This window comes from Rhinolophus sinicus, chromosome 16, assembly GCF_057876585.1.
Source record: "Rhinolophus sinicus isolate RSI-liver-muscle chromosome 16, RSI-T2T, whole genome shotgun sequence".
Lineage (NCBI taxonomy): Eukaryota > Metazoa > Chordata > Mammalia > Chiroptera > Rhinolophidae > Rhinolophus > Rhinolophus sinicus.
In genome coordinates this window covers 40,859,411-40,920,358 of record NC_142516.1, presented here as the reverse complement: position 1 = coordinate 40,920,358, position 60,948 = coordinate 40,859,411, and the positions used below count along the sequence as shown (strand labels likewise).

The window sequence follows — 60,948 nt, the reverse complement described above, 5'->3', positions numbered from 1 at the left end:
CGAGGCAGCAGGGCAAGGCAGGCACGTCTCTGCTTGTGCAACTGCTTCCTCTGCTCACGCCCTTCACTCTAGATCTCATCCATCTATGGCTCAGGTTCAGCTTGCATTTCTCTGAGCTTGCTCTCCTCTGGAAGAATTTAATAGACTTTACTGACATCTGTAAGTCATTTTAGAAAGCAGGGAAATGTGTAGAAGATGAAGGGTTATATTCTCTGGATTAGAAATGCAATGGTTTTGTTTCAAACCAAATCTCCTTAGTTTGATTGACCAGATTCATGGTGATTCTAGTCAAATCCTTGATCTGGGTTTCAGCTTTACCTTCTCTGAAATGGGAAAAGAGGTTACCAGCAGGGCACAGGAGATGACACCTGTGGAGCCACAGATGGCAGGACTGGCCAAGCCCAGCAGCCTCACTTTACCTCCTGGGGCCAATTTCCTCATCACAATGTGAAGGAATTGCACTAAATTCCTGAGATCTGTGATTTGAATTCAATGCACCCAAAAATACATGTAAGACACACTGAACATATCGTATTTGGATATATGAGAATAACCCCATGTTATTTGAGAATAGATGCTTTTTACGTAATTTTTCATAAGTATCATTGGTCATTTTCTTTCATTTATAACCTTGTAGAATGCATAAAGAGTTTCTTTTGATCATCGAGTTCCATATCCTCAGTATACCTGGTTAGCATTCGTTAATCATCTTTAGTTACCCAAGAAAGTTTATTCACATGCAGAGGTTTGAGACTTATGGGGCCAGCCTGAGAACCGAGTCATTCTAGGTGGCCTAAGAAGGTTTTTCGGTGATAGATAACATCAATATAAAGATGACAGCAATGATGATGATTCTTTCATCATTCCCCAGTTCTACAAGCCTCCACCCCAGCCCCTGGGCAGTCCTGGGAATAGCTTTGTACTGATTTATAGGAAAATGTAACTTTCCTCCCCACTGCCCCAGGACAATGCTGAGAGAGGCTGGCTCTCAGAATATGTGGGTAGATGATTCTAGATGACATTTCAGGATTCCTTTCAGCTCTGTGAGTGTGAGAAACACACACGTACTACTCTGGGCTCTGCTCCTCTAACAACCTCTTTTTCTCCCATAAAATACATCCCGTCAAGAACCTGAAACTCACCAAGGCCTGAGAAAACTTTGGGTAGTTGTGCAAAACCAGAGAACTGTGATGGAATCGGGTGCCAACTGGATAGACATGAATGATTCAGTAATCTCCCACTTGCAGCCTCACTCATCAGTGAAAATACTGATTGAGAATTTTAATTGTGTGGCGACATGTTAGTACCAGAGGCAGCAACCAGCAGATCAGCCTCAGCAGAAACACCTTGTGGGAGGATGGGCCTCAGTGGTCACAGGTTCTCAAAAGTTACAAAGTGGCAACCCAGGATTGCCAGGGCTTCTGGGTGGTCTTATGCCCATCCAGCCTCACCCCACTCTTAACCAACTTTTACAAAGATGATTACGTTTCAATGTTCACTATAGAAAATTCTGGAGAAATTAAATTGATACACACAATTTCTTTCTCCCAGCAACAGAGACTATTGGCACTGTCCTTTATTTCCTTTCTTTCTGTCCTGCAGATTCACTCAAGAAATACCAAGCGTGTACCATGCCTGATGCTATGGTGCAGCCATGAACAAGATGGGCATAGTCTCAGCTCCTAGGGAATGTGCATTTTTAGGGTGGACAATGAATAAGTACACAAGTGTTTCAGGGACTGGAAAGTTATGAGAGAAACAACCTGGGAAATACGGTGACGAGGGTGTGCTGGAGGTACTTTCGATCAAGTGTCAGGCAAGATGTGAGGAGGTGGTGTCTGAGCTGTGGATTGAGGGCTGGGCAGAGCCAGCTTTGGGAGGGTGGAGGGAGAGAATCCTGGGGAGGGAAGGAGATTGGCAAGGTCCTGGGACTGAAGGGGCAGTTTGGAGGTTGGCCAAATCAAGGGCTGAGCCAAGAGGTTACTAAGGACCAGGTCAAGTAGGGTCTTGTGGGCCCATCAATCATTGTTCTAAATGTAGCAGGAAGCCCTTAGAGGGCTTTCAGCAGGGCAATTACCGACTTACTTCATGTATGTTTTTAAAAGATGATTGTTACTGCTGTTTGGAGACTGGATTCTAAGGAATGCAAAGAGACCAGGTCCAGGAATCTAGAAGAGACCATAGGAGCTTGGACTAGATGGGTGGAGAGAGAAGTAGACAAACTACAGAAAAGCTTTGAGGTAGAACAAACTTGCTAAGAGACTGAATAAGACAATGAAGAAAGATTAAAGCCTCCTTTGAAACCTTGCTGAATGGGGTTAGGGATAATTAATTAACAATGGCAAGAGGTGAAGGTTTCAGCTTTGGAAACCGACCTCTTTGTTTCAGGAAAATATCACAGTTGGTCCAGTATCTATAAATCCATTATTTCACTTAAGAAATCTTTACTGTGAGCTTATCCGTGACGAAGCACTGTTCTGGGTATACCAGCAAACCAAGCAGAAAAAAGCCCTGCCCTCATAGAGCTTGCTTTTTACCACACAGACAATACACAGTAAATGACTTAATTATATAGCATGCCAGGAGGTGATTCATGCTTTGGAAAAAAAGAGAATAGTTAGCAGGGTAAGAGGAATCCAGAACACCAGGCATGGAGAGGCAGGTTTTGACATTAAATAGGGCAATCAGGGCAGGCCTCATTGAGCAGATGACATTTGTAAAATATAAAAAGATTATATAATATATGAAAATGTAAAAGGATATAGACATATCAAACACTAGAAGCTCCAGGAAGGCTTCTGTATTCTTCATTCTACATGAAAAGAATACAATACAGTTAGTTGACCCTTGAACAACGTGGGTCTTAGGGGCACTGATGCCCTCAGTCAAAAATCTGCATATAACTTTTAACTCCCCCCAAAATTAACTACTAACAGCCTACTGCCGACTGGAAGCCTTACTGATAACATACACAGTCAGCTTAACATATATTTTATGTATTATATGTACTATATATTCTTACAATACAGTAAGCTTGAGAAAATATTATTAAGAAAATCGTAAGGGGCCGGCCCGGTGGCTCAGGCGGTTAGAGCTCCGTGCTCCTAACTCTGAAGGCTGCCGGTTCGATTCCCACATGGGCCAGTGGGCTCTCAACAACAAGGATGCCAGTTCAATTCCTCGACTCCCGCAATGGATGGTGGGCAGCGCCCCCTGCAACTAAGATTGAGCACGGCACCTTGAGCTGAGCCGCCACTGAGCTCCCGGATGGCTCAGTTGGTTGGAGCGTGTCCTCTCAACCACAAAGTTGCCAGTTTGACTCCCACAAGGGATGGTGGGCTGTGCCCCCTGCAACTAGAAAACGGCAACTGGGCCTGGAGCTGAGCTGCGCCCTCCACAACTAAGACTGAAAGGACAACTTGAAGCTGAACAGCACCCTCCACAACTAAGATTGAAGGACAACAACTTGACTTGGAAAAAAGGCCTGGAAGTACACACTGTTCCCCAATAAAGTCCTGGGGAAAAAAAATAAAATTAAAAAATGTTTAAAAAAAAAAAAAAAAAGAAAATCGTAAGGCAAATACATTTACAGTGCTGTACTGGAATTGTTGATACCATAAGTTTACATGATCTGTTTTAGGCTACGCAGTTTTTCTCTGAGTTTTTTCAAATTGTTGATTGAAAAAAATCCATGAGCTGGACCTACACAATTCAAACCCATATTGTTCAAGGATCAACTGTGTTTGTTGAATGAATAAATGAGTCTGAATGCATCTATTAGTGTTCTGGTTTGGGAGGTTTGGGACTATGAATTGTTTTCTAAGTTAGAGTAGAAATTGTGACTCCAAGGAGGCAGGTTTTTTTTTTGTTGTTGTTTGTTTGTTTGTTTGTTTTTGTTTGTTTGGTTTTTTTTTAGTGGGGGGATAATCATTGTTACGTTTGGCTATGTGTGAATAGAGATGATTAATTGTGGTGATGAGGAGCACCTTTTATTTTCTTTTGATTTTTCATACTAAGCATATTCCTATGCCATTAATAAGTCTTCATATGTGTCAGTTCTAATAGTGGCATAGCAGTTCACCATACATATAAAACATGTTCTATTGAACCAATATTTCTCATGTTTTTCTGTCACTGCCTCCAGCCACACTGCCCTCCTTCCACTTCCTCTGTTTCATGTCTATTACAAAAAGGGCTTTCACACAGGCAGCTTTGAATTTGAATTCTTGTTATTTTTTATTAATCGTTGCTGCCTTCCTTTACCAAACATAAGCCAAAAAATAAAACACAATCACTGTTTATTTCTGAGGCAGTGTGTATGATCCTTTGGAGTTGGGACTGAGCTCGGGGTATGAGAAAAAGAAGAGATACAAAGAAGGACTTTCTGAGACCTGAGCTGGCTCCACCCCCATGATCCCTGGCTTAGGTCTGTCTCCTTCCTTTGTCTTAGTATTTGCCGTGGCCCCTATAAAGAAAAGAACACAACAACCACCAGATTACTAACACTACAAAAGTCACTCTAAAACTGAGACTTGATGGTTTCTGTAATAGGCAAACGTAGACTTTGGATAAGAGATTAAACAAGTGCTCTGTGGCCCATTTTCATGCTTCCATGTGGAATCCTGGAGCAAGGTTGTCCAGGTAGAGGACTGGTTCAAAAAACACATATGTATATGATCTGGGCCAGCATAGCTCGGTGTGGTGAATAGTGCATCTACGCTGTAAAGATGGAGCTAGGAGATCTGTTCCTTACCTTACAAAAAAGGAAAACAAACAAACAAACAAACAAAAGTAGTAAAATTAGTACATTTTCAGGTTAAAAATATTTTGGTGCTTTTTCATATCAGAATCTGTTTAAGGATGTTAAGAGATAGAAGCAGTGCGCAGTCTCCCTTGCAACTTTGCCAACTGGTCTATAGATTTCACTTCTCTTAAAATGACTCCTTTAGAGACTTTACTTGTGCAAAGCATGTAGTAGAATGCTATATGAATCATTTTACTGTTATGTTGGGGGTCAGAACGAAGAATGTAACAGGATTTTGGCTTTTGAGTTGTTTGTTCTACATAAACTGTGATGACTCCCTCACCCCACTCCTCATTTTCTCTCGGAATAATGAATACAACTACAAAAATAGCAGCAGAAATTATACCACCTCATTCAAAATAGGTTTCTTCTTCCTTGCTCAGAGTTGCCCTCTCTTCTCATTTTCCTCTAAGCAGGACAGGCGATCTATATAACTAGAAATGGCAGCAGAGCCCAGCACCTTTCATAATAGTACAGGCTCAATAAATAACACTTGTGAAAATTGACAAAATATGCATTTCATAAAGGATCTTCTTTTTACCTGCAAAACGAGAATTCACTTAGAAGGGAGAGGCTCTCCTGAAATGCAGGGGTTCCCTAGGCTGTCTTTATACATCTGCACTGCAAAGTAAGCAAGGGTGACAGAATAATTTGAGATTAAATTACATTTCTCCCCAGTGCTTTCCCATTTCCTGTTCCCTTATTCAAGCAGGCAAGTTGAGTGTCTTCCTTGTAGAATGAAGGGCAGAGCACTATAAAACAGCTCTTCGGAGAGCTGGTGACCTCCATGCTGACTCAGGCCTGCAGTGAAGCTAGGCTTAGCCCTTCACAATATTGATCTGTACAATGTTTTCTGAAATTAAATTTGTAGATGTTTAAAAATTGGAAAATTAAAAAAAAAATTTAAACCCACATGAAAATCATCTGGGTTCCTGGTTTTCTTTAAAAAAGCATAAGACAGCTCGAGCAACCTTGTTTGCCCAACTGGCAACAACCAGCTGATCTGAGCTGCAGCTGTTGCATTTAGAATGGCATATTAATTAGGATAACATGAGCCACTGGAACAAATAGCTTCTCGGATTTCAGTGGTATCACACAGAAGTTGATTTCTCACTTATGTCTAACAAGCCAAGAGCAAGTGATTCAGAGACCTGCGGCTCCATCCTTCCTGCTCTCCACCATCCCTGAGGGTCTTGGAGTTTTTGAGTTCAGACTGGAATCGGAAAAAAGTGGAGAAGCACACTGTTTTTCAAACACCTTGGTCTTTTAGTGACATCATCTGCTTCATTACATTGGTGGGACCCAGTCATGTGACCCATTTAGATGCAAGGGGAGCTGGGAAATTTGGAGCCTGGCTGGGTAGCCACTTCCAGGTAATGACTCTAATCTATGGAAGGGGAAGCACAAAGAGTTCATGGCCTTGTGCAACTCCACCACAGATGAGCGTGTGCATTCCACTTCAGAGTCCCACTACTGCCTTGCTATCCCTGAGTGGCCCCAGAATTATTGGAGTTTGTGGCCCTGGCTTAATGACATGTTTGTGGACAGACTATGAGGAAGAAACATAGAAAGACATGGATTCTCCCTAAATGAAAAAGAGATTCACTTGGGTTAGGAGGAAGAGAGACAGAGGTCAGTGGGTCCCTGGGCAGAGGGTCTGTGTGCTTTACTTCCCTGTAATATCAGCTAGGAAACTGCAAGACTTAGGAGGAATAATTGCATGGTACGCATTGGCAGATGGGATGATAGCCACGCCCATCCCACCAGGATTTCCTGTGTCCCTAGTGGGAGATAGAAATAGAGAGCTAATGGACTAAAGTAGCCATATCAACTTGGACAGTAGAGACAACTCAGCCAAATTTTTTGGGGACAGAGGATGGAACGGATGTGGGCTTCCCTCTCCACCCTACACCATGTGTGGGGATAGAGTCGCAGAGAGCAGTTTCCAGGCTCTCGGCCTCAAGTGGAAGGGTGCTGGCTCTGGTAGGAGATGGCCATCAGCTGTTACCAGTTAGCCTTTAGCCACTGATATAACTGCCGTGGCTAAGCTAGCAAGTGCAGATTGTAGCTAGCAAGTGAGTTTGGTTGGTCGGCAGAGAAGCGGACGGCAGGTTGCGGATCATGTGGCTCCTGCTTCCTGTGTCTCTAATCCAGCCGCCAGAGGGAATATAGTGGTATGACTCCCCTATCTATGGCTCCATGGGTGTTCCTTTTTGGTCTCACCATATCCTGTGTCCTTATGCGGGAAGCGGGAGCTGAGACCCCGCATAACACCCTGCGTGACACCATGGGACTATGTAAATCCCTGGGGTTAGAGACTGGGAAGGATGAAGCCTAACTCCCCCACTCCCACAGTAGATTAGCAGCTAGGGGTCTACAGCAAAGTTATATAAAATAATTGATAAGTGACAGTTCTTGAACATCTGAGTTTATGGACTGAGATTCATACCCTTGCTAAAAAGAAAACCACAGGTCGAAAATGGCGTCACTTGTACTAAAAGCTACATACTAAACCTAGATTTGATACCTGCTCTAATTGCAGTTTCAGCCTCTCCCAGAAAAGTAATCTTAATCAACCAGTCTGGAATTTTCTGGTCAAGCACCAGTAAAGTCATGTGTCACATAGGTCCTCTCCATCCCCCATAGGAGAAAGAAGAGGCAATTGGCATGATTAAAAACCCTTGCCATTCCCGTTTTACCAACAGAATATAGCCTCGTCTAAAAATAATCCTTTTTTGTTTTTCTTTTGTTAATAGTTCCTTTATCCCATCCTTCTGCCTATAAAATCCTTCCATTTTACATTTAGCACCCTTCTAGGTGCTAGATGGGATGCTGCCCAGATTCATGAATCACTTAATAAAGCCCAATTAGGTCTTCAAATTTACTCAGTTGAATTTTGTTTTTTAACACCTCCATGAAATTTTGCAATTTGCTGAATGAAGGTGCTGAGGAAGGCAGTGACCTTGTTCATTTCAGCTTTTTCTAAAAACTTTGCCATCCAACTCCCAAACCCAAAGCAATACCCCAGATCCCAGCCCCGTCCTGCCCACATACTCACGGCAAAAAGCAAACAAAAGCCCAAACCAGGTCAATTTACTACAAGCCTTTTCAAAACGGGTAGTTGACACTGGCTGGTGCTATGCAATGACCCAGGATAGATAGGCATTGCGTGTATTCCTGGCATATCCATTTTGCTCAAAGATTTGGGAAAACATTTTTAAATTAAAAGAAACTAGGTCATATTATGGAGTAGAATACCAAGTTCACATTACATAGAATATGAAATTTTAGACTTCAGAGAAACTTCTTTCTTGCAGGGAAGGGGGCCTCCCTGTTTTAGAACCCCATCTCGGTCTCCCACTGGACTTTCAGAAGGACACTTTTGCAGAAACGTTTGAGCAGTGCTGGCTCTGCGCCAGGCCTGGCTCTGGGCCTCTCCCCTGGCTTGGGCTGCGGCTCCCTAGGGGTATCGCCTTCCTGTTAATATCTTTTCACGTTTCTAAACTCACAGCTTGTCAGCGCCCGAGCAACCTGAGAGCTAACGCCAGGTTTCAGCTCACTCGTTCCAAAACCGTAAATGCAGAATCAGCAATTTTGAAGGACTTGCCTGGGGGGGGGCATCCAGGTTTCCCAGGCCAGTAATCCTTCCAGAATCCGTGGCCGCTTCCATCCTTTAATCCTGCAGAAATTCAGTGCCTGACTGCACGTGCAATGAACCTTACCCACCACCCACCCATCCTGGGCCCATTCCTCACCCTGCAGTTCCAACCTTGGGAGCTCGGCCTCTCCACTGCAGTATCTGGCACCGAGGGGGTGCTTAGAAAAGTTTGATGAATTAATGACTGCTGGTTCTGAAACAAATGCATCACACCCTAGTCCAGGCGAAAGATGAAGGAAAGGTGGTTGGATGGAAAGAGCGGGCGCAATTTGCTCTGTGTCTCCCCCTGCAGCCAAGAGAGAGCGGTTTAGGGTCAGGGTTGCAGGACTTGAACAGGCCAGATGGAGGGCGCAGGAGCACCAACGCAGGTTGCCAGGGGCAGCCTCTTTCCTCCGCCCACGATCTTAGTGCGGGGGCGCAGACGAGCCGGCTGGCTGGTGCAATCTCCAGCGCGCCTTGCATTGATCAAAAGGAAAAAAAAAACAGGGTTGAAATCGTAAACTGGGGGAGGAGCAACGGCTCCCAGCCTCGGCTGGTAAGCGCGACCAATGGAAATGCGAGCCCCATTGCGCGAACCAATCAACGCAGGACCTGCGACAGCGCGGCCAATGGGGACGGCAGTTCAGCGCTGGAAGTGGGCAGAGAGTCCGCACCGGGGACAGACTCGCGCTGCCCACGCGTAGGTCCTTTCGGGCAGGCTAGCGGTCTGCGCCCTCGCACCATGGACGTCCCGAGGCAGGTGGTCAACTTCGGACCGGGGCCCGCCAAGCTGCCGCTCTCGGTAAGTCCCAGCGAGCGCGCGCCAAGAGTGCGCTTCCGGCGGGAGCACAAAAGCGGATGGTTGTGCATTTCTGCAAGGGTAGCTGTGCATCTTGAGCGGTGGTTGTGCATCTCTGCGCGGTGCGCTGGGATCCCCACTGCCCGCCGCGAGCCTCCCGAACGTTCTGCACCAGAAGCAGGTGGGCTTCTGGAAGAAGGCACTTGGGGAAGGAAGCTCGGTGAGGCATGCCTGTGCAGCTGCTCCGAGGCGTGCACGACTTTGCCCGCCCCGGCGTGCTGGCCCGAGGGTGCACCGCACCTGTAGACTCCAGCAGACTCCTCTCTCAGTCCCGGGCGCGGGCGCCGCGAAAAGATAAAAAACTCTCATTCTGCGTTGGCCTCCCGGAGTAGTGGCGCGAGCCAGGCATTGTTGAGGGGATGCATGAATGGACACGGTTGAATGAATGGGGATCGCGTTAGCTGGAGGGAATTGCAAACTGGAGGCCCACGTTTTCCTCCCCTCCCCCCACCCACGTAAACAGCGTTTGGTTTAGCCAGCAGTTGGGAACCTTGCAGTCTTCTATTCCACAGAATCTACTCTTCCGTAAAACCTTTTTTTCCACTGCGTTTCACGCGTAATTTTTTTTGTTTTTTCAAACGGCTGGTCTCCCAAAGGCATTTGTGTATTCATACTCTGGTAGGCATTGGGCTGCTAGCCCAGTTCCTTCACTTTGTTCTGTAGCAAATGAATGATTGAATTCTCTCCAGGCCACAACCAGACCTTTCAAGTGCAAGGGGCCACTCATCCCCTGCCTTCCAAACTTCCAGTCAGATTTCAGCTTTCTCCCATCCCCCACACCCCGCCCACACCCCAACTGTGAAGCATGTCACTGATGTGCTTGAACGCTCTGAGAAGCTGCCGGCGGTTGCTGTTAGATTTTTATTTTTCTAACCAGGATGACTGATAATATGTTGTAGCAACATGGGCACATCCAAGTACTTTACAATCATCTATTGTTGAACAGACTAGAAATCTCCCTTGGACAGAGCCCTCTCTGTATTATGGCAAGAACAGAGAATCTTACAATTTTAGAGGGAAAAGGGTATTTTGCTTTTCTAGGAGCAGCGTTCACAGTAGCTGGGAGAACAGGCCTTTTTTTTAAAAACTAAATTTATTTGGGTGACATTGGTTAGTAAAATTACATAGGTTTCAAGTATGCTTTTCTATAATACATCATCTATATATCATGTTGTGTGCTCACCACCCAGAGTCAGTACCTAGACCAAACATACGGAAAATCGAGGTATCTGTCTAATTTGGGCCTGATTGATTTTTTGGTAGTTCCCCAACCCAAAACTTTATACATTTTGTCCTTTTGCTTTAAGACAGTGGCAGATGAGATTGTGGAGGGGACATTTGCTAGGTTTTTCCCCAGACGTTTTTATCTTGAAAAGTTGTCAGAAAAATTGTATCTATGGTCATTTTCTTTTAAATACAAGTAAATGTTTATATCGAAGTAAATTCATGCCTTTGGAAAAAACTATCCTAGCAGCAAGCACATTTGGTTATTTCAAATTCAACTTGTGTGTAAATTGCACCTTCTGAGCTCCAGGAAAATGGTGGGAGGAAGGCGATTGGCTGTGAGCTGGCTGTGGGCGGGGATAAACTTCTGGACCTCAACTGGCCTGTGGGTAAGACAGTCCCTCCTCCCCAAGTTTGTAGGTCTGGAGGGAGAGCTGTGCACAGAATATTCAAATCACCTATTTTCTTTTATTTTTTTCTAGGTATTGTTAGAGATCCAAAAAGAATTATTAGACTACAAAGGCATTGGGATTAGTGTTCTTGGTAAGATTTGATTTTTGATTCTGTGAATGTCCAACTTTCAAAGGGAACTAATTTAAATGCATCAAGCCTGGACTTTTTACAGTCTTCTTATAGGCCCTCGTAGATGTATTTTTAAATTTTGAAAACTTCAGTTGCATGTTTAGTGGAAGCAATCTTGAAATAGACCTAACAAATGCATATGAGGGGTTCATACATCTCAGTTTAGCATTTCATAATTGGTTTTGCTATTCATAGGATCTGAGATCAGAATAGTCTTACTGTGTACATTTACATACCAGTGTCCCAAACATTTATAAAATTGCTTCACATTCATTTTAGTTTTTACTGCACTTAAAAATGAACTTACTAAAAGTTTAAAAGTATACAAGTTTTTATGAAGATCTTGCCCATTAATAATTAAGTTTATTTTCGTTATATTTGGGCAAGAGGACTGTTGAGTTCTAAAATTTACTTTCTTTTATTTAATTTTCTTTTTTTTCTTTTGGTAGTCCCAAAGGTTGCATAGTATTAAGAAACCATATGGTTGACTGTATGCTCTTTGCTAGTAAATATTGTTCCTGTGGGTTTGGGACATGTATTTAGGTTTCTGTGAACTGTGAGTGCAGTGTAAACTTTTATATTGTTGTCCCAAAGGGCAACCATTATAAAGACTCAATTTTGTGAGAAAGATGGTGAAAAATCACAGACACTGAAACTGTGCCACTTGAAAAAATCATTCTGTGGTTACTGTAAGGCTATAATTATAATGCTTGCAAATTGAAAATCAAATCAATTTGGATTTTCCCCAAAATGAGTGTTGGCCCACAATTTGAATACAAAATAACTGAAATTTCCACCTGTTGTTTACTTGCAAATTTTGTCTTTACTTTTGAAGTTGTTTGTATTCATTTGGTTTTGAACTGGAATTTTTTTGTTGTTTATCTTTCCTTCCACAGAAATGAGCCACAGGTCATCAGATTTTGCTAAGATTCTTAACAACACAGAGAATCTTGTGCGGGAATTGCTGTAAGTTTAAAATTTTAAAGCTCAAACTGCATTACTTTTGTTTGATAATAAGTATCCCTGGGTGTTTTATATTATTTTCTATACTCTGCTATTTAGAATATTCTGTAATTAAAAATAATCTTACTAAGGTCCTCCCAAATTCAGTAAATTAGTACAGAATGCTTTTTATTTGTTCCCTCTTCTGCATTTGTGTATTTTAATTTTATGTGGTATTTCCAGAATTATATCCAAAGTCATTATATCCAGGAAAGATTTTTCATAACTGTGGGAGTTCAGCTGGCATAAAAGGGATTTAAATAACAAAGAAAGGGTCATAGTTGTCAGCATAATTAACTATAATCTAGTTCACTGGTTCTGGAAGTATGGGTCTCATACTACCTGTCAGAATTACCTGGTTGGGGGGAAGTATTAAAAAATTCAAGCGCTGAGCCTCACCCTGACCTGCTGAGTCAGAACCTGTAGAAACTATGTTTTTAACAGGCTCCTTCATTCATTTTAATAGTTCTGAACTCCAGGAACTGCTGCTCAAATCAACTTCTAGGTTATCTGCACTGCTCTTCTTATCCAGAGGAAATGTTATTCTTAAATAGATTGTTGTTTAAAGCAGAGATTTTATAGTATTTTCACATATACATACTTGTATGTTATGTGGAAAAAAAAACAACAACCACTCCAAATACTAGTGCACGTTCATGGTAGAATGTTTAGGAAAAACAAACTCACAAATTAAACTGGAATTATGTATAACCCCACTGCTCAGGGGCAATCATTGTTAATGTTTTAGGGTCCATCCTTGCATTCTTTCATCAGTAATTGGAATTGCACCAACTATTTCCTTACATTCCTTTTAAATTGCCTTGATGAACGCTTCGGATGGGGTGGGCAAGGTGCCATTTTTGTGAGGAACAGTAGCAGCCCATTGCAATGTGAGTATTCAGAAACGGCGATCATCTGTTTGGCTTGGGCTGATGGGTCACATGTCGTGTTCACAGAACAATCCTGTCCTCCATGGGGGGGCAGGGGGTATTTGGATCCTTGGCCCACAAGGCTGTGAGCATCTTCAGATTGGACTCCCAGTTCAACTTACGGGCCTATCCTTTGTCTCCTAACCAACTTCCTACCTTGTATCCCTGTACCTAGACCTCTGTCCAGTGTCCTTCCATCCAGTTCTTGGCATTGTTCACTGCCCTGCATCTGTATGACATAATCCTGCCGTCTTGCCTGCATGCTTTGCTATCCTACTGAGCACGTATATAGGCAGGCATGGCCAGAACCAGATGTTTGTACACCACCTGTTTCCCAGGACCATCTCACGTTGCCCTGCCCTTTGGTACTTATGCCTCTGTGCTGGAGCTCTGTCCCCCGGTCACCTGCCTCTGTCTGCCTGTTCCCAAGCTCTGGCCTTGCTCAAAGTCTTGGATCCACGTTCCCTAGCCTAGCTCTCTGCAGCTGGCCTTCTCCAACTGCCTGTCATCCTTCTAGCCATCATGTTAATTTTCCATGCTGGAGTCAGAAAATTTCATTCTTATTCTCAATGTGTATTGGGTGCCTCGTTATGTGATTAGACCTAAAACATGATCAAAGATCCTTCTCCAGTGTCCACTTGTTTCTTAGCCTAGACCAGCACGTGGATACTTTTAGGACTTGGTTGCAAGGGACAGAAGAGAAGCCCAGCTCATGGCTTAATCAAAGAAAGGAATGTATTACCTTGCATAATGGAAAAGTGCAGGAGTGATTTAAGAGCTCAAATGATGTCAGGAAGGTGTTTTTCTCCATCTCCTGGCTCTGCTTTCTTATGTGGTAGCACATCAGATGGTCACCGTTGGTTGCAGGATTAGTTCCTACATGTTCATTCTTTCCCTCTATAGAAACAGATCCTCTTTCCCAAAAGTTTGATCAAAGGTCTCAGAACCAAACCCCATTGGCCAGCTTGGGTCATGCCCTGAAGCTGGAGTTGGCTACCCTTGAACCGTGGGACTGAGAGTGGCAGTGAGATGATACTCTAAAGGAGCAGCAGGGTGTCACCAGCTTCTGTCCAAACAGTAACCACAGGCTTTCACCACAGGGCCAATAAATGGTTGTCCAAGTTGTGAATAGATAAACCCTATGAGTCTGTTTACTGTCTCCTGTGCTTCTGCCCAGAGCCGTTCCAGACAACTACAAGGTGATTTTTGTGCAAGGAGGTGGGTCTGGCCAGTTCAGTGCCGTGCCCTTAAATCTGATTGGCCTGAAAGCAGGAAGGTGTGCCGACTATGTGGTGACAGGAGCTTGGTCAGCTAAAGCAGCAGAAGAAGCCAAGAAGTTTGGGACTGTGAATATTGTCCACCCTAAACTTGGGAGTTACACGAGTAAGTGCTGGGAGCTGAACTGAACAGTGAAATGCTGACTGGGGGGGTCCTCCCTCAGGTTTACCCTTGCTTGGAGGAGAAATCTGCAGTTGTTATTAATTCTTTCCTCTCCTTGTCAGCAGTTAGTTTGATACCATTTCGATTGGATGGCTGTACTAGTTAAGACTACTAACTGGCTGATACAGAACGAGTATTCAGTAAACTCACTTAGCTGCAAAGCCTGGGGCCGGTTTGGCTTTAGGTATGGCTGGATCCAGGGCTCCAACACTATGTCCAGGTCTTGGTAATTCACTGTCTCTGGAGGTCCCACAGCCAAGAAAGCTGTTCTTTCATTTTTAGAAGATGGCTATATCCACTTCTGACCTAATATTTTCCCAAGTTTCAGTGCCTTTGCTCAAACATTCTAATAACAGTCTCATGTCTTCTGTGCCACATTCCAAATCAGTCACGTGACACTGTGCCTCAGTCACATATTACTTTGGGGCTGTGGGTGGAATTGGCTTCACTGGAACCACATGGGCTGAAAATGGGAAGGTTGAAGCCCCACGAGGAAACCAGTGGACCATCAATGGACACAGGATGCCAAGAAAAAACCCCCTAGTATCCACCCTGCCATTCTTGGAGGTTTAGCAGTCAGCAGGGTGGGATTAATCATCCTTTTAGGATGGTGATGCTGATTATAATGCAAGATGAATAGGGTGCTTTCATTTCTGAATGCTTTGGAATCGGTCTTTCACTGCCAGGGGAGGGGTATTATTCCTGGTCGACTCCCATCTACGTAAGGGAAGAGGGGAATGCAAATGCTTCATCTCCACCTTGTCTTCTGTGATAGAAATTCTGGACCCAAGCACCTGGACCCTCAGCCCGGATGCCTCCTATGTGTATTACTGCGCCAACGAGACTGTGCACGGCGTGGAGTTTGACTTTATCCCTGATGTCGGGGGAGCAGTACTGGTTTGTGATATGTCCTCAAACTTCCTATCCAAGCCAGTGGACGTTTCCAAGGTAGCGTCTAAAAGAGGCTGGGTGAGAGCATCCCAGCCTCTTGGTTTCTTGAAGGGCATTTTACTGTATACTAGAACAGGAGAGGCTGGCAGTATTGGTTGTCAGAATGTTAGTCTTGACGTTCCCAGCCCTGAGTTGATGATTGCCTGATAGGGTCACACTTGAGTCCTTGGGAAATTTATCTGCCTTTGAGACTGGCTCTTAGCAGACTTTTTGGTCAATGCATTGGGAGTGGCTTGCTGTCTTCAAGGGAAGATGCAGATTATTCAAGCTCAGGGGGCCCTTGAAGGAACCCCATCTTGCCTTGTACGCACCTCATCTCCAAGAGCGTTGACAGGACACACTGACCTAGGTGCATGCAACAAGGGGATGTTAATATTTGTAAGTAATTTAAAACAAAGTAAATGGTAGTCTGCCTTTTAAAAAATTATAGTAAAATATGCTTAACGTAAAATTGACCATTTTAACCATTTTTAAGTGTACAGTTCAATGGCATTAAATACATTCACACAGTTGTGCAGTCATCACCACCATCCATCTCCAGAACTTTTGATCTTCCCAGACTGAAACTATACTCATGAAACACTGACTTCCCAGTCCTCACTCCCCCATGGGCTACCGTATGTCAGAACTTCATTTGTTTTCAAGGCTGTGTCATCTATTGTGTATACCACCTTTTGGTTATCGCCTAGTTTGTGGTATCAGTCACCACATACTGGCAATTCGAAGCGTCAACTACAAAAATACTCCTGCCAGACCAGGTGGTGCCCATTCTTCACACATGGGACGCTACTTGATTTTCCTAAAGTTTTCACGGGGAAGCATGGGGCGGGGTTCTCTATCTTACAAGACAAAGTTTCCTAAGTACTTTTAAATTTCTATTTTCTAAAATTTCTTCTCAGGCAGTTTGTTTTAATATTTCCTAGTATTCTTCTGATTGTTTCTTTATACAACTATAAATGGATTAAAAATTCTGTTTCTTTTGCTTACCAAGGACAGTTAGCCTCCCTATTTTAAAGACCAGCTTAGATGTAGAAAGGAAGTATGCAGAGTGAATATGAATATTCAGTGATGGCCTTGGACTAGTCCCTCACTGGGGAGAAGGACCAGGCAGGTATGTAACCTGCAGGCCTCTGAATTCACAAATACTGATTAGCAGTCAGATGGAGATTCCTTTAGAGAAGGGAATGCACTCTGAATCAGAATAAAATAGTTACTTCCTCATAAAAATTGTGCTTTGGAAAGAGGTTGGGAAGTTGAAGTACATTTATGAAAAATGACCACGCACATCTAAAATGGCATTTTCTTGTTTTTAGTTCGGTGTGATTTTTGCTGGTGCACAGAAGAATGTTGGCTCTGCAGGGGTCACAGTGGTGATCATCCGCGATGACCTGCTAGGGTTCGCCCTCAAAGAGTGCCCCTCGATCCTGGAGTACAAAGTGCAGGCCGGAAACAGCTCGTTGTACAACACACCTCCCTGCTTCAGGTAACTCCAGGATGTGGCTTGTGGACCGATTGAGGGGGTCTCTTTCCCATCAGAGCAGAGGTGACTTTAAAATAGAGCATATTTCTATAAACCAGTGACCTGATAGCCTAGAATCAGAATTCTCTGTCTAGCTCGTGTCTCCCTTGTTACCCTCTGCAGTGTTGACCAGTCTTCCTTCTAGCCCTTTCCTGGGTGAGTGTGTATGTGTTTTTGTTTGATCTTGGTAGGCTTTCTGGTTCACCATTAACCCAAAAGCTCTCTGTAGGCGAAGTGCTATGGCTGTATCTCAAACAACCAGTGCACATTTGGAGAAGAATTTTTAAAGTCTGGGCCTCCCCCACTTTCTTCTCTTTCCCCACTGGGCTTGCAGGAAGCTGGCTGCAGGCTGCATGGCAGCAAACGTACTGGCTTGGAACAAACACCTTCCTGGTTTTTCACCCAATCTGCAGGGGTCCTGTTAACCTGGCCCCTTTTAGCCAAGTGAGAGGCTACATTGCAGCCCTTTCAGGGAGACTAAGGCTGTGGTGCCCATGGTCTTTTTTTTTCTTTTAAGATTTTTTTTTTTTAATTGGGGAAGGGGAACAGGACTTTATTGGGGAACAGTGTGTACTTCCAGGACTTTTTTTCCAAGTCAGGTCGTCCTTTCAATCTTAGTTGTGGAGGGTGCCATTCAGCTTCAAGTGTTGTCCTTTCAGTCTTAGTTGTGGAGGGTGCAACTCAGCTCCAGTTCCAGTAGCCGTTGCTAGTTGCAGGGGGCGCAGCCCACCATCCCTTGTGGGAGTCGAACCGGCAACCTTGTGGTTGAGAGCCTGTGCTCCAACCAACTGAGCCAACCAGAAGCTCAGCGGCAGCTCAGCTCATGGTGCCATGTTCAATCTTAGTTACAGGGGGCGCTGCCCACTATCCCTTGTGGGACTCGAGGAATCGAACCGGCAACCTTGTGGTTGAGAGGACACGCTCCAACCATCTGAGCCATCCGGGAGGCAGCTCAGCTCAGGGTGCCGTGTTCAATCTTAGTTGCAGGGGGCAGAGCCCAGCATCCCTTGCGGGACTCAAGGAGTTGAACCGGCAACCTTGTGGTTGAGAGCCCACTGGCCCATGTGGGAATCGAACTGGCAGCCTTCGAAGTTAGGAGCATGGAGCTCTAACCGCCTGAGCCACTGGGCCGGCCCCCCATGGTCTTTTAACTCCCAGGCTCCAGTGGTTTGGGAAAATCTTTGTGACACCAAGAATTTAACAATTGCCTAAGAGATTTTTACTACTAACTAGCTGTGTGACCTTGGGCAAGTCACTTAAGAAGTAATAATAGTACCCTCCTCATTGCGTTGCCCTGAGGATTAAGAGTGTGTGTGTGAAAAAAACAAAAAAAACAAAACAAAACAAAACAAAACAAAACAAAAAAAAAAAAGAGTGTGTGTGTGTATTTAACGCACTCAGTGAGTGCCTGGCACTTGCTGTTTCATAAATGTTAGCTGCTATGTTATTGTTGTTTCTGTTGTTGTTAGTTCCCAGAGCCTTAGCAGGGGAGGGAAGAGCTAGAGTTGATGGATTTATGTTTCCAGGGCACATATGATGTAAATTGTAATACATTATATGTATGACCCATTAATCTCCCAAACACTCTAGGACGTAGGTACTCTTCCATTTTTGCAAGTGAGAATCCGAGGCCGTACTTCTAGGAAGTGGCATAGCTGGGACTTGAACCCAGGCAGCTTGGCCCCAGAACCTAGGTTTGTATACCCTGTACCATAGTGCCCTTCACAACCAAAATTATCAGCGTGGATTTGTTGGTGTTTAAAGGATACCATCTTAGGAGACTAGCTGGCTGTTGGAGTCCAGCTCTTCCACTCCTGGATTTTTCTGTGATGGGTGGAAGTTCACTTAACACGTTGCATATGGCGGGGTTTAAATCCCTCGTGAAGATTCTCGTGATCCGTACGCAATGTGTTAAAGGAGGGGGCTGGGGCTGGTGCAGGCAGCTGTTCCATCTGGGTCAGGACTTTGTTAGAGGTCTCCCCACTAGGGGCCGCCTATAGAAAATTTCTTCCACATGAGTTGCCATAGGAAAGGAAGAAGTTTTTTTCAAAGTTAGAATTCCGATGGAATCTCTGCTGGTTTTCCACATGGCTCACATGAAGCAGAGCATCTCATTTTGTGTCCCCCGCTTTCCTCAGGGAATGGGTGGTCTGGTGCTAACTCTTCTGGTCACCTGTAAACCCCACTCTATTTTACACTGGTTGAAAGTGTTTTGAAAATGCCTGTTAGGGATGGAGCAGTGGGGGGTGCTGAATCTATTGCTCACCTCTAGGATTCTAGGCAATGGAAAAATTGTGCTTACTGGCCAGCTGGGAACTGAAAACTGGGAGTGTTGAGTGGTAAGGGACAGTTGGGGACCCTGAAGTGCAGATCTCCAGAAGAAGGGGCTTAGGTGCCAGGTTGCATAGTGGCAGATGGTGGCTGTCTTACCTGATAGAAGGTAGGGCCAGGGCCTGGCTCTCAGTCAGGTGAGTCTATCAGGGCCAGGCGGGGGCTACCACTGCACTGGGAAGGTGGAAGGAGACAAGAAGAAAACCATCTCTGAAATGTGGCCTAAAGGCTGGCATGTTCGGATTAGAGCACAGCCAGAGGAGCAGGGGGCTATCACACTTCTGGCACCTTCTCTAAGAGTTACCTTGAAACACATTTTCAAAAATGTAGTGAATATATTAATACACTGTTTGTTAATATTAGGGTAAAAATCAGCAGGAACAGTGAGAAAGTAGGCCAGTCTGTCTAATGGATGATGAAAGTGTCTGGAGTGAGGCCTGGAGACACAGAAAGTTGTACAACAGTAACTTTCTTATAGGGTCACTTTCCAGCCTTGGGCCTCAGGCCTTGACCTGGCCTTAACCAGATGGGTTAGCTGGTCACCTGAATGGAGGGCGACAGGAAGAGGAGGGTTCAGGAACTCCCTCTCCAGAACTTTCCTGCCTGAGGAGGGGGCTGAGCCAGAGACAAGGGCCAAAAAAAGGGAAAATTTCTTCCCCAGACAGATCAGAATAGTGATAATTGAGACCATCTGGGGGAGGGTTGTTAATATTTGATTAGTATCATGTAAATGTAGAAGATGAAAGAGACTGGGTTAAATGTACTCTGTCCCAAGACAACACCTGGAAGTTGGGTTGCTTTATTTTACCCTAGAGGAAGAGAAAAGGAACAAAGTAAATGTATAATTGAGCAATTACCCTGAATCTATGACTTGAAAAAGGTCGAGTTCATTTGCGGTCCTTAAATATTCAATAATAGAAAATTGTTGCTCACCCCAGTGAGAACAAGTTCCAAATAGAGACCTGCAGATTTGTGCTAAGCACCTTCCTCAATCCTTGAATGTAAGCTGATAAGGCGCTCAAAACACTGTGGAACTTTGTATTACACAGAAGCCCTTGAAAAGGTGCCAAGTTTGAAAACAAGCCTTTTTTTTTCAATCCTTTAAAATCAGAGCCTAATAGCTGTAGGCCCTGGAAAGTTTCTTTGAGCTGTGCTGTATTACTAGCCTTCAGATACTTGCCTGTAGCCCTGAGCAATGAATTGGGGTGGAATGAAGGACCCTTGGCCATTCTGTTTAACCCTTCAATAGAATGTGTTAAGCCCAGGGAGTGGATAAACACAAAGATGCCTAGCTGTTTTTCTAACCTCATTAAACAGCTTTTACTTAACTGTTATTAACTAAACCCTCAGTGTAAAAGAGTAATAAACAAAATAACCCCACTAATCCACTTATCAGAATGGCTTAGCCTTGTCCACCATTAACGCCAGAAACTCACCTGCAGAGTTAGAATCTTCAGTTAACAACCAGAGAGAGTTTTGTGGGGACTTTCTGGTATGCTCCTCTAAGCCCTAGTTTATAGAGAGTATTTTGTATATTAAAAAATTATAAGAGTAAGATGTGCTCTTAGCAAAGGTTTCTGCAGTGAGCAGAGCCTGCTGGGGTAAGCACTGTTAATTGCTTTGCTGTGTATCCTAACAGACCCTTAACTGGGCATATGCAAATATACAGAGGCATGTATTTAATTATGCAAATGAACTTTCCCTTACGTGCTGTTCTGTGAATTGAATTCCTTTTTCTCCACCCAACAAAAGACTATGAACACTGCCATATCCACTTAAATGCCTGCTTTTTTTACCTTTGAATTTTTGTGTAGTATTCCATAAAGTGGATGTACTGTGTGTTTGCAGGTGGCGTTTTAGAAGTGAAGGCATACATCAGTTAAAAGTTTTTCACTGATAGTGGGGAGAATTTAGACTAAATGGCAGAGCTGCATAAGCATTTTAGGCCCCTGTATTTTGAAGATTTTGGATTGTGTGAGAGTAGAAGCATGAGTTAATAATGAATTGGAAGCCCCAGTAAAGTCACTGGGGCCAACAGTCTTCCATTCCAGGCATGTCTTTTGGTCCCTAGGACAGCCCTTTGCCTCTTGGTGAGGCTTCATACATCTATCCGAGTGGTGCTGGCTCCAGACAATGTGTAAAATTGGCAGGCTTTGTGCTGACTGCCTGGTCAGACTTCATTAAGATTAGCCAGACAGCATGAGCAGCAAGCCTGGGATTGTGGACCCGGCCTGGGCCTTGCTGCAGCTTTGGATATGGTTTTTGAAGTAGCAACTTCGGAACCCTGGGATAACAGCTACAGGTAAAAGCAAAGCATGGCCTCTGTAAAGTACTGTCAGTGAACAGGCACGAGGGTGGCTTTGCTTGGATCTTGTGGCAGGGTGTGTTTCTGTGGTTTGTGGCGAGTGAGCCATTTGGGGTTAGATGGGAATTATAGAGTATCTTACAAAACAGAGGGATTGGCAGGCAGTGTCATTTCTGGAACACACCCGTGTCTGTACACGCCCGTGTGTGCTGTAATGCCAATGTAGCAGCTGAAGTTGGCAGCTGTGTTTGTGAGGCTTGGTGCCAGCCTGGCTGCCCCACTAGCAGGTGAGATAGTGGTTGAGGGTCCTGGAGGCCCTAGTAAAACAGAAGCCTTTGTGACTAGTGAGAAGAGCTTAGGCTTTGGAGTCAGTCTTGACTGGGGTTGGAATCCTGGCTTTATCAGTTTCCTCATCTAAAATGGGATAATGGTGCCTCTGACCTCAGGAGTATTGTGATCAACAAAAGGGAGAGCAACTAGCAGGATACCGGGCCCAAAGCAGACCTCAGTAATATCCTTTGCCTTCTCTTATTTTTCTCCTTTGCCCCTTTGATTTTCTCAGTCTTTATCCAGAGAACTACAGCTGAGGCTGTATTTACAGTGTTTCCCCGAAAATGAGACCGGGTCTCATATGAATTTTTGCTCCAAAAGACGCATGAGGGCTTATGTTCAGGGGATGTCATCCTGGAAAATCATGCTAGGGCTTATTTTCCGGTTAGGTCTTATTTTCGGGCAAACACGGTACGTACTCAAGGGCTGTTTTCTGCTCTGCCCTCTTTTCCCTTTCTGCCACTAGCTGCTGTTTCTCATTCTTCCCAGGGCTGTCCGGGTAGCTGGGCTGGGGAAACTTCTGGAGAGGCTACTGCATGGCTCTGGGTTCTGGCTGCTCTCTGCCCAGTGCCCGCTGGGTAGCCCGGCGTTAGCTTTTTCTACCTTCAGTGGGTGGGTGGAAACTCCTGGGTCCTCTGCCACCGGTGAGACAGTGAATGAGCCAGTCAGTACCTTGGGCTTCCCTGGGATCAGCCGGTGGCTGTTACAGCATTTTAACGATGGGCTTTCAGAAGATCACTGGGGAAACCACCTATTGCTCTTCAACATGTATGTTTTCAGCTTAGTTTTGACCAATTACTAGTAAAGATACTACTGACTACCACTTGTGTGGCCCACCTGCCACATGCCAGGTCCTGCGTCAAGCACTTCATCTCGCCCGTCTCCTGCAGTCCCCACAAGAGCCCTGAGGTCTCACAGGTGACAGAGAATAGAATAGGTCTCACAGGTGAGCCAAGGGGATAGAAAGGGATAATCCCAAGCTGTAGGAAGGACGGAGGTGCAGCAGGGCCTCTTGGACACAAATTCCACTCCATCCGATCTATGTTTTTGATCCTTGTTTCTCTCCTAGAATGTTGGCTTCATATTTTTCACATGAGCTGCTTCCATATGCACCCCGGGCTCTTACTGCCTATCTCACAGTTTCATCAACCCATGTGACTGCCTGTTCCCCTCACTCCCAATTCAGAGAATCCCAGGGAAGGCTCTTATTGGTCCAGTTAGGTTCCCTGCCCAACTGTGGGACCAGGAGAGCAAGGGACCCTGCTGGGTCTGCCTGTTGGGTGGGAAGGTAGAGTTGGGGAAATCTCAGTTCACCCCCAGGTCAGAACCCTTCTCCCACTGCTTGCTTCCTCTGTATGCCCCCTCAGAAGAAAAACACATGTACTTTCTGGGAGCTCTCAACCCCTAGAATTGGCGCCTATTCTTGCTTCATGATGTGCACTTGTCCTTGGTCTGCACATGGCCCCCTTCCATCTTGTCTGTGTCTAATGAAGTCTTTAACTCTGTTTTAGTACAACTTAACTGTTGGCTTGGATCTTTCCACTTTTGCAAAGCTGAACTAAGTGAATTTTTTGTTCAATCTTTATTTTAGCATCTACGTCATGGGCTTGGTTCTGGAGTGGATTAAGAACAACGGCGGTGCAGCAGCCATGGAGAAGCTTAGCTCCATCAAATCGCAAATGATTTATGATATTATTGATAATTCTCAAGGATTCTATGTGTAAGCTGATGAATTTTATCTCACATTTTGCCTTTTGTGAATTTAAAAATGTGTATATGTCCTGGTACTTTTGGCATGGGAAGTTCACTGCTTCCTTTATTACAGGATGAATGCCCCTGTAATTCCAGGCCTGCAGTCTGTGAATAGAATTGGCTGTGGTATGAGCTGACTGCTCGTTAAACATTCTTGTGACTAATTGATTCATGAATGTGTTGACCACTGGAGCAGCGCTTATGAGGGATACAGAAAACGTATGGACCTTGTATTAGTCTCCGAGGTCTGCTGGAACAAAGTACTATAAACAAACTGGTTGGCTTAAAATAACAGAAATTCATTCTCCCTGTTCTGAAGGGCAGAAGTTCGAATTAAGGTGTCAGCAAGGCTTTGCTCTCTCCAGACTCTAGGGGAGAGTCCATTCGTCTTTTCTTTCTTTTTTTTTTTTTTAAATTGGGGAAGGGGTACAGGAATTTATTGGGGAACAGTGTGTACTTCCAGGACTTTTTTCCAAGTCAAGTTGTTGTCCTTTCAGTCTTAGTTGTGGAGGGCGCAGCTCAGCTCCAGGTCCAGTTGCCATTGCTAGTTGCAGGGGGCGCAGCCCACTATCCCTTGTGGGAGTCGAACCAGCAACCTTGTGGTTGAGAGGATGCATTCCAACCAACTGAGCCATCCGGGAGGCAGCTCAGCTCAGCTCAAGGTGCCGTGTTCAATTTTAGTAGCGGGGGCAGAGCCCACCATCCCTTGCAGGACTCGAGGAATTGAACTGGCAACCTTGTGGTTGAGAGCCCACTGGCTCATGTGGGAATCGAACCGGCAGCCTTTGGAGTTAGAAGCATGGAGCTCTAACCGCCTGAGCCACCGGGCCGGCCGGGGAGAGTCCATTCTTGTCTCGTCCAGCTGCCAGTGGCTCCAGGCATTCCTTGGCTTGTTTCTGCCCCAATCTGCTTCCGCCTTCACATAGCATCTTTTTATCTTGTGTGTCTTCTGCCTCTTATAAGGAATGGGCCATTGAATTTAGAGCACAAAATGGGAGGACAGAAAGAATGGTGATGCCTCTGGAAAAAATCCAGGGAAATAGACAAAAAGGAAATGTAGAAGGAACATTGGGAATCCTGGGAATTCTTTTTCCCCAAGGTCCTTTTAACTCCAAACACTCAATTGGTCATTTCCCAGAAGGCAGACTGCCAAAGCCAACATGGCAGTTAAGTCTTCTTGTGGGGAATGTAATTATCTTCCCACCCCAAATTCCTCATTCACTTAGGAACAGCCTTGACCCAGAACTTGCACCCTCTTCAGAATAGACCTCTTTCTGGGAACTTCCATCCACCCCCTGGGCCACTGGCCCAGAAAATGTCATCCCAGTTCATGACATTCCTGTGGGATCTAGTCACTGAAGTAAAGAGCAGGCTTTCGTGCCTCCTCTCCTTACTGTTTGCAGTGGGATTGTCCCTGCACTACTTGTCCTGTACTCACTTGGGTTTTCAGCAAATTCTTCACTTTTCTTTCTGGCCCCAAAAGGGAGGTGAGACATTTTAAAAAGGAACACTGAGTACACTAGAATTAGAATTTGCCATTTACCACTACCTTTGCTTCTCGTTTTTGTTCTCTATTTCGGGCCCCCTGATTTGTAAAGGCAGCCCCTTTACTGAACACAGTTCTGGGTGGTTCACTGGGGGTTGCCCCAGTGTTGCCAGTGACCCTAGCAGGGAACTCGGAGATTAGATAGGACAACAGTAGAAGTCCCTGTGTTCATTCCATAGCCTAACCACCCACACGGCTCTGGTTGACCTCAAGATGAGCCCACATGAGCAGTATAGCATCTTGGGCTTAGAAGCCTTGCTTTGCCACTAGCATATGCATGTGACCTTGGACAAATGACCTAGCTGCTCAAACTCAGTTTCCTCATCTGTACAATTGCTGTAATAATGGCACAAACTTCTTTTGACTTTCATGAGGATTAGGTGAAAATGTATGTGAATACAGAATACATATACAAGGGTTAAGAACATGGGCTCTTGCACCGGTTTGTTGTCTAAGGCACTAGAAACAGTATTTGGCATATAGGGAGCATTCCTTAAGACTTAGCTCTAAATATTATTTGCGGTTATTAGGGACGTTCCACACTATGTCAGCACTTAGGACATTCCTGACACAGTGCTTAATGTATATTAGATATTAATTTTAATGTTATAAAGATGTCCGTGTATAGAGTCCATATCCAGACATGTTGTTACCTTTTTTACCACCTTCATGTGGGGTGGAAAGAGAGGGAAGAAAAAAAAAATCCAGGTTTCCATTTCTGTCATCCAAAATCTGGTTGTTCCTCATTGCTCAAGGATCCCACCCAGTTTCCAGGAGAGAATATCTGCAGGACCATCATAGCCCAGGCCCTACCCAGGCCAGGAACAGCAAATCTCCAGCCACATCAGAGAATCAGCCGGGGTGGGGTCCCCGCCACCTTTGCAGATTCAAATTCTCCTGCCAGAATGCCAGTCTTTCATCTCCAATCCTAACCACTCCCATGTGCCCTCCTCTGAAACCTTTCAACCTTCTCTCAGGCAGAATTCCTTGTTTGGCTCTGCTTCCACAGCCCTTAGCTGTCACAGCACTTGTCCCAAGGAATTTTAATTCCCTACCCAGCCATCTTGCTCGATTGGGAGCAGTTAATTCCCTTTAATCTTGTTTTTCCTCTTCTCACCCTCATACCAGCGACACTTTTGAGCACTATGTAAATATTTGTTGTGTGCAGATTTAATCTTTAATTTCTAGCTTTTATGACAGTATTGCTGTCATGATATCATCTACTTTCACAATAACATGTGTAAATGGAGGGGGGGGGATGAACTATAAATACAGATTCTTCATTCTTCCCCCGTTTAGTTTTTTTTTTCTTAAATTAGCTGTGCCTTTTGGTGCTCCATGTCTGTAACTGGACCATCACATTGGGGCAGCAGAATATCGAAAGATGGTATCCACTGAATTTTTAATTTAAATGTCAACCATGACACTTAGCACCTTGTAAAAAGGGGAGGGCCTGGAATTCAGGCTCAAAGCCTATTATGAGATATTTGGTTTCCCTTCCTGCCTTCTTGAGTCTCTTCTGCAGGTGGGTGTGCACTTGACTTCTTTTAACTTTAAGAGGAATTATGTATGTGCCCTCAGGGGAGAGCATAACTTTTAGTGGGGGCTTCCTCACACTGTTTTTATTTGCTGTTTAATTTTCATGAAACACACTCTGTAGAAGTGTAAGGCTAAGACAGGAAGTGCTTTGAGAAAACAGAGAAAGGGTTATTACATATTTTACTTTTCATTTAGTCCAGCATAGCATGTCAGTTCCTCTTCCATTTGTCTCATTTTGGAAGGTCTGCATAAGTCTTGTGCAAGGTGCTGGGAATAAAAAGATCAATTTATTGAATTTAACAGATACTTTTATCACATTTATTCTGTACTAGACGCTGTTCTAAATTGTATCAGTTGTCTTGTTTTGCATCAAAGAACACTCCAAGACAGTGACTTAAAAGGACAACAATTTTTTTTGCTCATGTTTCTCTGGGTCAGCAGGTTTAGCTGGGCTCAGCTGGGCGGTTTTGCTGCTCTCACCTGGGACCACTTATTCAACTGAAGTCATCTGGTAATTCGCCTGGAGCCAGTGGTCAAAAATGGCCTCACTCACATGTCTGGGAGTGATGCTGGCTTTTGGCTGGGCTTCAATTTCCATCAGGTTAGCCTCTTATTTCCATCAGGCTAGCTCGGGCTTACTTATGTGGCAGCAGCAATGTTTTTTTTTGTTTGTTTTTTTTTGTTCTTAAACTTTTATTTATTTACATGTGTTTTTCTAGGACGCATCAGCTCCAAGTCAAGTAGTTGTTTCAATCTAGTTGTGGAGGGCGCAGCTCACAGTGGCCCATATGGGGATGGAACCGGCAATCTTGTTTGTTAAGAGCACTGCACTCTAACCTACTGAGCTAACTGGCTGCCCCAGCAGCAGTGTTTTAAGAGGGCAGATGTAGAGGCTACATGGCCTTTGAGGCCTAGGCTTGGAATTTGCACAGCATCAGTTTAGTTGTCGTCTGTATCAAAGCACGTCACAGGGCCAGCCCAAATTCAAAAAGTGTGGCAAACTAGACCGCATCTGTGGCTGGGAGGGCTGCAGAGAGTTTGTGACCATTTAAAAATATACCACAAAAATTCTTTATAAATACACTTGATGTGATCCTCACATCAACCTTATGAAGTAAGTTCCATTATTCTTCCCACTGTTCAACAGATGAAAAAAGTGACGCAAAACAGGGAGGTTAGTAACGTACTCAGGGTCACACAGCTTGGGACAGTACAGTGTGATAAGTGCTTTGAAAGCTGCTGCTCATAATTTTAAAGTCTCAGCCGTTATTAGGACCAACATTTTTTCTCTGCAGCCTTGTAGAGAAAAGGTCACTCACATTGCTGTGTGGCTGCCATGTGTTGGAAGCTTCATATATGTTGTATCACTGAATTGTCATAACTAGTCTGAAATACAGGTATTATTATTCCCAATATTCAGATGAGAAAACTGAGGCTCATGGAAATTAAGTACAAGTCATATAATAAGAGAATGCTAAGAGAGGTCTCCCTAAGTAAATTATAAATGTCCTGGGGGCAGATCTCTTTTTAATCTCCTGTTTCCATCTAGAAAATGTTTAAAAAATTTTTTCTGTTGATTTGTTAATGGCAGTTACACATTTCAGAAAAGTGCTGAAATAATAAACATGTTTTTCAGATGTCCAGTGGAGCCCCAGAATAGAAGCAAGATGAATATCCCATTTCGCATTGGCAATGCCAAAGGAGACGATGCTTTAGAAAAAAGATTTCTCGATAAAGCTCTTGATCTCAATATGATCTCCTTGAAAGGGCATAGGTGAGTACACATCCACTCTAGAAGCTTGGCAGAGAATGGGTTTCGGTTTTTAAATGTAGAATGATGCAGATCTTGGTGCCTGCCTGGCTTGGAGTAGCAATTATGGTGCCTTGTTGGAAAGACTAGTTGTGACAGGGGTAGTCCTTCTTCCTGTTGCTTGTAGAGCCCTTAGCACGATTCCCAGGCTGAGAGCATGATGGAGCCACATCTTCCAGGAGCTTTTGTTGAAATTACCCTTGATAATCTCGTAAGTTGCTCTTAAAGCACAGGGGTTGCCATCGCATCTCTGGTGAGGCTGGTACAATCCCATTCAGTGTAAGAACAGATTATTGTTGCTCCAGCTGAACACAGAGCAGTTAATCCTGCATGGTCTGTGAAAATACATCCTCCACAGCAGAGGTGAGACACCTACCCTGCACTGGCTCCCTGCTCGTGACTCCCTGTGTATGGCAGGCTCATCGAACAGTTAATCTAGGTTAACTGTTCACATGATGGACCCTTCAGTGAATTAACGAGAATTTTCTAATAATTAGATGTTTGAAGCTCCTGGCTGGCCACCTGTGGGGGTGCCTGGAAAGAGGGTGGTTTTGATGCTAAATTAGATGATTTTGTTAACTGCAGCATCTTTGGTTGTTCTAGGTCTGTGGGAGGCATTCGCGCCTCTCTGTATAATGCCGTCACAATCGAGGATGTTCAGGAGCTGGCAACCTTCATGAAGAATTTTTTGGAGATGCATCAACTATGAACACATCCTCACCAACGTATACTTTGCCCTTGACCATGTACAAAATTTAAAGTAACTTAGCAATGGCTTCAAAAACTTAAACGTGATATTTTTCTCAGAGGAACATGCTTATTATAGATTTTTTTCCCCCTCAAATAACAGCAGAACATCCATAGCTCTGCAAAGCTGGGGGACTTATCAGACAACTTAATTTTGACTTGAACTGGAAGCATTTGAAATATCTTCCTTTAGCTTTTCTAACGATTCCAGCTTATGTTGTCTTTGCTGCTACTTTTTCTAGCTAGATCTCAATATTCCAACTTACCTGTGGGCTTAATTAAACAACATGCAGTTAATTGTTTTTGGAGACGGCATACACACACAACATGGAGGGTGGGTGGGGTCCACTAGGTGCTGAATCTTAATCCTTTCCAAAATGACATCAGTGGGGTCTCCTGGGTTCCTCAGCTGTTAATTTAGATCGACATTGACCTGTAGTGAGTGTTTTATCAGTTCCAGGCTGAAGGGCAAACTAGAGACCTTACTTTATACTGTTACTCTCATCAAGAGATAAAAGTTACGTACTATGTGTTTATATAGCAAGGTCTGTTTTTAATACTGAATAGTTTATATCTCTGCATTTATATTTCTAATAATGCGGTTCTCAGTGGTATATGTAGAGACTTGGAGAATTTGTTAGAATCCTTGACCTTGTGTATTATAGCATCACATTTTCAACAGTTGTGTCTCTTCTCTCCCTGCTCCCTTTTTAAGCTGCTTCATACGATTTAGAAGTTCCATGATTTACTTTTATTTTCCTTTCAGTGAGTAAAAGAGAAGGTTGGTTGGTTGGTTCTTTATTTTTTAGTTATGTCATTAAACTAAAAATCTCTGTTAAACTCCCTTATCTATTGTTCATTTGACTGTTCTCATTATAGTGTTTGGTCAGAGTAATGCTGTGAGTTCTGGGATATCCTTGCTGAAGCGTCTTTTCCCTATTGTTTATCAGTTGACAGTATTTTATGTTGAATACATGATGGACATTAAAGTCCTAAAGCATCTAAACCTTTGTCAGTGAATTTTTTTATCTGCTTTTTAGACAGGTTGTTCTTTTTTAAACTTTATGGTGGGAAAATTGAGTCTAAAAATAGCATCTGAGAAGGGTAATTTAATTCAGTTCAGCCAAAGGTGCAAGACTTGAGTCCTGTAAATCATTTTTTTTTTTAAACGATTCCGTGCACCATGGTAGCTATCCATTGGCTTTTGGGATAGATATTATCAGCAACACAGTTCCTGGCGTCAAGTTTCATAAACTCTGTTGCACTCAGGCCAGAAACGTGCCTGTAGGATGGTTTTGCGCTATCGTCATGTTTCGTTGGATTGTGTACTGATTTCTCATCCCATCTATGTACCAGTTGGGTTATTTGGGTTCCCCTGGTGAAGGCTAAGCCCTCCAGTCTTAGTTTTCTCATCTATAGGAGAATTGAAATAACTCTCCACTTATCTCAAAAATGTGTAAGAATTTATAACGGTTCAATGCAGAATGTGAATAATAACCACAATAAATGTTTGAATAGCAAAAGCCAGCCAGTTCATGGAATCCAGCTAAGTGTTCACATGTAACAGAGTCAACCTCTTCTCCTTCATCCTTTCATGTGACCATTGCAAGTCTCTGTGGTTTGTACCATTCCCAAGCTCCTTGAATCTCCACTTCCATTACCATTGCTTTGGCCATCTCTGCTGGTCCAGCAGATTATTTCGCAGCCTCCTCTGACCCCACCCACCCATCCCAGCGCATCCAGTTACACTATTAATTCCCCCTGTGCTACCTAACAAATCCCGGGCTTCTTAGTCTGGCAAGCATAGCTTTGTAGCATCTGACCTAGCCTTTTATGTTTATGGTTCTTGTGTGGTGTGCATTACCCCATGCTACGACATGTAAGCCTGAAGGTCTTGCCCCCACTCAGCAAGGTCAACCTTCCTTCAAGATGCCAGCCAACTGCCTGACCCTGTTTGTGTCTCCTTCATTGGAACGATGCTCTCTTCCTTACTTCTTAAAAGGGTGACCCATCAATCCCATCACAGCACCTTCATTCTGTTCTTTTGTGTACTGAGGTGTTTGCTTGTCTGCCTTCCCCACTAGAGCACTGAGGAAGGAGCCATGTTTCCTCACCTCCATCACCTGGCATCCTGCCTTGCCCTGAGGAGGTGTTCAACAGTTGTCGGTTTAACGAACGAAAAGTTTCAGTCATGTCGTCTTCCAGAATTTTACAAACAGGCTAGAATAAGGGCAGAGGTATAATCTCACATGGATTTTTTTAATTTTCCAAAGCTTAGTATACGATATACTTATTCATTTTCTACTAAAATGGTCAGATATGACTGTTTAAATGAGAAAATTTAAAATCTTGAGGGCTCCCAAACATCCTTAAAAAAGTCTGTGAAAGATTTGAAAATGGTCAGCGACTGCCTTGGTCCACGTACAAAGGGTAGTCCCTGTTGTCTGAACACAGATTGCTGGAAGATGTTCAGTGAGTGAAAACCTTGACCTCACTACGTCTCAAGTGAATGAACTGATGCCAGTCTGCTGACCACGTGGAGAGAGGTGGAAAGGGAGATACGGAGGCTCCTGGGTCCGCAGGCTACAGGAGCTGGAACCAGTGAGTCCATAAGATTAACAGCAGGGTAGACAAGTGCCTTAGGGAATCTGTAAGATGTGGTGGCCTCATGTTCCTTCAGATCCTCCAATTTGTGTTTCTTCCTCCAAACTGAATTTGAAGTTTCATTTTTCTCAAAATTCTTGACAACACAATCATTAATGCCATCCAAGTGAGAAAAAACAAAGTTATTCCCATGTTCCTTTTGTTTACCTCTACACACGTCTGCATCTCCCACACTGAGGTTCTATGTCTGCACAAGAAAAAACTGTTCTGTCCCTGAGTCTTCATTCCCCCGATAGACTATATCTCAATACCTAATGGCGTCTTGTTACAACTTAGCTGAGGCTGAAAGGTTTGCCAATCCCTTAAGTGAACTGTGTGATACAACAAATAATTATTTCCTTCTTCTTCCTCTCTAACTGAAGGAGCCACTAAGACCCATAAAATGGATAAGACCCATTGCTAGATATGTTATTCTGCCAAAGGCATTAGCAGGTCTGGCCTTGTATCACTCCATGATGAATGTTTGTTGTGTTCTTTGGAAGGAAAATAAAATGAAGAATTTTCTTACATTTGATTGGAATGAACATAATTAAAAAGTGAAATGCTACTGGGTCTGTGAAGAAATCAATCACTTTAATTGGAGAGAAGTTTCCTTGCCTCTGTCGGTAATTGGGCTCTTGGTAATTTAAAATCGGAATCCATGACACTTTATGATAAATTGGCTCCTTTTGGGCTAAAGAAGGTAAGACGATCTAATTACACTGGATTATTCCAGAGTGGGTGGAAAAGCTTGATCAAAGAGCTATTGGGAGAGAGAAAAGCTGCAGTGAGCATGGAGTTACTGAATTTCTTTCTTAGCTATAGAGTAAAATAGTTCATTTGATGTGACAAAAACAAGACCTTGTGATATTTGAAATCCTATATATGTAAATTGGATTTTCTAAGAAAATAGGGAACTGGACATATTAGAAAAAGTTTAGGTACACAAATGTTCTGTAGTTAGGTTATAGAAGTTAGCCTTCCTTATTAGCACGTGAGAATATTGACAACTTTGGGCCTTACTTGGGCAAAAGTATGGATTTTGTACTTTGTTTAAATGTATAACTGGCTCTAAGGAAGTCAAATGTTCAAATGAAAACCTGATTTAGTAGAAATGTAGACAAGGCCCTAATTAATGAAAATGTTGACCCGGTCACTTGGTATCCTAGCCTTTGTTTATGTACATGTTGTCTAAGAATACCCGAGGAATAAGCTGGATTTTAGGTTGATGCGCTGGGTTATAAATTATTTTGAATTGTGTGTGTTTATTTTATATATCTATGTAAATATACAGGTATAGATAGATACAATTTCAAACTTACAGAAAAGTTGCAAGATTAGTACAAAGAACTTTTGTATATGCTTTCCCTAGGTTCACCAACTATTAATATTCCACTTCATTTGCTTTGGCATTCACTCTCCATATATACCTTTATTTTTCCTGAACCACTTAAGGGTAAGTTGTGCTCCTTTACCTCTAAACAATGATGATTTCCTAACAATGATATTTTCTTACACAACCACTGCAAATGATCTACATCAGAAATTTAACATCGATAATGTTGTTGACTTCATCTCTAGTCCATATTCAGATTTTGCCACTATTCCAGTTACATCCTTTATAGCTTTTTTTTCACCCCAGGAACCAGTCCACAATCATGCAGTGCATTTAATTCTCGTATCTCTTTAGTCTAAATATGAAACAGTTCTTCAAAACTTTGTTCTTCAGGTTATTGGCAATTTGTGAAGAGCATATGCTGGTTGTTGCATAGAATGATCCCCAGTTTGGGTTTGTCCTGTTTCCTCATGATTGTTTCAGGTTATGCATTTGTCATGCGGGGTCTCTGGTCACGCTCCCCACATAAGAACGCAGGATAGGGTGAGGCAAAAAAGGAACTCCCACGGAGCCATAGATAGGGGAGTCATACCATTATAGTCTCACTGGCGGCTGGGTTGGAGACACAGGAGGTAGGAGCCACACGATCCGCAACCCCCCGTCCACTTGTCTCTGCCAACAAACCTCACTTGCTAGCTGCAATCCGCCTCTCTGCAATCCGTAATCCACACTCCACCCTGCCACTCCACGCCAGGACGCCACAACACCAGGCTACCACTACACCACCACCTTGCTAGTTTAGCCACAGCAGTTATATCAGTGGCTAATGGCTAACCGGTAACAGACGATGGCCAACTAGTCACAGCTGAGAACCATCTACTACCTGAGCCAGCACCATTCCATGTGAGGCCGAGAGCCTGGAAACTGCTCTGTGGAGCTCTGTCCCCACAGCATGTTTGGCAAGGCTACCACAGAAGTGATATTGTGTCCTCAGTGCCTCCTAATGGAAGGCCCCTGATGTCTGTCTGTCTCATTGGTGTCTTGATTAAGGTGGTGTCCATGAGGTTTCTCCACCGTTAAGTGATTTGTCTCTTTGTAGTTAAGAAGTCATTTATGGAGAGAGATTTTCAGACTCAAATTCTCCTGCTCTTCATCCAACTTTGAGTTGCATGTCTGTTCCCTAAAAAGGATAATGCAGGTGGATTTATTTTATGGAGAATGGAAAGTGATTTATTGCTTATTTTCCACCAGTAGTTTTACAACCTACTCACCTCTCTGCCAGTGGAAAAAAACCTAAAATATAAGCAAAGGTGTGCAAAAAGGTACATCAGGAAGTCAAAAGCCAACAGTTGGGGGATATATCGGGGGTGCCAAAAAAAATGTATGCACATTTTAAGAGATTGTCAATATTGCTCAAGCAGTAGTTTGCCATTATCAGAAGTGTCGACACTGATGGTAACCACTTTGAGCACCTCTTGTAATTGCAGAAGTCAAACATGACTTGTATTCATCTTTTGTTATCGGTATATGTTGAGTATTACAATTTTAATAGTTTTTTCCTTTCTTAAAATGTGTGTACTTTTTTTGGCCCCCTCTGTATATAGTGCAGGAGCCCTGAGTGTAACAAATGTATCTTGAGAATGTGACTAGTATGGATGGGCAAGTGTGCTTTTGGTGAACCAGGAAAGGAGGAAAAGAATCTGATCAGGATATAGGGACCAACTTGTAGAATTTTCCTTTGTTGTCCAGTCAAGTTTGTTTATTTCTCAATATTTTCAGAAGCACAGCACTTTGACAACATAGACTTTTAATCTAATAGCTACATCATGAACCACACAGCCTAATTGTACTTTGGAAAATGTCATGTAACAACCTAAAGTAGCTTCTGAGGACGCTAGCATAGCAAAAAAGCCCCCTTGATTTGCATCAAGCCAGGTAAAAAGCATTTAAGATGCCTGAGAAGTGAAACTTGAGGTTGACATGTTCGAAGGCATAGGTCATTCTGGGGGTAAAAATAATTATCCAGCAGAGTTGAGGCTGAATCATCCCTTCCTGCTCCCTTCCCCCACTTTAAAACCATAGTTTTTTTTAGGTTGAAAGTCCAGGGGTTGAAGCAGAAATCTTCAGGAATTCCTGGAAAATGACAGATGAGCAGGTTAATAACCTCAGGTAGCAAGTGTTATGCTATCAAATACATTGGCGAAAATACTTCTGAATTTCTGATGCATTTAAATTTAGGGCAATCTTAGTACATTTTCTAAAGAAGCATGTTCAAATTAAGGGCCCAGCTGACTGTCACCCAGTCACTTCCCCCATTAAGCTGTGCCCAATTCTTTCATCAGCATATTATTCAACAGATGTTTGCTCAGTGTTTTCCATGAGCAAGGTTCTTATGGATACAGGGGCAAGCAAAAACAATATATGAGATCAATTAGGATTTTGTTGGTCACAATAGAGAGAAAACTTGGTCAAAATTGACAAAAGAAAGAAAAAAAAGAATATTGGTTGATATAACTGAAAAGTCCAAAGGCAGGCCAGCCCAGGTCTGGTCTGCTGCAGAGGCCCGTGATGTATAGCCTTGGGCCCACCTTTCTCAGACTCGATACTTTTGCCCTCCTTCACGTCATACTTGATGATAACCACCGTGGTGACATTGCCTCTCCAGAATAGGTCTGTGTCTGCCTTCCCGGCCAGTGCCCAGCCTTGCTCTGCTTGACCTGCACTAGGTCAGGTTTTCATTCCTGAACTAATTACTGGGGTATGGAGGAATGAATGTGCTTCCTCCAGATGGCTAGAATCTATCCGAGCCCATCTTTGATGCTGAGCTGGTGACCAGCTCCATCTAAACCGTATGGAAGCCTGCATAGTTTGCCAAATTCTGCTTTCTGTTGCCCTCGTGTTGTTCACAGCCTAGTTGAGGAGGCAGACAATAAACCAATGTAAGATACGAAGTAAAGGAACAAAGCTGTGAGACTATGTTAAGGGGCACACAGTCCAGACTGGGAAGTGGGAAGTGCCATTTGAGTTGCGATCCGAATGGTAGAACAGGAATTAGTCAAGAAAAGAGATTAGGGAGAGAAGCAATTTGTGCATTTGGGGGAAATTTATCATTTTACTTTCTCTTTGGAGAGTTGGTATATAACAAGATACTGAACAATCGGAATGGTACCCTGCAGAGGCCGCAGTTCTAAGGACCACTGCAGGAGAGCACCAGTGGGCTGCAGGGGGCCACACAACCTGGGGAGGGTTAGGGAAGAGGGGTTAGAGGAGCACCCCGCATTGGTCTGTTGTGGTGCCTGGCCCGCCTCTTTCCTGCTGGGATCTAAGACCAGCAGGGCTGGGGCTGGGACAGTTACTATTAACCAATTGCCATGGAAGTAGATAAACATGTAAATAACTGGTATGGCCCCAGAGGGGTTGTTGAATTGTGTGTGTTTATTTTATATATACTTATGTAAGAGATGGAGGTTGGAGGACTGGATTTCAGCCCTTGAGAGTGTTCCTCATTTTTGTAGGTCTCTTCTCACTGTCTACCAACCATCAAACCTTCCCTATGTGATAGTCAATAAATGTTGACTAAACATACAGATGACTATATTGGTAGCATGGGAAAATAATCTACATTCATGCCTGACTAATACAGATTTTGCCCTGGAGCAAATTCTCAAATGCTTCCCTAGATTCTGCAGAGCACCTTAGGCATTGATTCACAACTAGAGGCTTCTAGAATTTGAATCAACAACTGCCCGAGGTTTGTGAGGTGAGGGGCACTCAGCCTGGAGTAACATGTTGATTCCATTGTGGAGTTTTGGAAGCTCACATGGAAAATAAACAGAGATGTGTTTTGTTTGAACCATCCAATACTTATTAAATTAATGGCCACATTAAAAAATCAGGAGATGAAACATTGACATCTTGATTCTTGTCTTTTCTTTGAAGGGGTAGAAAATTTGGGCCTGCATTCAAGTGTGGCGACAATTGTCTGGAACCAGGGAGGCTGGCTCTTTAGATGGCATGCTTTAATTTGCGTTTCTTCCACTTTGCCTGCTTCTTTCATATGCGTTACTGTCCTGGCCCTTGGGTACTAGCTCTGCAAATAGCAAGATCTAAGGTTTCTATTAGAAAATCATCACAAGTTAAAAAAAGTAAGACCTTTGGTCATCCTTGGCACCACCCTTCTGGCCTTTTTGCCATTTTAATCTCTGCAGCAGGAGTGCAAACTTTATAGCTGTGTGAAAGACTCTCACAGCTGAACCGGAGTAATCCCCAATCCAGCTAACGTTAATACCTTAGCTTTGTGCTGGCTGAAAATATTAAATAATCATTTCCAGTTACACCTCCTGTCCTTTCCCTTTAGTTTACAATTTCTTCCTCCAAGTTACTGTCTTAACAGCCTGAAACCCAGAACTGACCTCCTCCAGCTTGGATGAGTCATGTTGTAACCTCCTTTCAGTCTTTGAAGCATCTTCTCTTTAGGCCTAAAGTCCAGTCCTATAGGATTTCAAGTAAAAACTCCCATCCACAAGTCACTCCTCCATCCATCCAAGTCAGTCACATTGACTTATTCATTTGGTTAAATGGGGAACAGTATTGACAAGATCCTTATCCTCAAGCAACTTGGAGCCCAATAGGGAAACTAAAATATGAACCTGCAATTGTCATACTCTGAGACAAGTGCTCACCAGGTAGGTTGCCAGATAAAATGCAGGATGCCCAGTTAAAATTGCACGGTTTATTTGTAACCCCACCTGGTAACCCCACCACCAGGGGAAGTGTCAGGTGCAAGGGAACACACATGTGGAAGACATGGGAGGCTTCTGAGAAGAATGCCATTGAGGCCCACGTGAGTCAGAAGAGCGTGGCGGGTAGGGGAGTAGTCCATGAAGAATATGCTATTCTGTACCTGTGAAGGCCTGGCTTCGAGCAGCCCCAGGAAATTCAAGGATGTGAAGCTCAGGACGGTTGGAGCGTGGAGGTGGAAAAGTGTGTCCCAAGGGGAGACTGGAGAGGTAATGAAGTCCTGCCTTGGAATCTGGACTTGATCCTAAGCACAATGGGGGCAGGGGGGTGCATTGTGGGACGTTAAACAGCAGAATGATGTAAGATTTGTCTGTGAGAAAATTCCTGGCTGGAGTGTAGTGGCTGAGGACGGGGGTGGGGTGGTATCTGGAGATGGGAGAAAGGCGAGTGGTGCCAGATGCAGTGGTAATAGTGACATGGCAGTGGCTATAAGGAAGAGAGAAGCAGATGAGCTACTTAGTGGATGGATGATTACATGTAGGAGATGAGGGGAAGAGAAAGGTCAAGTATAACTTATATAGTGAGTGGAAGATGGTTCCACGCAGTGGGACAGGAGACACTGGGAAGTGAGTATTGCACTGTCATTTGTTTGCTTCAGATACACTCCCTGCCTTTCCATTGCTCTGCTCAGTGTCACAGGGCTGACCCTGCAAACCTCATCTCCCAGATTTTCTTGCCAACTCTTCCAGGTAGGGTCAGCCGATAGAAAGCGTTGGCAGGAGGTTGGAGGGCAGAAGGAAGGGAGAAACTGGGCTATTTCTCCCTCCCCTTCTGCTTTGCCTCCGGGTCCCCGCCTCATCAGGCAGCTGCTCTCTGCATTTCCAGGTCCTGCCTGGCAGCCTTGGCTCTGGCTGTGGCAACACCATACCCTTCCTTGCCCCTCCAGCCATGAGGTGGCTTTGGCTTCTGCTCTTGTGATTCTCTGGGCTGTTTTTACCATCCTGTTTGCCCTTTTAGCTTTTCCATCATCATGATTTTTGCTGTATCTAACTGCCTGTGATGGGCTATTTTTTGAGTGGTCATGAAGTAATACGGACATGTTGGTTTTGAGGTGCCTAAGACATTTAAATGGAGACGTTTAACAAGAAGTCACATATATAGATCTAAAGCTTCAGAGAGTGGGCTTGGATGGAAACAGGATTAGATGTTAATTGAAGCTAGGGGAGTGGATGAGATCTTTCAGGGATGTGGCATAGAGGGAAATCAAAGAGCCCCCTGAGAAACACCACAAAGAAAGATCGACTCAGAAAGAGACTGAGAGGGCAAGGTGTGAGAGAGAAAACTATCAGAGTTTGGCAGCACAGAAACCAAGGAAACAGATATTGTCAAGATAGAGACATTGTTTATGATGGTAACTCTGCTTGGAGGTCACATGCCTAAAGATTGAGAAGTATTCCTTCAGACTTGTCAACAAAGAAATCATTGGAGAGGGGCTTCAAGGAGAGCAGTTTCATGAATGGTGGGGCACAGTGGGCTGAAGTGTAGAGGGGAGGGGAGCAAGTCAAGAAATTCTATGGTGAAGGAAAAGAAGAGGGGGGTGAATAGAAGGACACAGAATAAGATGAAGGAGGGTGTTTCCCCAGGGGAGAGCCTTGTGGCTACCTACTTAACTGTGGGTAGGAAGGGTCCACTGACTGCATGTTCCCTTTCTCTACTTTCCACACAAATCATGGAGGCTGCCTCTCGATTCTACGGGTCAGCAATCCTTGATTCATTTGGCTTTGTCCTCTTATCTCGTGGTACATCTGGGTCATATGTTATGTGAAGGTTAAATTCTTAAATAGATAAGAAATTACTAAGGGTTCATGTTCTTGAGAACTCCTCTAGGCTCGGACCATTTCGGAGACTTATATACTATTTCTTAAAAAGCCAAAGTAACCCATTTCTCCTTTAGCATTAGGAGAGATTGCTGTTCTTTTGAGCCCATTGAAGGAGTCGACTTGCACTTAGGAATAATGTTGCTTGGAAAATGCAAAAGGTGAACTACTTTGGCTGTGAGGGGCCTTCAAGCCTGAGCCTTCCTGAGAGATGGCAGTCATACCTCCCACCGACCTCTGCCTGTGCTATGAGCACATCGAGTGTGATGGTAGGTAAAATCACTGGTTTAAATAATTTTTTTCTCTCTTTTATTCAGAGTAGATTTGATGGAATTTATATAAAATATGTAAATAAATATCATTATGATGGGGCTTGACTGTATCTCCGTGATCCCCCTACTCTTATCCTTTTTCTACATCTGCTCCTTTAAGTGCTTGAGAACTGTCTACCCAGTCGGTTCACGAAGCATGTCTTCCTCCTCATCATTGTTGACAACTTGTTCTCTCCCCCGCTCCTGGGAGTCTCACTCCTCTCCAAGTAGCTATTAGGTCCAGGGAGGTTGGTTCACTTTGAGCAAGTAACTGTCAACTGTGTGAATAGGATGAAATGACTGTGAGGTATTTATACCGATGGGAGTCCAGGAGACTGAAAGAAAGAGCAGGTCTTTCTGTGCTCCAGAAGTTCTGAGACACACGTGCTCGGGTCTATATATTGCTACGCACCCAGTCTTGCCTTTCTTTTCTCTTTTGACATCACCTAGGTTTCTGCTCTCCTTGTCCATTTCTGGCGGTCAGTATCAGTCCAAGGGTGGTCCCAAAATGCTTCCTACTTTCAAGCCCTAATGTTCCCTGCTTGGATTGCCCTGGCATTCATTATATAATACAGAGTGTGTTTTTCTGCCCTGGGCTATCTTCTCTGGTGTTAATGTTGGGGAAGGTCATCCAGAGGACCTGACTGCTGGTTGACCCGCGAGCTGGATCTGGGCAATCCCAGGCTCCTCGCCCCCTCCCCATCTTTCGAATGTACATTCTGCCCACCATTCCCTCAGTGGGTGTTATTTTCAAAGATGCAGCCTTGAGAGAGCCATGTGTTGCTGAGACCATCTGGACAGTACATGACTGAAACCCATTAAGGCCTCCATATAAACTCTTAAGATTCTGGTGGGCAGTGCAGAGACCGACTCATCCTGTGGCCCAAGACAAGCCTGGTAAGTTCCTTTGCTTGTTAAAACTGCCACCCACCAATCTGGAATGGCCCGCCTCCTTCTTGCTCCGCAGTGTACGGGGGCCAGTTTGTGAACCAATTGATAATCTTAATGCTCTGTTTTCTTCCAAGTATATACAAATAAAATAATGTTTTTTGGTCAAAGTTATACAAAGAACAAAACATATACTTTCCACTATATCCTTAAGGTACTCGTTGGTGTTAAATTGACATGTTTCTTCATTCTTCTTGTTCTTTGGGCTGTTTTTTCATCCAGGTCTGTTTTTGTTCAGATGATTGTCTACTAATTTATAAAAATATTACGTAAATTTGGATATACTACTATGTTTTACTCTCAATTTCAGTTTGTAACCTTTGCTCTCTAATAATCATTGGAGTGCTAATTTCAATATGTTCACACAGGGATTCACAATAACAAAAACGCTTTTGAAAAATAAAATCTTAACATTTGCCGAGCAGTTTATACAGCACATGCATATGCTTTTAATTCTTACTCAAAACCCACCTTATCATGGATGGAATTGCTCCTACACCTGTGGGGTCAGATAGGGGCTGGGGGCTGGTTGGGCCACAGGTGTCCATGGCAATGGCAGCTTGAGGCCTAGCTCTGAACTGACACACCATGGTTTCTGCTACATTCTACCAGCCAAGGGAAGTTGCAAAGTGAACCCAGACTCAAGGGTGGGGAGAGCTGTAAAGCCACAGTGCAAAGGGTGAGGCTACAAGGAGACTATCTGGAGCCATTTGTGCTATTTTGGAAGACAACTTCTGCCTTCCTCAAGGAGGTCCTCAAAAACCTTCTTTTTTCAAACATCCCAGATTCCAGTAAATCTCCGTCTCTGGCTTGGTGGTCCCTAAAAATTCCCAATCAATTTTGGTGAGGGGGCAAGTTGTGACAGGAGTTGTCTCTCTAAATTAGTAGCTCTATTATTGACATTACATTGCCCCTCAGACATTATTTATAAGGTTTCCCTGTAAGTGTGTGCAATTATATTTCTGTGTACATTTTGGGAAATAAATTGTACAGAAATTCACATTTCTTAGAGAGGTTATAGAGGCAGTAAAAATGTCCACATTTGTGAGAAATTGGAATAATCAAGAGTTACCTGTATGGAATGCTGTTAACTATAGCAATTCATGCTAGAGTACCTTCCATTTGAGACACTCAGGGTCTGTTAACAGATTAAAAGTAGTAAAAGACACTGATCTAGAGAATTTTCATTATCTTGTACTTTGAAAACTCAGATTTTCATTGGTTTGAAAGGGCCTGAAAATACATTTTTATTACTAGGGGCATAGAAGCTTCTAGCAGTCTTCTTAATAAAGCAAGGTGAGTTATAAGGAATCATCTGATGAAGGGTAAATGTACCATCCTCCATTTTAAGAAAAATACAATATAAAAGTCTTAGCATGGAAGAAAATCTTTATATGATCTTTTAAGAAAACCTCAAGAAAAATAAAGACATGACACTATATTAAATTTAAAGCCGATGACTTATAAGCAAAGAAAAGCAAAGACAGTCTGATTAAGGCTGTTGCATTGTTCTGGCATTTTTTTACGTCTCCCCCATTTCTGGGGCCTTTTTAGATCATAAGCTTTTAGGGCACAGAGAACAACTCCATCTTGATGGAGTCCTGAGCAAATTCACGGAGAGGTTCTCAATAAATAGGCATTAAATTGTAAGTCCAGAAGGGGCCTTGAGAAGTCCTCTCTTTACTCCCAGGTAATACTATTTTAGACAGCTTTTTTTTTTTTTTAATCTCAAAATTCAGAGACTCCTCAATCCGAATTCACTTCTCACCTTTGCCTTGTGCTCTGTTGTGGGCGTCTGTAGAGCACTGTAAACTCTGCTTGGGGACCCTGGCCTGCCCTCCTGCCCCACGATTTATGTTAAAGGGCTGTCTTGATAGGGCTCTGGGTTCTGATGCGCCTTGGTCACATTCTTTTGCAGAAACTTGGGTGCTTGACCATTCTGACCCTCAGTGTCATTTATATAAGTTCTGAGGAGGATTAAATGAGCTTGTGTGATATCCAAGTCACTGAGGCCGAATAGGTACGGAATGACTCTTTGCTTCCTTTTAATTAGTTGCAGAGAAGAACATGACCCGAGGGATGGCATACTGGGACACCAGCTTGGTGCTTCTCAAACATCAATATGCATGTGTGTCTCCTGCTGATGTTGTTAAAAGGCAGGTTCTGATTCACCAGTTCTGGGGTGGGGCCTGGATCATGGGCCACTCTTGGAATAGCCAGGTTCTAGCTCCTGCCTTTCTCCCTGTCTCCCTGCAGAGCAGGATCTGCCCTCAAGAGGAGAAAATGTCTACAGTGTGAGTACTATAATTTACTTCCCTCTTGGGCAAGGGGCATGTAACATCAGATCCAGGTGAGCAGAAGAGACCTGTAGGCTGTGAGTCTAGTTCCAGGCTCCTGGAATTGGAGGCAGATAGTCTGGTTTTAAAAACTGGCTCTCCCACCCTCTAGCTGCGTGATCCAGGGCACATGATTTATCCTCTGGGTGCCTGTTTCTCCATCAGCAGCATGGGGATAAACACAGTACCTCCCTCAGCGGACTGACTGTTATGGGGATTAAATGAGATAATAGATGCATGCCCCCCAGCAGTACTAGAACATAGTAAACACTCAGTGGGTGTTACCTTAGGTCTCATTTTCAGTAGGAGACCAGTATTGTTAGAAGATAAGGTGTCCACAGGAGTAAATAAGCTCTACAACCGAAGCTTCTACAAAAGTGTCAGCCTCCTTCCCTTCTGCACCTTGGTCATGTAGGAAAGAAATGGGTAGAGAAAACAACCCCACACTGAGAGCCCGTGGCCTCCAGCAAGCAGGCCAAGGGGTCAGTCCCCATCACATCGTCCCTTCCTTTGATGTCGCCCCCTTCTCCTCTGTAGGAGGATTCACCTTTTATTGCAGAAAGAGCGAAGGAAAGTACACTAAAACAAACCTATGCTTACTTGGAAACTTCACAACTTTTTAAATTGAAAAAACTCCTGACCAGGAGAAAGGAGCCATTCAGGATGGACTTTAATTGGTTATTAGTGCACCTACTGGGCGGTGGAAATCGCTTGGCCTTTGGCTTCAGACCATGCTGGGAACCCAGGGCAGGCATTAATAGCTCATTAACGCACATCCTGTCACTGCTTTACTTCCTAATTAATATTGTCGGCTGTAGGGATAGGGGAACACAGCTATAAAATTGTTTTATCGCTTCAGCTAAAAGGGAGGGAAAAAATGCCGTTAGCACCTCATGCCTGTCGCATTCATGGTGGGACTAGAAAATCAGAAGGATCAGCGTAGTTTTTATTTTATTAATCTTTACCTCAGGGTGGAGAAAGATGAGTCCCAAACCTAACCCTAAGCTGAGGTTGGGAAGCTTGCCTTTTGATGGTGTAGTCTGCCCTGGGGCTCCTTAATATCTCAGAAGTGTGGGAGATAGAAATGAATGATCCAGTGTAGGGCAGATTAGCCTCATTCTCCTGTGATGCTTGAAGAGAGGGAGAGAAGAGGAGGAGGTCTGCCATGGGCAGTTGGCAGGTTGTGCCTTGTACAACATCAGAGACATAAAATATTTGCATATATTATTATGACAATTGTCTGACAGATGGAAATAATTATCTTGAGGAAGTTTCTTTTTCTGTTTCTCTTAGAGGATAGAGAAGTGCTTCTCAATGGGGATGATTTTATCTCTTACCGTATTTCCCCAAAAATGAGACCTAGCCGAACCATCAGCTCTAATGCGTTTTTTGGAGCACAAATGAGTATAAGACCCGGTCTTATTTTACTATAAGATTGGGTCTTTATAATAATATAATATAATATAATATAATATAATATAATATAATATAACCAGGTCTTATATTAATTTTTGCTCCAAAACACGCATTAGAGCTGATTGTCTGGCTGGGTCTTATTTTCGGGGAAACACGATAGGATATACTTGGGAATGCCTGGAGGCATTTTTGGTTGTCACAGTGGGTGGTGTGCTACTGGTATCTAGTGGGTAGAGGCTAGGGATGCTGCTAACCAATTCTACAGTGCATATGGCAGCCCCCTACAACAAAGAATTACCTACCTCACAATGTTACTTAAATTGAGGCTGAGAAACCCTGGTCTAGACATAAAGGCAAGCCTCCCTGACTGTCAGTCTGGCATCTGTTCCCTGCTTGTCCTGGAGATATTACTGCTGCGAAGAGAGTGGGCTATTTCTGACTCTGCATCCAGAATGCCCAGCAGTCTACAGTGTACCAGGTGCTCACAGGGGCCGACATGTCCAGGTTTGCCTTTCATGCTGCCATCTAGGCCAATTTTGGAAGGTTTTATGGATGATAATTTGGGAGACACAGGTAGAAAAGAGAAAGAGAAAACTCTTAGGCTGATGCCTGGGTTTAAATCCCAGCTTTTGCGTGTGCCAGATGTATGGCCTGGGCAATTCACCAAAGCTCTCTGTGCCTCAGTTGCCATGTCTGTAAAAGGAGGATGAGAATAATATTACCCACTTAATAGGGCTCTGGTGAGGCTCGATTTAATACATGCGATGTGTTCAGAGCAGTGTTTGGCATGTAGCAAACACCATGTCAGTGGTAGCCGTACCAGGTCTTTTCTCACATTCATTTTTTCGGTGCAACATTCGTCTGCTAGAGTTACCAGACAACAGAACATTTGCTAAACAACATAAATTTATTTTCTCACACTGCTGGAGGGTGGAAATCCAAGATCAAGGTGTCAGCAGGGTTGATTTCCTCTGAAGGCTGTGAGGGAAGTACCTGTTCTCAGCCTCACTCCTTGGCTTGTAGATGCCTGCCTTCTTGCTGTGTATTCACATGACCTTTCCTCTGTGGTCATCCCTGGTGTCTCTGTGTGTCCTAATCTCCTCTTCTTAAAAGGACACCAGTCAGATTGGATTGGGACCCACCCTAATGGCCTCATTTTAACTTGATTACCTCTTCAAAGACCCTATCTTTGATACATAGTCACATTCTGAGACACTGGGAGTTAGGGCTTCAAAATATGAACTTTTGGGGGAACCAGCTCAGCCCAGAACACCTAGCAAGGGCCCGGTAACAACACCAACATAGTTCTGAATGTTTAACTCTGATTCCAAGTAAAAAGAAAGCCAGGTGGATCTAGAGTACATTATGCTTGTGAAATAAGTCAGAGAAAGACAAATGCTGTATGATCTCACTTATATGTGGAATCTAAAAAGAACTGAACTCCTAGAAATAGAGAACAGAGTGGTGGTTGCCAGAGGCAGGGAGCGGAGGGTGGGGGAAATGGGTGAAGGTTTTCAAAAGGTTCAAACTTCCAGTTACAAGATACATATGTCCTGGGGATGTGATGTACAGCGTGGTGACTCTAGTTAATACTGTATTGTATATTTGAAAGTTGCTAAGAGAGTAGATCTTGGTTTAAAAAATTCTGTCCTCTTGTCCACTTAAAAACACCTATATTTTTCATACAACAGGTTCCAAAATTTGGTTAGAAATTATGGTCATTGAGCCCACTATGCCAAGGTGACAGGTGGGCAAAGCCAGCAGCCAGAAGGAAGAAAGAAAAAAACACTCAGAAAATCCATAACTCTAGAAGAAATCCCCAAATAATAATAGTTTTTCATAACAGTAAGTACTAGCCTCTAGTTTACTGCCAGATCTATACCATGCTACTAGGAACATTTAATAAAAAATTTCCCAGTTGTAAAATGGAAATATTAATATCTGCTTATGTTCAAAGGTTATTTCAAGGAGTAATGTTAATATCAATAAAGCCATTAAAAATGAACTAAAGTATCTTGGAAAGTATTACTTTTCCTCTCAATCACTACCAAGCAATGGCTCTATTTGTACTGAATCCTGGAAGTATTACAATGATCGTCTTCATACCTGCCAAATATTCCTGCACACCGTATGCGAAAGATTATGGCTCAGCTCGTGGGCCTCATCTAGGACCTACTTCATGAGAGGATTGCATCGATACACATTACGGCATCCTCAAGGGTTTTTGGCAAAGACCTTTAGATTACTTTGCCGAAGGCATTTGTTAATTATAATAGATAGCAGATCCTGAGTAGCAAGAAAAATGCCCTTGTCAGCTGGGAAAAGCCCCTCCAAAAATCAACAGGTACAAGCAAGGCAATCTGAATGTGAAGGTTGATTAGAAGTGGCTTGTATTTTGGACAATAAATTCTATTTATGATCGTCTCCCAGTTATTAAGTTTCTCTGTTGTAAGAGAAAACTGGGGCTATTAACTTCTCCAGATAGAACCAGGGGGAAGAGCAATTATTTCTTTTATAAGCAGAAGGGAAAGTTCTGCTCAATAAAGATCAATTAAACATCTCTGTTAAAAGGCTGCTTGGAGCTGGTGCCAGTTGAAATTCCATTGTATTAAAGCTGAGTTCTCTCATTCCGCTCTAGCCCTCCTCACCTCTGTGTCTTGCACTGGGGAAAACTTTAAGAGGACACTGGTGATTGTAAGCTCTATAAGGTGACAGAAGCTCTCACATCTGTGGCTGAATGATCTTGGATGTTGAGTAACTTTCCATGCATTTAGGAGGGGCATCCCCAAAGGACAGCAGGCAAATCAATTGTTCCTCTGGATTCTGCTGAGCATCAGTCATCCTCATGAAAGAGTAAAAAAAGAATATAACCGTAGGTGCCTTGAGAGATTACTGATGGTCAGAGCTTCTAATTCCTACTATGCAGGAAGGGTTTTGGGGGCCCTCAGGGCCCATTTTATAAAGAAAACCCTCCATAATCTCCACCAACATCTTAAATTTACTACTTAATTCTTTAAAATACTGTGCACTTCTATTCTCTGTTTCAGACTGTGTCCTCTCATGTAAATTTCATCTTTTCTGGGACAGAATTGACTGCTTTGCTTTCTGAGCTCCCATATGGTTTTCTTACACTTCAATTATAACACCTGCCTGACGGTTAATTTTTCAAACATCTGTTCCTCATCCAAGATGTAAACTCCTTGTTTATCTTTTCATTCCCTGTTACCCATCCACCGCCAATATCTAGTTCCATACTTTGCATATGACAGGTGTGTTGAAATAAGCTTGCATGCTGGTCTTGGATAAACGTCATTGCAGTAGGTGTCTTGATAAGCATATTTCTGAAAGGCTGGCTGTGCACACTGGCCTGAGTCAGGGGAGAATCCAGACAGGATGAATGAAAATGGCTCCAAGGGGACACTTCCATCTATAGTTAAACCCCAAAACTGTTCAACTTAAAAATCCCTAGCAGTAATGCAAACATCAAAGCTCTGGACCTTTCTGTATTCTTTATTGCTGTGTAACAAAGAGCACAAACTGAGCAGTTTGCTGTACATAACTTTATTATCTCACAGTTTCTGAAGTCAGAAGTCCAGGCATGCTGTGACTGGATTGCTTGCTTTGCTGGGGTCTCCCCAGCTAATATCAAGGTGTCGGGACAGAGCCCCAGAGAGCAGTTTCCAGGCTCTCAGCCTCACATAGAAAGGTGCTGGCTCAGGTAGTAAATGGCCATCAACTGTGATTGGATGGCCATCAGCTGTGACTACTTGGCCGTCAGCTGTAACCAGTGAGCCATTGGCCACTAATATAACTGCTGTGGCTATGCTAGCAAAAATGGGGGCTAGCAAGAAGATGGTGGCTGAGCTAGCAAGAGTGGATTGCAGAGAGGTGAATGCCGCCAGCAACAATATAGTGGTATGACTCCCCCATCTATGGCTCCGTGGGTGTTCCTTTTTGGCCTCACCGCGTCCTGCGTTCTTATGTGGGGAGCAGGACCAGAGACCCTGTGTGACTTCCTGCATGACACAAGGTGTTAGCCAGGGCTCGGTGTTCCTCTGGGGCTCAGTGTCTTCTTCTAAGCTTGCTTAGGTGTTGGAAGAACTGGTTTCCTTATGGTTGTAGGACTGAGGATCTCGTTCTTTCTGGCTGTCAGCCAGGGTGCTCTCAGTTCCTAGAGGACACACTTTTCTTACCACATGGCCCCGCCATCTCTAAAGCCATCAGTGAAGGCTCTCCCCGTGTTGAATCCTCTCATTTTGATTTCTCTGTCTCTGACTTCTAGACTCAGTTTTAAAGGGCTCAATTGGTTTGATCAGGCCCATCAGGATGATTTCTCTATCTTAAGGCCAACTGATTTGGGACCGAAATTACATCTGCAAAATCCCTGCAGAATAGAACTTAAATAAGTGTGTGATTGGAAAATTGGAAGTAGGTGTATATTCACCAGATAGCGATCTTGGAGGCCATCTTAGAATTCCACCTACCACATTCACCGATATGCTGAGGTGAAAGCCTCACGTGTCTGTATTTGACCTACTAATGCCCCCACACCCCACGTCAATGAATTATGCAAACAGGGGAGGTCACAAACCTGCATCTGATAATTAAAAGTGTTGCTCCATGAAGAAGGAGGGAAGACACAACTTGACTTTATCCCTTGATGAGGGTGATGTTTCATGGTGTTGGGAAGATTTTCATTACATCATTTGCTTGATTGAGACACAGCCTCAGTGAGGTGACAAATAGCAAGGATTAATGTCTCTTTTTAAATGGTATTATGACTGGTCTAAGAGAGGGGTCAGCAAACTAAATGGCCACTTGTTTTTGTAAATAAAGTATTGGCCCACAGCCATGCCCATTCATTTCTCAGTTGCCTCTGTCTACTTTTGTGCTGAGTAGTTTTGACAGACCTTTTGGCCTACAAAGCCAAAAATACTTTCTAGCCCTTAATCTTGCCAGCCCCTGCTCTAAGACCATTCCCATCGTTCTCTGAATCATTTGTTAGAAAGACAATTTCTGGGCCCAGCACAGACCCACTGAATCAGAACTTCTGAGATAGGGAGTTTGGTAAGCTGTAGTAAACAAGCTCCCTAGGTGATTCTTCTCACCAGGGAACTATTGGTCTCAGGTATGCCTTTCTGCCTTGTAAGCGGAGAGCTTTAAAGGAGGCAGTGGGGTTTCCCTTCGAGAGCGCAGACTTCCAGGTTCCACCAATGAGGACAAGGACGTATCCCAGCTTTGCTTCTCACCAAACATTGCCGTCACAGGTAAGTTACTTATAACTTGCAATTTTCTCTCGTGAGAAATAAAGATAATGCTAACTTGTCAGTGCAGGTATATATGTTGAGTGCTTAATTCTGCATGGTAGTTACCCTTATTGGGAGAAGCAGAACTGTATAAACATCAGATAACCCCACTGTGGAAACAGCTTATAGGATAGGCCCAATGGGGCTTTATGATAGCAGTTCACAGTGCATGGGCATCTTCCTTAGGGAAAAACAAACAAACAAACAAAAACCAAAAACAAACTACCTTAAAGGAATCTTCTATTATGTTTGGGGTAGTATAAAGCCATTTAGAAACTCAAAATTTCCTGCATATCACTGAATATTGTAAGAGGTCGTAATTGATAACTTTAGACTATTACTAAGTTGGCAAAGGAATGTTTAATTTTATGTTTGAGAACTGTGGTACTTAACAGGACACCTTTGTGGGGACAGAGCCCCAGAGAGCAGTTTCCAGGCTCTCAGCCTCACGTGGACAGGTGCTGGCTCGGGTAGTAGATGGCCATCAGCTGTGGCTAACTGGCCTTCAGCTGTAACCATTGAGCCGTTGACCACTAGTATAACTGCCGTGGCTGTGCAGGGGAGTCGAGGAGAGTCGAGGAGAGTCGAGGAGAGTCGAGGAGAGTCGAGGAGAGTCGAGGAGAGTCGAGGAGAGTCGAGGAGAGTCGAGGAGAGTCGAGGAGAGTCGAGGAGAGTCGAGGAGAGTCGAGGAGAGTCGAGGAGAGTCGAGGAGAGTCGCTCAGTTGGCAGAAAAGCGGACAGCAGGTCGCATGTCGTGTGAATCCAGCCTCCAGTGAGACTATAGTGGTATGACTCCCCTACCGTGGGTGTTCCTTTTGACCTAGCCACATCCTGCGTTCTTATGTGGGGAGCGGGAGCAGAGTCCCTGCAGGCCGCACTGCGTGACAACCTTTATTTTATTTTTTATTCCTATTTCTGAAGTCAATGTTTTTTAAAAATCACTGCCCGATGACATCATGCAAATTCAGCCATCTCCACACCTGTTGAATGAAAGTGTTTAGATAAATTGCTATGCCTTTGCCACATAAATCCTTGCAAGATACAAGACTCCAATAATACTTTGGATTACAAGGGCGTTTCATATTGTACTGAAAGGTGTGTGGGAGAATCAATCTTGAATTTTTTAGTCCAATGACCAAACAATCACTCCATAGATTTTGTTCAGCTACTCAGATGAGTGCAATTTATCCTGATTTGATCTTATGTGATTTTTTTTTTTTTTTTAAATTAAATTTATTGGGGTGACAATTGTTAGTAAAATTACATAGATTTCAGGTGTACAATTCTGTATTACATCATCTATAAATCCAATCTTATGTGATTTAATGTTTATTTTTTCTGGGAAACATCAATTCGAATGTTATATGGATAATAATGCTGTAATACCAGTATTATTTAAATCTTTAAAGCCATTTTGTATAGCGAATGTAAACAACCTAGGGTAGAGTTTCTCAAATAGATTTGTTTGTTTCATGTTATTCTTCTTTTTAACAGAAGAGGGAGGCAAAGACTTGGCTAAGCAGTGTACCTAAGAGCCAGGCAACATGGAACCGGATCCAGATTCTTTTTAGAGAATCTGGTAAACAGGATGAATTCTGCCTGCTATGATTTAGGTTGTGTGAAAGAAAAAAAAAAAAACACCCACAATTGGCAAATGAGTGTGCTTTGCCGGTTTCTTAATTTTTTAACTTTAGTTTTAAAAGAAAGTACCAGTTGGGAACCGAGAAAAACAAATCCACAGAGGGCGAGGGAGGAAACCTTCTTTCTTTTATTAAATGCAGTGTTGGGAATCTTGTAATACCCCCAAAAAAGCTGGATACACATGGTATCTCAGGGTCTGTCTGAACTGAGTCCCTAAGCAAATTTCCAGGTTACCAGGCCACCTGGCTGAACTCCGGGCTAGTGAGTACTGGTGCTGTCTTACTCCTTTCCACTCATAGCAAGGAAAAAAGCTGGAAGTGCTCACCACCATCCATATGTATCCCTGCTAGGGCTGCCCAATTCTGATCCTCTTGGTCTGATATCTCTCTCCTCCCCCAAACTCCCAAAGAGTTTCTATAGCTCACCCCGGAGCCAACCAGTGGCGAAGGACCTGCCTGAAGGTCCTTATGATGGGCTGCTGCTAATGGAAAATTCAGAGGGGCTGCTCCTAATGGGGCTGCCCCTATTTATCTTTTATAGAGGCTGCTTCCTTCTCAAATTCTTTGGGTTCTGCCTCCTGTGGTTTTGAAGGGAGCAAAGGGGAGATGCAGAGCCTTATTTGAGGGGAGATATGAACATTTGGGATCAGTTCACTTCAGAGATTTATTTTTCCTTGATAGATATCAGAGTGATATCAGTTTATTTTTCTTTTATGTTTTCTTTTGTTTTATTTATTATTATTTTGGTGTCTGGTGTCATGGAAATACTAGGCTGATGGGAATCATCACAGTCAGCTGAACTGGGTTGAGTTTGCTGCCACTTAGCAGTGTGACCTTGGACAGGTTTCTGAACTTTTCTGGCCGTTCATCTGTAGCATGGGAATTATAATACCGATCTCGTTTTCCTCTGAGATTGTCTGAAGAGGCAGTGAAATATGTATATGAAATCTGCTTTTGAAATGGCAGTGTACTGTGTGTATAGTGTTTGTTGCAGATAGCATCCCAGTGTGAATTTAAATGAAATTCGGAACTATGACAGTTAACACAAGAGGGAGGGTAAGGAGGGCCAGGACTGGTGTGAGGCCAGCTGGGTGGCTAGGATGCTGAATTTAAGGAGGCACTCCCTCACAGGGTCGTTCACATGCTGGCTTTAAGCCCTCCAGACCCTGAGAGTCAGTGCCTCCTTAAGTTTTGCACCCTAGCCACACTGCTGGCCTCACCCAAGGAGTATAAGTAAACATATGCCTGTTAAAATTATAAATGTGATACATGTTAATTGTAACAATTCCCACTGGTACCTAATCTAACTTTGCAGAGGAAACCACTGGGACAATTTCTGTGGTGGCCTTCCTTGCTTTTTTCATACATATATGCAACCTTCAAATAGGCTCCTTGTTCTCACTTAATGGGTAGCACAGAAACATGCAAAAGAAACACAAATCTGACCTCCAAACCTACTGGTGTTCTAGATCTTTGTCATGGGTTTATTTGCAGACTCTGAAGGGGTCACATGGTACAGAACACAGCAGAACACACTTTAAACCCTACTTCACCCAGCTTTCTTTCCCGTGGTCCAAGTCTGTAGTAAGTACTCTAGGATCTCCATCTCTTCTCTTTCTAAAAACTCCAGGTACCTCTTTTCTTCCACCTCTTGGTGGCTGCCTTTCTTCATCCACTGCTTCCTCTTTCATCTTGTCTCATCAAGGCCATTTGGCCAATTGAGAATTCTACCACTTGTCTCTTACTGTCTCTCAGATCAGTTCCATAAAGGGTTTGAATGATAAACCATTTCCCTTTAGGAACGGGTATGGGGGAGAAAGTTTGTTAGTACTTCAATAGGTTTTGTTTTTGACATATAATATTCATATGTACATTTCTCCACTGCCACCCCCCCCCCAATTTTTGAAATGGGAACATGCTATATGTAATGTCTTCTGATTTAACAATACTTAACAATACATCACAGCTCTTCTACAGCAGATCTAATCTGATGTAATCGTTTTTAACAGCTGCCTATACTCTACCATATGAATATGCCATAATTAACCCTTTTGGTACTAGGAGATGTTTATGTTTTTTTCCTTTTTTTAACTCTTGCAAATAATCTGCAGTGAAAATCCTCCTACACTTTACTTCATGGCACACTTAGAAGTTTAACTTGCTGGGTCAAAGAGAATGTGCATTTTGACAGCAGATTACGGGAGGGATGATTGTGAATATAACATGGGGTCTGTCCCTGGTATTTTTCATCCTGACTAACCTCCATTGGTTTCACATAAGAAAACACTTTTCATTTATAGCTTAGGGGCTGTAAGTAAAAAAGAGCTGTTTTCCTAAAAAAACCCTCAGTAATATATTGTGTGTTTGGCACAAATATGACTGCTTTGGGAATGGTAGCTCAAAAGAGGAATGAAGCATTTCCCCTACTCCATATAAACCATCCTGCCCCTTTGGCCTTGTTGGAGTCCCAGAAATGGGGGTGCAAGAGGCATAGGCGCCTGACACTGAACAGAAGGAGCTGGGCAGATGCAGCGCCACCTCGTGGCCAGCTGGAGAGGACGGACTTGTTTATAAGCACAGGTACAAAATCCCTGGTAACTAGAAAAGCATTAGGGGCATTTTACTGGAGGCCGAGGTTCTGCATGAACAGCAGGGAGATTGGAGCCAGTGACATTTGGGTTATTGTTAAAGTGACTCCAGGAGTAGCTATAGGCTGGTGCCTGGGATAACTTAGGTTACTGTTGCTTTTGAGTGAATTTGCATTTTATGTCTCACGTTATATCTACATAAATTTGAACAACATAGAGGCAATATACCAGGAGAAAGTCATTTTCTAGGCAGTGCTTATCTGACTTCAGGGACCTCTGCCATAACTCTGTGGTCCATAAGTTGGGAACCACTGAGATGGGATATTGAAAAGCTGTGTGCAAATGAAATCATTAGCTCAATGTCAAGGGGAGCATGTTCTTTAAAGGAATCCTGGGGTGAGTTCTCATCATACCTAAGAAACATCCTGTTACTCCTACTTAGGATCCTAAAATGCCTCCCTGGTGTAACAAATCAACTCAGGCAGCTTGTTAGCTCTTTCTCCATAACAAGTCCCCACTGTTAGGCAACAGTGGGGTCAGGCAGGTGCTATTACCACTATTACCGTGTTTCCCTGAAAATAAGACCTAGCCAGACAATCAGCTCTAATGCATCTTTTGGAACAAAAATTAATATAAGACCCGGTCTTATTTTACTATAATGTAAGACTGGGTCTTATATTAATATTTGTTCCAAGAGACGCATTAGAGCTGATTGTCTGGGTAGGTATTATTTTCGGGGAAACACGGTAGCAAAGAGTATGCCTAATTTCTGCTTCTAAATCTTGGCTTCTGTTTTTCTACTCTCTGAAATGCCATCTACGCCCCTTTAGTAATCTAAAGCCTATCATCTTCCAATGCCTTTCTTCTTTTTTATTTTTCATGTTCCCCAACCATAGCCTCCACACATTTCTCTAGATGTTTCTGGCACCTGGCTTTAAATGCCGGATTGTTTTTTGTGTTTTTTTTTTAAAGATTTTATTGGGGAAGGGGAACAGGACTTTATTGGGGAATAGTGTGTACTTCTAGGACTGTTTTTTCCAAGTCAAGTTGTTATCCTTTCAGTCTTAGTTGTGGAGGGTGCAGCTCAGCTCCAGGTCTAGTTGCTGTTGCTAGTTGCAGGGGGCGCAGCCCACCATCCCTTGCGGGAGTTGAACCGGCAACCTTGTGGTTGAGAGCCTGCACTCCAACCAACTGAGCCATCAGGGAATTCAGCGGCAGCTCAGCTCAAGGTGCCGTGTTCAATCTTAGTTGCAGGGGGCACAGCCCACCATCCCTTGTGGGACTCGAGGAATTGAACCGACAAGCTTGTGGTTGAGAGCCCACTGGCCCATGTGGGAATTGAAATGGCAGCCTTTGGAGTTAGGAGCATGGAGCTCTAACCGCCGGAGCCACCAGGCCGGCCCTTCCAATGCCTTTCTTAACAACCCCTGCTCCAAGTCCTCTTAGCCAACTTGGGCCTGTAGTGAGTTTCCCTTCCATAAATTCCTGAAGCTTTTATACTTGGTGTCATACATTTGATGTGGTCTCCTTTTTGGGCTTGTCACTTCATCTTCTCAGACAGATTGTGAATTCTGATATCACTGATGCTTAATGTCTTCATAGCTTCTTGAAGGAACATTTTAGACACCCAGTAGTGGAGTAATGTTTAACATGCTGTATGATGAAAAAACTTAAAGCGAAGTGATTGTTTTTTCAAACTTGGATCTTCATATATTAGATCTGCTTCAAGTAGATTTAAAAAATCTTTCACTCATTGATACATATTTTCATATATAGGTATATGAAATGCTGGATACATTTCAAAAATTCATATATATATGTATATATATGTGTATATATATATATACGTATATATATATGTGTGTATATATATATATATATATATATATATATACACACACATATATATATATACGTATATATATATATTAAGGCTGGAAAAATGTCAGGCACATCCCTATTTGTCAGAGAGTAGAGAAAACACCTTGGTTTTCTGGAGCTGTGACACATGGGCAGCCCGTGCTCGATGGACAGGACCCTCACGACTCCCCACTAGTAGTTTTGAAGATGCCTGTTTCCCTAGTTGTGGGTGCTAGTTGTCCTGTATCGTCTTACCTGTACCCCTATGTTAAATGCTTAAACGAGACTGTACATGGGTATAGGGGCATAGTCTTCCACTTAGAATGGAGATGTATTCCTGTGAAAAGTACTGTGTTTTCCTGAAAATAAGACCTAACCAGAAAATAAGCCCTAGCTGATTTCTCAGGAGGATATCCCCTGCACATAAGCCCTAATGCATCTTTTGGAGCAAAACTTTGGACCCAGTCTTATTTTTGGGGAAACACGGTATGCCCACCAATGTGGAAAAGCAAGTCAGTTGCTCGTCCGAACAGATCTAATCTGCCTGGATCTGGGATTAAGACCCCAGAGCACCTGAATCGTCTCTCCACATTCTGGGGACTGGTGCACTGCTCAGGAAACACTTGCTGAACGAGTGGTGTTCATACTCCTGTTGGATTCAGCCCTGCTCCCTCTTGTTTTCTTTTTGTGTGTAGCCTTTTTCTATATGAACTATGTTTTTCAGACCTCTGGGTTAAGAGTAATTATTTAATGTACACAGTCCAATGGGCAAACTGCTAACTGGTAGAAGATCGGGGATCTAATATCTTGGGAGAATTTATACCATTACTTAACTGCCTGAAAACCAAGTTCCTTCATATTAGCTTTATAATAAGATGAGATGGGCCTCACATTTATCCCAAGAAGACAGGCTTATCCAAATCATCTGTATTTTATCAGGCACCAAACTTCAGGCCTCAGAAACACATTTTAAATAATTCTTGCCGTACCATATATTTTAAGTATCATTAAAAAGCCATTTTCTTTTAAAAATATGTGTGCAATATCTTTTATGAAACCTATAGCAAGTCTATGAAAAATTGATTATTTTTTCCATAGGGATATGTTCAAATGATTTTCATTCTGCTCACCAAATGAAAAATCGAGCATGCGTATGTCCTTTATCTTATTTACTCTCTCTCATGAGTATAAGCGCCATGTTCCCAAACAGAGAAATGGGTTACTCTGTTTGAGTAGTCAAATAATTTCTCGTGGTGGGCCAAGGGGTTGGTGTAGGTCTAAGCTAGGAAGTGTCGCTTTCCCTTTCAAATGCCTTCTTTTCCTGTTCTGTGCCTCCTTTCAGTTGGCGCCATGGAAACTGGGTCAGAATACAATGTGGGTGCTGATGGAATGCACATGGGATGGAAGTAGATCACTTTAGGACCCAAGGAAGATGCAAAGAGAGCTTCATAGTCAAAGATAAGAATTGTTCTGTCCTTTCATTAGGATTTTTTTTTAAATGCAAAATATGTGCCAGTGCCCCCACTTACTTTTGTCTTTGAATTCTATGGCCCTCATTGCCACAAGCTGGTTATAGCAGAGGATTCTACCAGCATTCCCTCCGTCCCTGTTCCTTAGGCTCAGAACTATGTTCGGGGCACAGGGGAAGAAGGGTATTGCCAAGGCTCGCCTGTGCCGAGTCTCTTCTCAACCCCTCCCATCAACTCTTCCATCTGGGCGTCCTGGATAATTGTTAAGCCCCCAGAACTGAGAGAAGGTGTGGGAATGGGACACTTTGTGGGAGTGACAGTGGAATAGAGGTAGTGTCCCACTCATAACTAAGGTGGAAATAGAAACAGGCTTCTGAGCTGGGGTAGTTGTACACACAGCCCTTGTTTCACAGACAAGAATGAAATAGGCAACACATTGAGGCTCAAGGGAGCTTGGTGATCTGAGGGCAGGGGAATGGGAGAGGCTGGGGAAGTAGGATGTGCCAAGCAGAGGAAGGAGGAAATGGAGCATCACAACATGGAAGTGTGATCTGATGAGGGAGAGCTTGGAGGTGCATGTGGCTGGAGCAGAGGGCAGGAGGCAGGCAATGTGCCCTGGGTGGGGCAGGGGTGACAGGAGAGAGACCATGGTGCTTTATAAACTTGGACATTTAAGTTGGGGCCACATCGTGGAAGGTTTCAAGTACCATGATGGCGAACATGAATTGACTGCACACTGAAGGGCCATGAGGATTTTTGAGACTGAGACTTTTGAGAATGTTTTGACCTGAGGCTTTGGAATCTTGAAGGGAATTTAGAAGTTGTCTAGAATTTAGTGGTTTTAGACCTGTGCTTGAATGACCTGTCCCTATCTGGTGAGAGTCTGGGAAAAGAAGCCAAGCGGCTGGGATTTTCAGCTCCGTCTCCCACTGAATCAGGCACTTCCATTTCTGTTTTACTTATTGAGATGCCATGTAAGATTTCTTTCTTTTTTTTTTATTGTGATAAAAATACACATAACATAAAATTTACCATCTTAACAATTTAAGCATATAGTTCAGCAGTGTTAAGTATATTCCCACTCTTGTGAAACAGATCCTCAGAACTTTTTCACCTTATAAAACAAATTCTATATCTTTAAACAACAATTTCCGTATTACCCCCCCCCCCCCCCCCCCCAGCCTTTGGTAACTACCACTTTTTCTGTTTCTATGAATTTGGCTAACCAAATAAGATTTATTTCCCTCCAAAAAACATTCATGCAGCTGAGAAGGTGTGGAAGGCTGCTAATCCATTATTCCTCATGAACCCTCACCCCACCCCCATTTAGACCATGAGGAAACTGAGATCCTGGAGGCCTGGGAGGCAAAAGTGGCCACACAGAGGAGATAAGAGCACAGATATTTAAGCCAGATTGCCAGGTTAGAATTCTGGTTCTGCTGGGGTGTGGGTGTGTGTGGGTGACATTGGGCAATTGGGCAATTAATGTAACTTGGTGCCTCAGTTTTCTCATCTGTTAAAGGGACATGATGGTAACAGTATCTGCTTTATAGCCTTGTTGTAAGGATTAAGTGAGCTGATCTGAATAAAGCACTTAGAATAGGGCCTGGCACTTATATAAGTGTTTACTATTATTCATGTTAAGTGACTTCCTAGCATGACATACCTCCTGCTAAGGAGAACTATTCCTTAGGTCCTTCCCCCATTTCCCTTGGTGCATGTTTCTTGAATTTCCACTTAAGGCTGAATAAATAGATTTGACTCACATGCTTTCCTTCTGTACACCCCTATTTCTCACCTAGGGCATGCCATTGATCTTGAAGAATGCTCCATCAATATCTTAATCCTCAAGGGGAAAGTGATGTAGGAAATATCGTACAGCATAAGAAGGATGGTTATCCTATGACAACAATTCAGCAAATATTGAGTGCTTTGGATGTGGAGACACTGGGTTAGGTGCTAGGGACACAGAAAGACTAAACCAGGCAAAAATCCCTTCTCTCATGAAGCTTGTATTCCCATGGGGGCAAGCCTTTGCAATGCAGCCTTTTAAATGTTTTTCTTGGACTCATCTAGTCCAGGAAGATGAAAAGTTTGCATAAAAATGCTCCAGTTTGGAAATGAATGCTCCACACTTATTGCTAGTGGTGCCTTTGAAAAATGGTTTGTAAAAATAGATACTAAAAATAGTGCAAAAATACTGGTGCTCTCAGGTTGAGACCATTTTTCAGATACAAAGTTTCCAAATTGATTTATCTGAAGTTCTTCTTCAAGGGTTGTGCATATAGTATAGTCCATCATGTTTAGAACTTGGTGAGGACAGCAAAAGGCTTATTTTACTTGTACTTCAATCAGATGTTAGGAGAACTGTGGGATTCCACCTGCCTACACCTCTCCTGGGCACATCCTTGCCTCCTTAATATGAGCAGGTGACCGTCAGACCCATAAGAAGCAGAAGCAGGCATAGTGGGGTCGGGACTAATCTTGTTGGGGCGAAAAATAGGAATTGCCATCAGAGTAGATGTATTGAAGCTCACCTGTTACAGCCTGGGGAACTACCCAGCTAGGAAGCAAAGATCCGTGATACAGACACTTGTGCGATTTGCTATTCCCCTGTGCCACGTGTATCACAGCTATTGCTAAAAAGTGTAGAACTTCTTTCCTGGGATCTTACACGTGCTTCATTTGTAGGCACTTCCCATCACAGCACTTCCAGGCTACTACTGCCTGTCAGTCAAGGTTGGCAGGTGATATGCATCCCGTGTGCCGTCAGGAAGTGCTGGGACTGAGCGGTTGGTCTGAAAGCCATCAGACACAATCACTGGCAGCCATGGCCAACTGTTCATTGCCCAAGAGACCTGCCATTATCCCCACTTCTTTCCCATTGAGACCTCTGCTTTGTTAAGGTGGGGTGGAGAGCCCTAGGTCTCAGGGAACAGAGGTCTCCCTTCTAACCCTAGGGGGATGGATAATGAAGGTCTAGGCCAGTTGTAATAATTCCATTGTCTTTTGCCAGCCTCCCTTGCAACTCTTAAGTGGCCAAGTGGCCAATGGCTCCAGTGGTGATTTTCAGGAAAGATTAAAAAAAAAAAAACTTCCAGTAAAAAGACAGAAGAAAAGTTTTTCTGCTTACTTCTTCCTGCCAACATGGAACACTGTTGTGATGACACA

The 60,948-nt window shown here is 43.5% G+C and overlaps 1 protein-coding gene across 1 annotated transcript; it reads left to right on the top strand.

Moving 5' to 3' along the window:
• The first annotated feature begins 8,867 nt into the window (after positions 1–8,867).
• LOC109449942 (phosphoserine aminotransferase) lies at positions 8,868–30,313 on the top strand. Its single transcript, XM_019736707.3, has 9 exons — positions 8,868–9,243; positions 11,007–11,067; positions 12,003–12,072; positions 14,215–14,420; positions 15,253–15,425; positions 16,742–16,911; positions 23,505–23,633; positions 28,387–28,524; positions 29,164–30,313. The coding sequence occupies exons 1-9, from the start codon at positions 9,184–9,186 to the stop codon at positions 29,267–29,269; spliced, it is 1,113 nt and encodes a 370-aa protein (XP_019592266.2). The 5' UTR covers positions 8,868–9,183; the 3' UTR covers positions 29,270–30,313.
• Positions 30,314–60,948: the final 30,635 nt, after the last annotated feature.

Coding starts and splice junctions, on each gene's coding strand:
- LOC109449942 (XM_019736707.3), top strand. CDS start 9,184: ATGGACGTCCCGAGGCAGGTGGTCAACTTCGGACCGGGGCCCGCCAAG. Junction 12,073..14,214: donor AATCTTGTGCGGGAATTGCT/GTAAGTTTAAAA, acceptor GCTTCTGCCCAG/AGCCGTTCCAGACAACTACA. Junction 23,634..28,386: donor AATTCTCAAGGATTCTATGT/GTAAGCTGATGA, acceptor CATGTTTTTCAG/ATGTCCAGTGGAGCCCCAGA.